The sequence below is a fragment of the Pinus tabuliformis genome, chromosome 4_2, assembly GCF_031772625.1.
Source record: "Pinus tabuliformis cultivar Carrire ecotype Pingquan chromosome 4_2, CPIR1, whole genome shotgun sequence".
In the NCBI taxonomy this organism is placed as follows: Eukaryota; Viridiplantae; Streptophyta; class Pinopsida; order Pinales; family Pinaceae; genus Pinus; species Pinus tabuliformis.
In genome coordinates, this window is record NC_142304.1 from 273583904 (window position 1) to 273655992 (window position 72089).

At 37.8% G+C, this 72089-nt stretch overlaps 1 pseudogene; it reads right to left on the reverse strand.

Annotated features, from left to right (window-relative positions):
• Positions 1–19662: 19662 nt before the first annotated feature.
• LOC149169044 (pentatricopeptide repeat-containing protein At1g80270, mitochondrial-like) lies at positions 19663–49194 on the reverse strand (annotated as a pseudogene).
• Between the last annotated feature and the right edge of the window lie 22895 nt (positions 49195–72089).

Below are 72089 nucleotides of genomic sequence, written 5' to 3' on the forward strand. Positions count from 1 at the left end.
TACCTTTTTGTTTTGATTCATGTCAGCTCATTAGAGACAACTTCCGTGAACTCAGAAATCAAATGTCAACAAGTCTTGATTTGAATCATATTGAGAGCAATGAAAATTTTGTTCAAGACTTTACATATTCAGATTTGCAACCCCCGGAAGCCATTGATTGTCAAGTTGCAGCTGAAGACTTGGAAGTGGACACACATGATTTAATGATTCGAGGTGACTCCGTACCATTCTGTTTTGAATCATTTCAGTTTTTGAAGGGTAGATTGCATAGTAAATCTTCAAATGAACAACCTATCACAAATCAGCAATTTCTAAGTGTTAATGTTGAGGATGCGACAGATAACAAAATTCTTGAGCAGCCTGTAGCATCAGATTTGCAGCCACCAAATGAACTTGAAGGGCAGATTACATATGAAGGTATGGCAGCCGAAATACATGATTTGATGATGCAGGAAGATTCTATGCCCTTTTGTTTTGAAGCATTTCAGTTTATAAGGCAGAATCTTCGTAAAATCTCTCAAGAAAAAGATGAACAGCTAGAAGGATGTCATACATTTTCAATGGATACATTGCAACAGTCTTTTCAATTTTTTCATGATCCAATAGCTGATGTTTTGGATGAGGTTTGCAGTCAAAGTCTTTCTCCATTGACTACATGTGAGCTTGAAATATGTGCTGATAGGAATTTGATCCGGCAGCCAATTTCTTTCTTATTTTCAGCAGAGGTCTCGTCACAAGGCTCAGATCAAAGTTTGCATTCATGGTATGAAGGAAAGAGAAGTAATCCATTGGATGAGCTAAGTTCCAGTGTGCTTGAATTTCGAGATCCTTATGCAGTGTTTTTGGAGGTGGATAGAGAATTCATATCTTTCAACGGATCTGTTTCTAAGTTGTCATGGGAGTTGCCTTTCAGTAGTTCTCTCTTGTTATTCATAAGCGAGAACTTGTGGAGAATTCAACCAGCAGATAGAATACTTACTTGGTTGCATTGGTTGTTTCATTTCACTTGATCAGGTGATGAATGAAACTGTTAGAGTAGGTTTTGATGAATAAGCTTCCCTTTGAGCATCATTTTCAGTTGGTCGGTTGTGTTTAAGTATTGAGTCAGTTTTTAGTTGAGTGAGAGTCAATTTGTGTTGTCAAATCATCAGTTTTCAGTCATGCATTGCAGCTTGAGTTTTTGACTCCATTGCCCAATGATTGAAAAACACTGGTCTGCTCTCCCAGAGGTCTGAGGTTCTTGGTACCTCCAAAGAGCTACCATCCCCATTGGAGCCAATGTTAGAGTCGGTCTAGTAGCCCTCCATCAGCGATCAAAGCTCTTTGCATCTGCATAAATAGGTGTCTCATCAGTGTCTTGCATTCCATTAGGCATGCCATAACCCTGATGGAGGAGCTGGTGTCTTTATTCCCCTCTTGGCACTGCTGGATCAAGTTGTTTTAGTCATTAAACTTTTTCAAGGTTACTTGTCTTGTCTTGAGGTCAAAATTTCTAGGTCTAGGGTTTAGGTCAAATTTGTCTTCAAGGTCATGTCTCTGAAGGTCAATAAGTGCCCAGCAAGCTAGAGGGATGATTTTCAAAGTGTTTCTTCGAAAGATTCTATCTTGTGCAGCTAATTTTCACCTTGGATTTAAAAACCCTGTTTTTAAAGCCAAGGTCATTTCTCAAAATTTTGTAAAAATTGTAAATATTCAAAATGATTCAAAGGACAGCATGTAACCCTGGCTCCCTTGTCAAGATCCCTCAGATGCTATCCCTGCAAAAATTATCAAAGAAAAGCATCAAATCAATCAATTTCAGGACAAAAGGAAACCAAAAAAGTCAAGTTTATAAAGTGTCATGGAAAAACATTATAAAGTGGGTTATGATATGAAATTAATTCAAACAAGGCTATAAAAGCCCTAATCTCCCTCTATCAAGCCTCATTATGCATCCAAGTGATAGAGCAACTGATTGCAAGAGAGTTTGAGTGAAGTTTGTGAGTTGGGAAGGCGTGTGACCCGTCGAACCAGGCGCGCGACCCGTCAGAGGCGCGCGACCTGTCAGGCACCCTCCACCAGTGTTAATTCACAACGCGCGCGACTCGTCAGAGGCGCGCGACTCGTTGGGTGAGGCGCGTGACCCATCAGCGCTCTCTCTGCAAAACCGCCATCAAATTTGCCAAGGAGCCACAAATTGCTAAATTGTGCAAGGTAGGCCCTCCATCATGAAAAATTATTGCTTGCTACAGTTCAAGAAGATCATGATTGTATTTTTAAAGGTCTTCATTTGCAAGTAAAAGTCTCCATTGTGCTTTTGGGCTTAAAGTTGTCAAAATTGCTAGGGTTTATTATGCTGTTTTGAGGTATCCCTTTTCTTTCCTATTGTCCACCTCCCATTACATATTCCTTATCATTTTATTTGAACTTCCCTTCCAAATTTTCTAAGAGCCTAAAACCCTATCCCTCTCCCCAAGAAATCAAAAAATTAAAATCCTAACCCTACCTCCCATAACATCCTTGTAAGTAAAATTGCATAATGATGTATATGCAATGATTTTTCCCCTAAAACTCCCTGTTTCATTATTATTCCCAATTTCCCTTTAAAGTATCCCTTCCCTAACATTTCCCTTGTGCTTCTTGTCCCCTTAAAACAACATTTTAATCAGCAGTTTTCAAAGCAGAAACAACAATACATTTTAGCCACTTTGCTCTTGAAACCATGTCAGAAACCGAAACCGACCATGAGAAAAGTGATGACCGTGAGCTTCTCCAGGTCAATGCTCATTTGGAGAGGTTGCTGGCCAAGGCCAACCAAGATAAGGACTTGCTTAGGAATATGAAAAATCATTATTGGGCGCGGATGCATGTATGCAAGGCGAAGATGAAAGTGCTCCAAAGGCGGTTGGCCAAAGCACAAAAACGAAGAAAAAGGTCCGACCCCCTCCACATCTTGGCCGAGGCTTCCTTGAAGGAGCATGGCACTAAATAGCTCAGCCCCAGCACAAATTCCAAGAAATTTTGAGCATTTTGGGTCATTTTGGTTTTTTCAGGCAAAAAACAGGTTTTGTCCCCTCAACGGGTCTCACCCCCCCGCGCGACCCTTTCATTTGGCTACTCCGTTCCGTGAAAACTCAGCATTTCTTGATTTTTCATGAAAAGTTACACATGCTCACCCATTGCCAAGAGATTTTATGAAGTTTTGGGCCTCCAGAAAGTCAAAAAACAAGCAAAAAATGACTTTCTGCCACATTTTTGACACACAGAAAGCAGTCTTGGGAGATTGCAATTTTGGAGGGGTAAATGACCACCAAATTCAGAAATTCCACTTGGGTTGGAAAGTAGACATCCAGACCTTTCTAACAAGCCTACTCGTGCCCCATTTGGACACCTGGAAGTACCCCAAAAGTGCTCTCAAAGGCGCGCGACCCGTTCAGGAATGGCACGCGACCCATCAGGCAAATTGCTCAGGATTTCAGCCTACAGCTCAACAAAACGCAGTTTTGACTATGTTTGACTTTTTGGAGTTGATTTTTATCCTCCTTGTTGTAAATGATGTAATTTTATGACACTTTTACACTTATGTATCTCTTCTAGAAGATTCATTCATGAGATAGGTGAAAATTAAATGAATGAATTGGTTTCCTAGCTTATAGAGGCAAGTTGTTTTGACTGCCTAGATTTTAGTGCTCAGTTTAGAATTGGTTGAAACAGCTCCTAGAAGGATGATATCGACCCCTAGAGGCTAGGGAATGGGTTGGCATGGTCTATATTATGTATTTTTTCAATCATTTTCATGGTTGGAGGGTTGACTCTTGAGGGAGAAGCTCTTATTGTATTATTCACTGTATCTCTGCAATTTTTGGCAAAGGAAGACCAGGGTTTTGCAGTCCTTTTTGGGATTCTTGTGGTCACATGTATTGATGGTGTGTTTATCTTTGTACTTGTAAGTGTGTTATGTGAATCATTTCCTTACTTTTCCTTCTGCAAATTAGGCAAATGAAGTGTTAAAGTAGAATTCATGACTGTCATGCTCTGCTTTTAAGTTTGCTTAATATCAATGTTTTCAACTGTTTAAGGGGAATTCAAGGTTATTGCTTGCTCTCCTTAACTCCTCACCAGTCATTCTCATCCATCCATCTCTATCAAAGGCATCAATACTGTTTCCTACCTCACCCCAAAGAACTCCCTGCGAAAACTGTGTCCAATCCCCGCACCCGAAATTGCCATTCCCCAATTTTCCACCAAAACTTTAAAAATCCCAAATTTAAACCTCTTGATCAGTTTACTAGCCTAAAATCAGTGTTTTCCTATTGGTCATCTCGCCCATTGAAGATCTTTACTGAGATAGACCGGAGAGAGCCCTCTCCTGCCCCGTAGGGTTAGCTATGAGGCTAAGTGGTTTGATGTTGCCTTGAAGTTTACCTTTCTCAGCTTGGGGTGAAATTTCAAGCGCTAACATGCACAACATGAAAAGATTCATCACTTAAACATACTAATTCATTGTATTCATTTGAACATAGTAGTGTGGTTCATACATATTTACACACCAATGTGTTTAATGAGCATTATGCACTAGCATGAATAACTATAATAAATGCCCTAGCGCTCCTAGCAACAACAAAAGCATTACTCTAATATACATAGCGAGGATTCAAAAATATGTAGAACACACTGGTGCTCATAATATATATTTTGAAGCTTTGATGTAGATCAAGACATAACACATTGATGAGAATGATATATCTTCAACACATTGGTGCACATTTTCAATATAAGTGCATTGACAAAAAAACCTTTGGCAGAACCTCTCGACCACAATTTTTTTTAGTTATGGTGGAAATTTGTTAAAACCTAAAACAGAATCTCCACCATAAAATGTATAGGTTTTAATGGAGGTTCTTTTCTTTGTCTTCCCCAATATTGCAACACTAAAAATGATCTATAAACGAGGGAATTGTAGCCCACTAGCTTCACTAATAGGGACACTCCACTAGATTTACTTCTAGTCTTTGTTAAATTCACATGGAATGAAAATATCTATATGAATGATAAGCATTCGATTATTGTATTATTCTTATGATATACATTTATAGTACATGGTGTGACCCTTGGATTCATATTCCAAGTGGTCTCTTGGACTCTGGTGGCTATTCACATTCCACACCAACTCATAGAGGATTATGTGTCCAACATCCCCCTCTTAATCCGAAGGGGTATGTATGAGTCCAAGAAGGGAGTTGTAATAAAAAATGTGCAAAAATGCATGGCAACACTTGGCTGAATGTGCTCTCTGAAATGTTGGTATAAGGGGGGTAGTTTAAGGATGATCACCAACACTGGAACGCTTAATGCAATTCCTGGAACTCTTCCAAATATGGTATGAAGCTGAGGTCTTTTGCTAGAGGAAGCGCTCCTCATGTTTTGAAGAGGAAAACCTTCAACCTTGAAAGGGAGGTCTCACCTCGCATAAAAGGGAGAACCTCAACTGAAAAGTGAGGTCTCAACCTGTGATGGTTTAAGGTTGACCACCAACTGAAGGCATGCTCAGTGGCAACTCTGTCTCTGGCTACAACTCTGAATCTGGTATGGCAGGTTGTGGCTCAAGCTCACTTGATGTGGCTTTGAAGCTTGTAGATGACCATCACTTCCCCCCCTGTCAGATACAAGGTGAGAAGATGGAGAAAAATCAACTGCAATATTGTTCAATACTTTAGAACAAGTTCTAACATATCACTGAAATATCTTCTTGGCTGATGATGCCCATTGCCAAGAAGCGATCCATCCAAGATGAATCTTTGTTCTTGCAGGAGGCTTGTTTTTGAAGCATCTATGTGAAGAGTGAGTGGTTTTATGACAATGTCTACATGGATGAAGATCAAAACAATGATATTTCATATGGCCAACTCTTTCACAATGTTGGCATTTCACAATCTGTTGTTGTTGCCGTGGAAAAGGAGAATAATCTGGAATAGGTGAAAGTGAACCACTATGAAGAAACCCAACACTCTGAAATTTGATGGGTTTTGAGTAATCTAGAATATGAAAGGAAATCTTTTTATCATGTCCAAGAACTGTTCTGTTCTTGTTATGGACAAGCTCTTCCCAAGGTTTGATGACTGACTTGGGAAGTGCAGAATAAATTTATACATCTGCATGTGCACAGGGGCTTAATGATCTGATCAATTTCTGGTTGTTGATGGGAGTGTCTCAAACAAAGAATTGTCTTGAAAAAAGACAAGTTCATAATCATGACTATACTTCTGTAACTCCTCTTGCTGTAGCTGTGATTCACGCTGCAAAAAAACAATTTTGTCTTGTGCATTTTGCAGATAAGTCTGAATGCCTGAAAGAGAGGCTTTGCTAATTTTAATTGTGCTGTCAGCAACGGACATGATTAGAGTTTTCAGTAACTGTAATAAGCCATGAATTTTTTCCATTATTCAACCAACTCAGGTCAACAAATGACCACAAATGTACTTGTAAAGGAAAATAGCTAGCAATGCAATGTTCTTCAAAATTAAATACCCCCAATGATAAGAGGGAAATCTACTCAATTGATAATCCTTTGCAAGCAATAAATATTTTCCTTGAAAAATGATTCTCCTTTTTGTCTGCGGAACTTGGAAAATCCAAGCAGTAAAAGAACTTCATTTAAAACTTGGACAAGTGAGAAAATTGAATAGTTTCAGTACCATGGCCATGAGGTATACCTGTAGTAGTTCACATACAAAGCCTCCAAGGATAACTGAGCCTGCACCGGAGGGCACTGCTGACAGAATGACCGCAGAAAAGTCCCAATACAACAATTAAAAACCTCTGTTTTCAAATTTCTAGGAGTATAAAGAGTGACAACAACTACCCTTCCCTCCCCCTGTAATTGTACAATTTTGTTTCGTTTTTCCACAAAATTTAAAAGCCCTAGGATTTCAATGAACAAACAATTCCTTCAATGGCTTCTGGTTGGGCTTGACTGCCACTTTATTTCATAGTTTTCATTCAATGCCACCAATTATTAATTAACAGTACAGTAAAAGGCGATTACGATATATCTTCGGTGGGGAAAAAGCTCAGTGTTATATACCAACGTGGTATGTCGGCAGGCAGTGTGGTATGTTGTAGGAGTATGCAGGGGCGGTGTGTGGTATATGTAACTATTTTATACCCTCCAACGTAATACGTTACATAGAAGAGCGGTATAGTGAAAGGAGGTGGACGTATGGAGAGAGTTCAATAGTCATTCAACGATGTTCAAATGGTTGATGGCATATGGGGAGTCAACATAAGACCAAGATTATGAACTAGTAGAGGAGACAGTATGGTGGTTTGATGCCACGATGGGTGGTCTATTAACTATGCAAGGAGGTATTATATTAACTGTGTGGTATGGTAACCGAGAGTCGGGAGGAGAAACCGGTATGGGAGTTATATATATTAAAAGCGCAGTTAAAAACCACAACTATTAGACAACGAGAGTGGGAGCTGAGTGGTATGGTGGTTTTGGGTGTTACAATAGGAGGTATGCTTTTGGGAGCTGTGCTGCATTTGGGAGCAGCGTTTGGAGGACCGACTGTATGGGAGTAGATTTAAAGATGTGGAGCAGAGCGACGTTCAATATGTGGATCAGAGCACGACCAACGTACTGTGGTATGGCAGTTCAAACTATTTAAAACAACAACGAGGTGATCCATAACCCAAAGAGGTGTCACAGATTAGTCATGGAAACAAAGAAATCCTCCCTGTGCTTCAAATGGACTTGTTGGCACTGCCCAAACATCATATTCTCAAAAAGAGACAATGCAACCACTCTTAAGTCTACTGGAAAAAGAACTGCCTTCTAGGCATACATTAGGCCAACTTGAATACATTCGCCATCTTTCTTAAGGTCTAGAGAGACATGAAAGTATTCTGCCTTTCCTCCACCATTCATCATTTCAATCTTCAAGAGGGAGATACTATTGAAATTTGAGTTCAATGGATATAGAGTTCAATACATTGATTCCACCTTTTAATATGACACAGTGCTCCACCACACACAATGCACATCAGGGCCTCAAACAATCCACAACAAAATGTAGATCAAATCCACCTCAAACAATGCACAACACACCATGATATTCCAACGCAAAACGCATCATGCGAATGATGGTTGGACGCACCACATATCAGTGTACAAACATAGAACTAGAGGTCGTACACACTAACAACCACACCATGCTGAGCAGCCACGAAGTTTTGACCAAATGCACACGATATTCAACACAGTCTACACTCCTTAACTACATAAATGCTACGCAGAAAACACCTAAATGATTCAACACATAATCCAACAGAGAACGCTGGAGCGGTTGACAACCACTATGGCATACAAACAACGCTAAAGCTTTGACAGTGAATGTTCGACCTTTACATCTTCATGCGGGCATATAATGCACAAGACAAAATGTTCACCCACTAAATCACATAATAATAACGCTCATACCTGATAAAGGTAGTTTCTAAATTGCATTGCAGAATGATCAAATGAACGTGCCAGAGAAGTCCATTTGTAGCAAAATAAGTAACGTTCGGTCTTGCACAACCCTTAATCATGCGAGTTTTTTGTGCCTTACACTACAGCACTAGCCTTGCGTGGCTGATGAAACTGAATGTTATAGCCAGGAATACACCAGTGACACCAGTACGCAAAAGGCTGTAACGGTTACTTCAAGGGGTAGTGGTTGTTGGGTCCCTAATTTGTCATTATTATTATCACTTCTTAACATCCATTTCATCCATTTCTACAATTCTTTTACCACATTATTTACCATAATTTATTATACAATTCCATTTCATAATTAATTATGCTCTTGTGGACAAGTACTATTTGTTCTCCTTTATTTCTAATAAATTGATGATTATTATAAGTGATATTGCTAATAATGGTTTATAGATAAATTTGTTATAATATCACTCATGATTTTAGCCTCCAAGTTCTCTCGCAGATTGCAAATCTGATCTTCAACGCGTAATCAAATATTCCAACTCAGAATTTCGCTAGAATAAAACATGACAGTTTTGCATTGGACATTTCGAGCAAATGAAGAAGAATATTAAAAATTTGAGACATGGGTTTTGTTCCAAACGGACCAAATCGGTTTCCCAATCAGTAGTTTTAAGAAATTCAATTTGGATTGGGATAAAAGAAAGGTTCTTCGAAGGATATATTCGCATATTTTCTGTTGTGGCCGTTTTCCAATTTTCCCCAATTGCAATGACCAAATTCGACTTGTTCCAGCTGAATCAGGATGGCAAGGTCTCTCAGATCTCATCTTGTTGATTGATATTTTGTAATTAATCTGGTTGTAAATTTCCCTTGGCTGTTTGTATATTTAAAAGGACACAAATCAGGAAGAACAGGGGGGATGTAGGGGAGCAGATCAGATATTGAAGGTTTTACTTGAGAATGTAACATGAGACTTCTGTATTTTCATTTTTATTAATGCAATATTGATATTCTAATTATTTAGCCTTCGATCTTTTCTACCATAGCCCTGATCAAAGAGCTGGGCCTGCTCTTCTGATCAGGTGTTGCGTGGTTCCTTTGTATGTATGCTGTTTGATTTATGGTGTTATTTCCTTATTACTATTATAGATTTTCATAGATTGCCGTGAATACGTTTTTAAGTTCTGTGATTTAATTCCTATCACTGTTAGAGCGATGCTTTGATTTCTTAATCACGAACCCTTGGTTGATGTAAGATTGTAACCTTGCTCCTGCATATACCTTGCCCGTTACCTTGAAAAGTGTACGCACCTGGATTGATGAATTAATGTGGTAAAGGGTTGAATCATAGCATTCACACTTGGACACCAACATTTTGGCGCCACTGCCGGGGAAGGCTAATAAGGTGAACGACACGATCTGTATCGACAAGAGGGTCAATCTCTCGTCCTGGGGAGGGAAAGAGTTCTTCCACCCTGCTCCAGGACTTGAGCTTAGAATTTTCCTGCAATTTTGTTTGTTTTGATTTAGAAAGACCCAATCTCTCATCCTGGGGAGGGAATGGTCCGTTGACGCCATGCTTCAGGTCCCGAGCTTTATATTTTCTTGTATGTGTGTTATTTCCTTGTTTGGTTTCTTGTCCTGGGAGGGAAGGGTCTTTTGACACCCTGCTCCAGGCCTTAAACTCTAGATTCCTTTTTTTTAGCTGTTTTCTTTTATTATTTTCTAAAAATCAATCTCTCGTCCTGGGGAGGGAATGGTCTTTTGACACCCTGCTCCAGGTCCTGAGCATTGTGACCTAATATCGACATTTTCATCACACCAACTTGCATGAACAAAGATCCAAACAAAAGGGGCAGAGGAAGGCCCTCAAAACTCACGGGTGGAAGTCAAGGAAGAAAGCATCAACATAATTAGGAACCTAGTCGAAGAACTTCATGATATGACAACTATGGGAAATCAAGACTATATTGAAGACTAGTTTCAATCTATTGTTTGCTTTCACCATCCTTACCAGGGAAGTTGGTCTCTCATACCCTAGTATTTATTGACATGCATTTCTCAAACTCGGGTATGTACACACTTGAGGTCTTATTTCAAAAATGGTTCCATTGGAAGTGCTCTTATACATAAGTATATTTTATTTTTCAAGGTAGAATAGGTTAGTGTAGAAAATAGAATAAATAAGTACATAAATAAATAAATTTCTTTATATGTAGAAAGAGTTGTGTTTGCTGCAACTTGCTGAGTATATCAATATCAGTGGTAAATATATGAATTTAATTATGTATATAGATGTATTATATTGAAAATCAGATTTTTACAAATACTCATCATCATTTTTTATTTTTTATTTTATTTTTATTTATTTATTTATTTTTTTTCTTCTTGATTATCATATCTTATGGCGTGTGGAATTTATAAAGCCACTGAAATCACAGTCGGTACAATCATTTTTTGAGGGAAAAAGTGGACATATTTTCAAAACCTATTTCTATCCTAAGTAGCCATTTATTTCTACTTTCTAATCCAATTTGAATCATTCAATTTGGATTTGAAACGAAAAAGTTATGACTAAAACATTGACAGTATGCCTAGTAGGTAGCTCAGGAACAGAGTTGGGACAATAAGCTTTTGGAGGCCTAAATGACTAGATTTTGGAAACTTGTTTCTATGATATATCACCCTATTTATCTAGTTTATAATTCAATTTGAATCACTCAATTTCGATATCATATGATAAAGTTATGACCAAAATACTAACTGTCTATCGTAAATCAACACCTTTAAAACTATGTTTTTTTCCGGCTGTTCCTTCGCACATTTGACCCATCAATTCTTCATGATTTCAAAAAATTGTTTCAATTGGATATATTTACATGAATCTAATTTAATCTCCAATTTGAATCATTTGAATCTGTCATCAAACAAAAAAGTTATACTTAAAATATCCACTCTTGGTCTAAGCTCAGAAATCGAAAATGACTCTGTTATGCAGGCTGTTCTAAGTAAACTTAACATATCACACCATGGAATTTTCAAAACCTGTTTCTATTGGTGATATAAATTTGAAGTAGCTATCATTTGGCTTTGGAATCACCCAAATCAGACGAAAAATAAAGGAGTTATGATTAAAACACTGATGGTTAGTATGGTCGACCACTGCTCTCCCGCAGGTGAAAAATAGATTTTTCTTTGTTTATATTTCTGTGGATTTGTTTTATAGAGTAACTATTTGTTTTCTTTTCATATTTATTGGATTTAGAGAGCCTGATCACCTCTCTTCTTCCATGATTACATGTTTTATTGCAGGTAGACGCTCGTTTTTTGCAAGTCCCAAGAGAATAAAGGAGGTCAATTTGTTTTTGAACAAATGATTCTTGAAGGCAATAATAATGAAATAATATATTTTCATCCAAGCATCTATTAAGAAATATAATATCATGTAATTTTGATTCTTTCAAGGTGCCATGGAAATTGATCATAAGAGTTTGTTACAAAATTATTCCCGTTATTTCTCACCAACAACATGAAGACTTTTTCATTACCTAATGGATTCATAACAGGAGAAATGGAGAATTGATTTCCATTTGAAGATCCAAGTCATTTCCGCCAAAACATTTTTCCATTCATTTACCATTGACAGATTGATAGATTGTTGTTTCTCGAAACAAATTGATATTCCCTTAGGAAACAACATTGATGCAGTCAAAATCATAGCCGTTGCAACTTGAGTTATTTATTTATTTATTGTTTCAATAAATTGTTGTTTCTTTTCTGATTCCCATTATGTTTTTATGCTTTAGGTGTTCAAATTCACAAATTTTGTTCCTTTATCAAAAGAAAAGGAAGTTCTCAAGTTTCGTGATGATTGCTCCATATTTATCCATTTGTTCCTGAGTCTTATCAGCATATGGTTTCCTCAGATCCATTGAGTGCTATTACTCTTAAAAAAAATATTTTTTTTTTTTTTTTCGGATGCTGTTACTCCTTGGATGATGTTACTCCTGAAATTTTTTCTAAGTATCGGATGCTGCTACTCCTTGGATGATGTTACTCCTTGGGTGCTGTTACTCCGCCACTGCTGTTACTCCCGAAAATTTTCTAAGTGTCAGATGCTGTTACTCCTTGGATGTTGTTACTCCGTCGATGCTGTTACTCTCAAAATTTTTCTAAGTATTGGATGCTGTTACTCCTTGGATGTTGTTACTCCTTAGGCGCTATTACTCTGCCGTTGCTGTTACTCCAGAAAATTTTCTAAGTATCGAATGTTGTTACTCCTTGGATGCTGTTACTCGTTGGGTGTTGTTACTCCGCCGCCGCTGTTATTCCCGAAAATTTTCTAAGTATAGGATGTTGTTACTCCCGAATTTTTTTTGAAGTACCTAGTGTTATTAGTCCTTCGATGTTGTCACTCCTTCGGTGCTGCTACTTCGTGGTGAAAATTTTTCTAAGAACCTAGTTTTGTTACTCCAACCATGCTGATACTTCGCCAAGGTAAGTCACCAGGTACATCCCCGATCGAATCCGTGTATTTGATTCATGTTTCACCTATGACATGACCAATCATGACTCAGGACGGTCATACCTCAGTTTGGGGGAGAGGGGAAGGTGTTGCATTTAATGGAAAATGTATCGTATTTAATAGCAATGATGTCATGTCATAATTGTTATTATAATCTCACATCAACTCCTACATCTCATGATTATTACTACTATAATACATAACAATCTGTAACCCCAGCTTATCCACGCATATTGGAACTTGAATCATGCACGACGACATTAACTTGGTGAATGGGGAAATACTTTTAAGTTTCTAGGTCCTCTTTGACATAATGATTGGGTAGCCAATTTATCTTTGTTTATCTATAAACATAATCTTATATTTAAGGAATAATTATGCAAAGATGATTTCATCATGCCAACTTTCAACTTTCCTAATTTGTCAAGTCCCTAATCTTGTAAAATTTATAATGATGACCACAAAATTGTACTTAAATCTTTCTGTCACTATCTAATGAACTATTTCTCAACCCCAATCTTAACAAAGCAAAATATATTTATCAACAGTCATTTGAAGGTTATTAGTTTTTGAGAAGCAAAATTACCCAAGTTGAAAATAGTTACTACAAAACTTTTTACGCCATCCCTAGCTCTTAAGGAGCTGGTCTGCCACCCCATCTATTAAGTAATATTTTGTTGATTAAAAATAACCATAGTTTAATTTTAAACATAAATAGTCAACTGGAGGATAGGAGGTCTCATCACGAGCCGACCTACCATGATCATAGGTCCTAATAGAGTGATATTACCACTATTGGTCACCAAGCCAAGGTAATGGCCTTCGATCATAAAACTGAAGGACAAGAGGTCTCATCACGAGCCGATTTGTTCACTTTTAGCTCCTGTGAATGACATTGTTATTAACTAGTTACCAAGCCAGAACAATGATCTTCAGTAGACATATAAGTAAATTGAAATTCTTTTGTAACTATCTACTTATTTATAATAGATGGGACACTGACATCTCAATGGGTTAAAAATGCATCCCTGTCAAGGCTATGGACGCCTGCTGGTAATAGTGGCCATGCCTGTGGTATAGAAGTTAATTCAATACTATGATCTACTTAGTTACCTTGTTTTCTCAAAACTAACTGCTAATAAAGCCACTGTTGCATATGTAAGGTTTGCTAGAACTCATGGTTCACGGGGTAATATTTAATCAGTTCTTAGATAATGGTGGTTATGATTTATATCTATTATTGAATTATAAATATTTACTTTACATGTTAAGGATGAAACTCTTAGGATATTTGATATTTTACATTTTGTATCATCTAACCTATCATTCCTTTATTCTACAAGTTTCATCTCTTTAACCAAAGATAGTTGCTTTACCCAATCAATCTCTATTTAATCCTAGCTTAACAAAACTACTATTATTTTGGGGTAGGATAAAGAGGCCTAATTTTGATTTTGAATCCTGATGAATTACTGATTGAGAATACTCATGAGATGTGTTATAGAAATCTTGATGACAGGGAAACTAATGAATTTGGGGGGAAGGAAATCTTGCTACACTTTCTGATTACTTTCTTTCAGCTTGCATGGCTTCCACCTTCCACATCACTTTCAAAATCAACTCAACATACATTAGCTTCAACAAATATCAATCCATACATGCCATCCACATTTTCATGTAGGTAAACTTGAGGTAAAATAGCATAAGTTTTAATTTATTAGAATTTTAGGAGAATTTCATGAACAAAACCACTGAGCATTATTCATTCATATCTTTCAACTGCTATTTCCCCTTCTTGGTTAATACAAAGGCATGGGGTTGCATGAGGACATGCATCATGTTCAGTTTGGGGGAGATGTTGGATCCCTAATTTGTCATTATTATTATCACTTCTTAACATCCATTTCATCCATTTCTACTATTCTTTTATCACATTATTTACCATAATTTATTATATAATTCCATTTCATAATTAATTATGCTCTTGTGGATAAGTAATATTTGTTCTCCTTTATTTCTAATAAATTGATGATTATTATGAGTGATATTGCTAATAATGGTTTATAAATAAATTTTTTATAACATCACTCATGATTTTAGCCTCCAAGTTCTCTTGCAGATTGCAAATTTGATCTTCAATGCATAATCAAATATTCCAACTCAGAATTTCGCTGGAATAAAACATGACAATTTTTCATTGGACATTTCGGGCAAATGAAGAATAATATTAAAAATCCGAGACATGGGTTTTGCTTAAAACGGACCAAATCAGTTTCCCAATGAGCAGTTTTTAGAAATTCGACTTGGATTGGGAGAAAAGAAAGGTTCTTCGAAGGATATATTTGAAGATTTTATGTTGTGACCGTTTTCCAATTTTCCCCAATTGCAATGACCAAATTCGACCTGTTCCAGCTGAATCAGGATGGAAAGATCTCTCAGATCTCATCTTGTTGATTGATATTTTGTAATCAATCTGGTTGTAAATTGCCCTTGGCTGTTTGTATATTTAAAAAGACACAAATCGGGAAGAACAGGGGGGATGTAGGGGAGCAAATAAGATATTGAAGGTTTTACTTGAGAATGTAACATGAGACTTATGTATTTTCATTTTTATTAATGAAATATTGATATTCTAATTATCTAGCCTTTGATCCTTTCTACCACAACGGTGATCAGAGAGCTGGGCCCACTCTTCTGATCAGGTGCTGCGTAGCTCCTTTGTATGTATGCTGTGTGATTTATGGTGTTATTTCCTTATTGCTGTTACAAATTTTCATAGATTGTTGTGAATACCTTTTTAAGTTCTGCGATTTAATTTCTAGTAATGTTACAACAATGCTTTGATTTCTTAATCACGAACCCTTGGTTGATGTAAGACTGTAACCTTGCTCCTGCATATACCTTACGCGTTACCTTGAAAAGTGTACGCACCCAGATTGATGAATTAATGTGGTAAAGGGTTGAATCATAGCATTCACACTCGAACACCAACAATGGTGACAACGTACAACAAGAATAGTAATGGCAGTTGTAACACATAGGAAGGCAAAACTGACATTTAGAGAGTCCACAAAACAAGTGGCCCAAATTAGAGCAGGGCCAGAATTCTCTTGCAACTCTGATACCATGTTAAACTCACATGGAATGCAAACAACTATATGAAAGATAAACATTAGATTGTATTTACTATTCACAATATTTTCATTTATAATACATTTTACATGACTGTTGGATTCATATTCCAACGTCTCTTGGACTCCGGTGGCTGTTCACATTCCACACCAACTCATAGAGGATTAGGTGTCCAACAATCTTCCCCAATATTGCAATACTAAAAATGATCTATAAACGAGGGAATTGTAGCCCACTAGCTTCACCAATAGGGACACTCCACTAGATTTACTTCTGGTCTTTGTTTTTTGTGTTATATAAATATATTTGTCTTCAACGATAACTACAAGGCTTCTATTCTCAATGCATCCTACACATAAAAACTAGCAAACAATTCCAATAAAAAAATTCATTGTTGCTTAGTTAAAATTTTAATTGATTTAAAATATCAAAATATTGTTTTAGATGAATGAGACTAAGCCAGATCCATGAGCTATTAATTTAGATTCTTGTCACTATATTCCAATGATGTTTATACCGATGGTTTTAGGTAGCTATCCCACAATGAATAAACACATAGACACACACACACACATATTGACTATAATTATTAAATAATAGAGGTGATATTGTTGTTTATGAATGCAATATATACTAGCTAGCTTTATTACTACACTCCAACAACTTGATTATTCCCCTTTAGTTTTGAAAGGACAAAAATTTCCTAACATTATCAAGAAATAAATTCTCTTAAATTAAATATGAATGAGATGCTCTAGCCTCAAAAAAACATATATTGCTTCCTCTATATCACAAATAACTAACATAGATATATTCTTTCAAATGAAGTCCAACAATCTAAATGGGAGTATTCTCATTATTGGCATATTCCAGTGGCCACTAATTATCAGAATTCTAGTAATAAAGTGGTCACAATTTGACATTAGCAATGAAGAGGATGCTCCAATTGTGATAAATGACACCGTTACTCATAATTGAACTTATGTATGTAATTTTGGCCAATAATAAATGGTAAATCATCCTCCCATACAAGAGGAAGATCATTTTCCATGATACCCAATGGAGAAAATTGTTCAATGTTATTCAAATGACAAGGGTAGACATCAAGTTTTCACAATTAAAATAAAAGGAATGCGATAACCATATTAAAGGTGAAGAGTCCTCACTAAAACATGGTGAATGAGGCAAACATCATTAATTCCATAGGTATTACACCAAGATGAGCCAAAAACTTGATCTAGATTGGATAATTATATTTTTTGGCATCCATATCAATGCTTTAAGGGTGGAAAAATTAGAGAAATCAACTTACAAGAGCAATTTTAATGGTGGGACCCAATTTGGCGAAATGAGGTCAAAAACATTTCGAGGCCATTTTGAGGCCTTAAATGACATTTTTTGGAGGCAAAAAGTTTTCTATTGAATATTTTTACCCCCTAGTGTTATTTTACACACGAAGACCTTTCCAATGGTGTAAGAATTGCATCAATTGGATTTTAGACACAAAAGTTATGCCTCCCAAAATTTGACCAGCCGTGTTTGACCACCATAATTTGAGAGGATGTCACATCAACCCACATTTCTCATGGAAAAGGGGTAATCCATGTGGACCCTATGAAGAAGAATCGAAAAGGATTGAGTTGTAACTCATACTGAGGGTTGAATGGGTCAAATTTAACCATTACTTGGCTATTGGGTTGTGTTATAACCAAGACACTAGGAAGAAAAGGGGTTTGATTCTACTTGATTGCATTTTTTTCCATGATAGCGCAGATTAGCTGAATGTGGATAGTGCGATAGAATAATAGAGTGGGTCTTGTGGCTATAGCAACCCATAATCCTCAATCTCAAGCAACTACATATAGAGTTATCCTTTGTACTTGAATGATTTCTATTTCAGACAAAAGAGAGTAGAATAACCTCACCTTACAACTGGGTTTTCTCCTAAAAGGGTTTCCCAATTCATATCTTGGTGTTATTTTGGTTTTTGATTAATTATTTTTACGTGTTCTATATTTTCCACATTTTATATATTCCATGCATAAATAAAAAAATCAATAATAATATTTTTGGAATATAAAGGAATTTACCCTTCATAGTATAGATTTTGGATTATTTTATTAGATTTGTTGTGATGAACTATTCACTGGAATATCCATGGAAATTTATGGATAATATTAGTATTAGAGCAGGTGCCTTTAGGTATTTTGTAGGGGATCCAAATCGACTTAAGTAGAAATTCATAAAACCCCAACCATAACTAATTAATCTATTTTTAGTAACCATTGAGATCCGACAGAGGAGTGATTCTTAAGGTTCAAAGAGTAGGACACAAATATCACATAATTTGAACCTCTTCATGGTGGCTCTATAAAATAATCTTGGAATCAGAGAAGATAGAGGTTCCACATCAAAGGGAAAATCGAGGGATCAAGAAGAACCAAAAGGAGTCTAAGAAAGAACCCAAGACAAAACAATCCAGTTTAAGTGCCATGAAATATTCATAGTCCCTATTTAGGATGGAAGTGAAGGTCAATATCAAGCCATATCAAGATGAGATTTGTTGGAAGATTGACTATACTGAGAGGGGTGGTGGGTGAATATGTATAGTGCATTCATGGTCATCGATTACCAAGTTTTATTTTTCTTTCCAATAATTATTTGAACTATTAGATAAGTAACAATACATAATATGGATATAATATGTAACATGTAAACAATATCAAACCACAACATAAGAATCAAAACATAAGAGAAACACACGTAGACACCAAATATAAGTGGAAATCCATAAAGGGAGAAAATAATGAAATTTCATTGTGATGTAAAGGCAAGCACCCACTCCCTCTTTTACATCAACGTAGGCTCATACCTATAGGAAGCTTCAAAATTCATTTTCTTTTGTAAGCTACAACTTGTTGGAAGCACCCACTCCCACTTCTTACAGGCTGCGACATGTTCTTTTTTAGGATACTATATGAAAGGAGACACTGATCCCCTGATAGATTAAAATTTTATTTTGTTGGCTTACCCAGTCTTTAAATTTTGAATTATTCCTTTTGTTTGACTCAGTTCTATACTCTATCTTCGCCCCTTTATAATTTTTTTCTTCACTGCTCCTCTATCTCACTTTTGTTTATCACTTTAGCTCCTCTGTCTCTCTATATTTCTCTTTCTTTCCAAGAAATTTTCGAATCAGGTCTCTAAATTATTCAATTAAATAGTAGCTATACCTTCCAAAAATACATCTTTTTATATACATAACTCGTTGTCTGTTTGTATTCCAATGCAGGGATTTGAAGTGATTCAGTTTCATTTTCATGCTTCACACCCATTTGTTTCAAATTCTTCTCAAAGTCATTGCCTTTCACTCGGATAGGGAATCGACATTTGCATAAACAAATGCCTAACAAGGAAATGAATAGTATTCAAGAATACATATGCGTATAAATGGCTAGGATCTTTTCATCAGAATAATATTTTGGATAATGATAATACATGTGATGAAATTTTCTAGCAAAGAGTCAATCAAGTATCTCTTCTAGAGTATCCTTCTTAAATTCATCCACATTTTGTAGAAGAATATTTTATTTGCCTTCATTCTGTCCCTAAATCCATAAGTAGGTGCCTATGCCTTATTTTCATAAGTTTGCAAAAGGGACTCAAATGCTCCTACCCTGGTAGGGTATGTAGCTTGTCTAATTCTATCAAAAATCTTGTTAGCATTAACAATATCTCATTTTTTTTGTATACTTTCCTAAGATCATGAACATTGTTGAGTACATTGGCCTCAACTATTTTTTATTACAAGCTTTACACAAAATAGAATCTACCTTTTCTAGCTCACCTGCATTTACATGAAGTACAACAAGTGCATCCCAAGTAGGTGGTTCGATTTTGCACCCACTGTCATACATCCGCTTTACCAATTCCTTTATTTAAGCAATAAATGATGGTCTACATACACATGAAGAAGGGAATTATAGTGCTTTTTTAATACCATCTTACCAGAGTTGAGCGTTTTGTCAAATGTGCTTTTTGCTTTTTCAAGTTGACCCAATATCCCCCATGCCACAATCCCAACAACATATCCATCTAAATGAATATTAGGAAAAGACTTAAGTGCTGTAAAAATGATTTCCACTTCAGTATATTTACCTATTCTGAATATAAAGGAAGAAACATTTCCAAAACACTCTGCTTATCTTTGAGGCTATTGTTTTTCAATTCCTTGAAAATCACCTTGTTAGAAATTCCAACACTAATTTAATGTGTAGCAATCGATGTTAAAGATTTTTTGTCCAGGTCTACAAGCTCATATTTCATGTTTTTAACAACCTACTCCATTCCACCAATATCACCTATCCTACCTCTTACATCTATGATAATTTTGTATGTGGATCTATTAAGTTTTACACCTTGATATTCCATCATTTTTAATACAAATGCAGTCTTCCTGTGATGATGTCTATAAACCTAGAGCAACTGCTTATAATCAAATGCAGTAAGCGAAAAACCCTCCATTTTATTAAAAAAAATATTCAGTGTTCTCGACATTACTTGTCATTGAACATTTCTTTCTTTCTAAGTTCAGCATTGGTGATGCTACTTCATGGTCATGTCCAAGAATAACACTTGAATAGGGCGGGGAATTGAATCAGTGACTTAGCATCTAGAAGTTCCTTAACAATGCACTCAATCACCATCTATCCAAGATCCCATGGACTACTTTCCATTGAAAAATTAAATAAGATACTTTGGTACTCTTTCTCTCCTCTCATTTCTAATGGTATACTTGAAAGATACTTGTGAGCTTTAGAGATGCCAAATATCTTTGCAATCAAATCAAACTAAGCTGCGTAGTCTCTTTCATTCATATTAATTGGCCTTTTCACCTCCAACTAGTCTGAAACCTAAAAACATTTCTTATGAAGCAAAAAACATCACAAAATTCTCAGAATGATTAAACTATTGAAAAGTCTTGACTCTTCACATCCAAATTGAAGCCACAACCATGGATGAGCATTGATTTCCATAAGTATGAAAAATACTAGTGAGGTTTCAACCATAGGTTAAAATTTTGATTACATCGAATCACTAATGTGATCACTAATTACTTATTTTATTTGTGCTTTGTGTTAACCTTCATAACACCATTTTCTCTTCTTGAATAGGTGATGGATACCCATGAGGATATTGATCTATTGTTATGGAACCAACTCTCAAAATATAAGAAAATATAGATCAACAAATTAGAAATCAACCTCTTCGAGGGGGAAACCTCCTTTACATTAAAAAAATGAAAAATTCTTGGATGATACAAATGACAAAACCTCCTTTCTATATATAGGAGTCTAAGGGGTCACAATATAATCAAGCTGACATAACAATAATAATATAAGGGCACAAAAATAACAATAATGGGCTTCTATGGGGCACAATAATAACAATATGGGGACAATAGGGGCACAACAATAACAATAAGGGATAAAATTACAATAGTAATGGGGGAATGAATAGTATTAGAGGGACCTAACATCTATTGTAGATAAATTTTATCTAATGAAAACACCATAGAAATCAATGCCAACTCTACCAAGAATCTCCCCCTTTGGCATTGATGGAAACACTAAACATTGCTTCGTTGGAGATAAGAAGGTCTCTTTCTTTCTTTGTTGATTTGGTCCTCTCCCTTTTGTCTTGAGAATTATTTCTCCTTGTTGCAATGTTTAGTTATTAATTTATTACTTGCCCCTTTGACATCAATGGGGTCACTTTCTAACTTCTATGGGTTTCCTCTAACTTGCATACCGCTTTGGTATCCTAACACATTTTGTAAATGCTATGGCTTCCTCATACACATAATCTATGACATCCTAATGCATACTGCTTTGAATTGGATTCCATAACTTGGATCCCCTGCTATGTGTATATACCATAGAATATGTAATACATACCATGGTTACACAGTTTACCTCGAGTCCACATTATACTGACATGGAACACATACCTATGATCTGCTTCAGACTATGTAATTGAGTTGTATATCTTATCTCTAGACTATGTAACACATATATTAGGTCCAATTCAGAGTATGCAACGCATATCTCAGGTTCGATTCAGAGTATGTAACCATGTAATGTTTTAGATTATGGTATAAAAAATATTTGTTTCATGTTGGAGGCTCCCAGGATTAGTATTTTATGAAATATCATGAAGATACTCTCTCTCCCTTTGCTATTTTTGGTGTTTATTCATCTTTCTCCCCCCACGTGGAGGCACCATGTATTTGTTTATTAGTTACTGTTGTTCATTTGTAATATGTATATAATGTGACTTATGTATGGTCGTATACACACACACACACACATGGATTTCCTTTTCCTTTTCTTCTTGTTGTAGGTGGTGACTACTTAACTTTCTTAATGAATACATTTTGCAGAGGATAAGTTAAGGAAGTAAGTTTTTCAATCTCCTTTCTCAATCACCTCAGCAAAAAATTTCACTAGTAGCTCTTTCAGATCACATGAAGTAACTTCACGTATCATGATCTCTCTTATTTTCTTGTGCATTTGTCTTATTTGACTTGTTTGGGCATAATAAGTTTACTCGACTTGATTGGGCCTCCTCTGTTTGATACACATTGTTGGTGCTTTCAATAGCTCTTTCTCTATATATATGTGATTCCTTGCTGCTACATGCTATTGTTCATTACTCGGTGTTCATATTCTTTGGATTTTCCATGTTGTTAATATATTTTCAATGCTTCTTCTATATAGATATCGTTGCTGTTGTTCATGTGACTATAGAAGCTATTTGTATGACTGTTGTTTCTATTCATGTGATCGAAGTTTGTTATTGTTATAGTTTATCATCTTTTTTATGATACCTTCAGTTCCAGCAATGTGCCTTGTTTTAGTACTAGTTCACTAAAAGCGTGGATAGTTGAGATTAACATGCAGTTCCACAACGTGTTGTGCATCTTGTCTAAAAATGGCACATGGTTTCTCACAGGGTGTTCCCACACTCTTACATGAATGATGGCCAGAAATATATAGATAAGAATGTTCCCTATTTTAGAGTTTGAAACCAAAGACAATTGACCATAAGTGTACCCTTCTAATATAGAATATCATCAAGGGATTGAGTCCTATTTCTACCAGTGATGCATTGAACAAATATAGAAGCTAGTCTTGCATGGGTTCCCTCTATGTAACTTATTGTTTTTAGATCATCCATATAACTTCCTATTGTTAACACACTTTTCCAAAGACTAATATACTACAATGAATGTGTTGGAATGCTCATAATAGACACTCAATTGCTGATCATACATAATGTTGGTTGCTTTCGTCACTGATGTGTCAAGGATTGGAATTCAATTTTTGAATGTTCTTACTCATCATAATTTTGAACAAGACTCCACCTTATATCATCCTTCACTTTTTCAATCATCTAACAATCCTTGATGCCCCTTTTTGAAATTAAATTAATCAAAAGAAGGACAAGAGATTTTTCCCAATTTTTGCCTTAGATATTCAAAAGGATCCTTTTCCAAAGGCTTAGTGAATATATCCAATATTTTTTCTTTAGTTGATATATAATCCAACTTTACAATCTTCTCAACTAATTTCTCTATAAGAAAATGATACTTGATGGGATTGTGTTTAGTTTTAATCTCCCCTTGGGGGGCTTCACACCATGACTGTTGTTCTAATAAGTAGCTGATTGGACTCTTCTTTGCTCATGGTTCCCTGAAAGAGGTATTATTTAACAAGAAGTTTCTCCAAAGGATATCAATGGACACGCATAGCTGAGCAATTGGCCTTTTTACATTCATGATTGCAACTAGATAACTGATATTGACTTCTTCTTTTCTCATGCCTCTTTCCAACATACAAAAGGTTGCTACCAACCAACATATCAAATGATATATGACTAAACCAACTACTATCTAAATGAAATAACAGAGATGATAAGTAAACCTTCATTTCTTTTAGTAGCTCTTCCTGAGCTCATGAATTTCTTCTTATCCAGCAAACCTGTCTTTGGATTTTAGGCCCTTGGACACACCATGCTTCTACTATGGCTGCATCTGCAATGGTTCTTTATGTTGAAAGTGGCAACAAGAAATGATAAAAATAGAAATGCTATAAATAGAACTTCAGGTACCAGTGTTGGAAATAGAAACAAGGAATGATAAAATAGAAATGCTAAAAATAACATTGCTATAAATAGCATTTCGGGATGCATTCCAATTTTAAATCGTCCCTGAATTAAAATTCGAATTTGAGCTCAGTAGCTATTTGTAAAATAATTAATTAGTTTATCTTGAGTTAATTAGTTAGAGAAAATCAAACATGAAGTCTATGTGAAGACATGCAACAGTTATCCCTTTAATTGAGGGAGTTATCCCTTAATTAAGGAGATCAGGATGAGTTGTACTTTGAGTTGTAATTAGTTAGTTCAGTTAACTAAGTGAAGTCTAGTTAGATTAGTTCGAACAGTTTGTGGAACTGATTGTGAGTTTAGTTAGTCAATGCATGCAACTAGTGTACTTCAGATAACTGAATATTCTCTCATAAATAACTCATGCATGTCAGTTCAGATAGAGACCCAGTTGAGATTAAAGGAAGGGACAATGTACTATCAGTTGGAGGAATTTTCCTATATAGGAAACTCATCCATGCAGAAGGAATTATCTCCTTCAGGATTGCGCAGTTATTTAAGAGGTTAGTGAGCAGTGTGTGAGGTAATTACACACAGGTGGCATCTTGAGGACCTATGAGAAACTGCGCAAGGAAATAGGAGGCTTGGAGGACTGAAGGAAGACATATTTTGTGTCTATTCAGTCTATGAGTAGCATTGAGGTATTGTACTGAGAGCTAGATAGCTTGTGAGCTAAAGCTTTGTGTAATCCAGAGATATTTCCACTTGTATAATAATACAGAGATCGAGGTTTTTAGCTGAGGCTTTCCCCAGAGTATTCTTCTGTGTTCATGTGTGATTGTTTCTTCTTCATCTGTTATATGTGTTCTATTTGATCTTGCTCAAAATCGATTAAGCTTCCACAAGTTTGTTTGTAGAAGTAGATCAAGTATTTTGATTTAGTATATTGTGTTATCAGGTGATCTACAGTGAGAATTTCTTCATGGTATCAAAGCCAAGTTTTGTAGAAAAAGTTCTACATGGTATCAGAGCAAAGGTGATCAAAGTGGAGAAAAGTATACAAAGAAGGGAGAAGTTCGAAGGTTGAAGTTCTTGATTATAGAAATCGAATTCTTATCACATCTCAAATTTCACCAATGGCGTTCAATGGTTTGAGACTCGAGTATGCCCTGGATGGCAGCTCAAATTATATAGCCTGGAAGGATCACATGGAAGTGGTATTAGAGGACAACAGTTTGAAGGACTTTATTGATCAAGAAGTCCCCAAGCCAACAACAACTAATGCCCAATAATTGGCAGAATGGAAGAAATGTGTGGCTAGAACGAGGAGGATTCTTCTGGTGGGAGTTCGAGACCACATTGTCTCAAGTCTCCATGGGAAGGAGACACCATTTTCAATGTGGAAAACATTGAAGGATCGATATCAGAACAATAACGATCAGAGGAAGCTGGCGCTGAAAGAAAATCTTTGGAAAATCAAGTGTGAAAATGGCGACACGATCTCTACATACCTGAACAAGCTCACCACCTGTAGGGATGAGATTGGAAGTGTAGGAATCACGACAAATGATGATGACATTGTGAGTCTTGCTCTCCTCGGTCTTCCTAAGAGCTGGCATAGCTACTAGGACTCAGTGAATGGAAGAGAGAAACTGCCAGATTGGGAATGACTGTGGTCGGATCTGATGCAGGAGGAGATCAGGAGAAGCACCAAAGATGGTTCTTCATCCAAGGAGGATGAAGAAAATTGCGCCTTAGCGAGTAAGGCAAGGAAAGGGAAGGAGAAGGATTCTCATTCCAAATAGAGTTCTTCCCACGGTGGGAAGAAGATTGACAAATATAAAGTGCGATGCTTTAATTGTCATGAGGTGGGCCATGATGCAACTAAATGTCCATTGAAGAAATCCAAGAAGGGATCCTCGGAAGGATCTGAAGGTGAGGCATTGGATTCTCAGTTCGAATTGGATTTTACCCTCATCGCATGCATGGTTTCATCAATGATGGGTTGTGGTTGGTTTCTTGACAGTGGAGCCTCATTCCACATGACCGGCAATAAGAGTTTGTTCAATACCTTGGAGGAGAAAGACCTCAAGATACTCATAGAGATGGGTAATGATGAAAAGTATAGTGTTTCAGGAGTGGGCACGGTTTATTTTCAGAGGGAGCATGGAGCTCGCATTACCTTGACAGATGTGAAGTATGTGCCAGGACTGAAGAAGAACTTGGTATCGATCACGATGTTGGAGGACAAAGGCTATGATGTAGTCTTCAGTAAGGGAAAGGTTTTCCTTAGACACATCACCATGAGACAGGTGAAGCAGATTGGTTCATGAGTCAAAAAACTATATGATCTTGAGGTTCAAGATGCATGCAAAGCCTTGAGGAGAAAGGCAACTGTTGGAGACTTGGGGGTTGAGAGGGAGAGTACATTACCTCTCAACATGTAGCACCAGAAGAAGTCTCAATTGTGGAGGAGCCATAATTGATGAAGCAGCTTCAAGAGGTTGTGGAGTAGCCACAACCGGAGAAACTGAGAGGAGACCGAGTGGAGGCATCCACTCATGCAGAGACCTCCAGTAGGGGGAAATTTCGAGCCAAGTGGGTAGAGGGATCACATGCACCCATACCTCCAGGTAGGAGGTGGGGCGATGTGGAGTGATAGTCTAAAGAAAGTTGAAATAGGGGTACGATCCTTGAGGTACCCAGCCTCTTTGATTAGACCTTGCTACAGGAGCCCCGACGAGGAGTAGCAAGACTGGCTAAGTGGGTAGAGACAGTTGCGGATGGAGCGGCAGAGGAAGCTTCAGCATCAGAGGATGTTTCTAGCCCAACAGGGAGGTCAGTTGGGAGATCAGTTACTTACTTCTTAGTAAATGAGTTGCAGTGTAGTAGTGGGCAACACGATGCAACATGATGAGACGAGATGCAGTGCGGATGCAGTGCTGGGAGATAGGACAAGCAACAACATGGATGCAACAGGAGAAATCAGTGTGATTGATGCAGTCAGAGATCAAAGTGACAGAGGCTAGAGCAGTCAGATACTGAAGCGCATAGAGGTGCAGAGTTTTTTAGTCGACAGAGGCAATAGCAGTCAGAGACTTTGATGATAGAGGCATGATTTTGATTCATGTTGGATATTTTTTGTTTCTAGAGTTGCTGGAGCAAAAACACTAGGGAGAAGTGTTGCATGCAAAATATTCCAAAGGTTTAGGATCGGGTTCGAGTTGAATGCCTTTCTTGTTGAGAGGGAGTGTTGAAAATGGCAACAATAAATGCTAAAAATAGAAATGCTATAAATAGAATTTCAGGTATCAGTGTTGGAAATAGCAACAAGGAATGATAAAATATAAATGCTAAAAATAGCATTGCTATAAATAGCATTTCGGGATACATTCCAATTTTAATTAGTCCCTGAATTAAAGTTCGAATTTCAGCTCAGCAGCTGTTTGTAAAATAATTAATTAATTCATATTGATTTAATTAGTTAGAGAAAATCAAACATGAAGTCTACGTGAAGACATGCAACAATTATCCCTTTGATTGAGGAAGTTATCCCTTAATTAAGGAGATCAGGATGAGTTGTACTTTGAGTTGTAATTAGTTATCTTAGCTAACTGAGTTAAGTCCTAGTTCCAACGGTTTGTGGAACTAATTGTGAGCTCATTTAGTCAATGCATGCATGCATGCAACTAGTGTACATCAGATAATTGAATATTCTCTCATAAATAACTCATGCATGTGAGTTCAGACAGAGACCCAGTTGAGATTAAAGGAAGGGACAATGTACTATCAGTTGGAGGAATTTTCCTATATAGGAAACTCATCCACGTAGAAGGAATTATCTCCTTCAGGATTGCTGTTATGAAACCAACTCAAGAAAAGATAGAAAAGATAGATCAACGCCTTAGAATTCAGCCTCTTCGAGGGGGCAACCTCCTTTACATTACATAAATGAACAATTCTTCGATGATTCAAATGACAAAACCTCCTTTCTATATATAGGAGTCTAAGGAGTCACAATATAATCCAGCCAACCTAACAATAATAATATAAAGCCACAAAAATAACAATAGAGGGATTCTATGGGGCACAGTAATAAAAATATGGGGGCAATAGGGGCACAACAACATTAATAAGGGGTATAACTACAATAGTAATGGGGCAATCACTAGTATTATAGGGACCCAACATGCCCCTCTCCTTCAAAAAAGTGTTGTCCTCAACGCTTGAGTAGTTCTGGATACTTCTGCATAAAATTCTCATCCTCCCATGTGGAATCTTCAACGGATAAGTTCTTCCACTTGATAAGATACTCTGAAATTGAACGATTTCGTAGCTGTCGAGTTCTTGTTTCTGTGACTGCTTCCGGTTCCAATATAATTTTTCCTTCGTCGTCAAGTTCTGGCAATATTGTTTGAATTGGGAGCTTTTCACCTATAACCTTCTTTAAACATGAAACATGGAAAAATGGGTGCAATCGAGAAGCTGCAGGAAGCTCCAATTTGTATGCCATAGTACCAATATTTTGCAACACCTTGTACGGACCATAATACTTTGGTGATAATTTATTATCCTTCTTAGCTTGCTTGAGGGACATTTGCTTATATGGTTGTAGCCGTAGGAATACCCAATCACCTACATCAAAACTTCTTTCACTGCGATGTTGATATGCCTGTTGTTTCATTCTATTCTGTGCCGACACGAGGTTATCCTTTAAGAGTTGGAGGACTTGTTGTTGATGTTCGATGTGATGTTCCACTGCCTGAACCTTAGAATTTTCTCTTAAATATGATGTGATGGATGGTGGTTGATACCCATAAAGTTTCATAAATGGGGTCATTTTTGTTGCTGTATGGAAGGAAGTGTTATACCACCATTCAGCCAGAGGCAACCGTTTGACCCATTGTGTCTGTTTATCAGATTCAAAGCAACGAAGATATCCTTCCAAACATTTGTTTACTATCTCAGTTTGCCCATCAGATTGAGGATGATAAGATGAGCTATGAGCTAACTGAGTACCAAGACAAGAAAATAATTCTGTCCAAAACTTTCCAGTGAAAATGGGATCTCTATCACTTACAATAATCTTTGGGTTTCCATGTAGTTTTTGAATTGTTTACATAAATGCAGTAGAAACTGTATTGGCTTTAAATGGATGTGATAATGCACAAAAGTGTGCATACTTGGTAAGTCTGTCAACTACCACCATGATGACACTCTTTCCCTCAGACTTGGGTAAACCTGTGATAAAATCCATTGAAACCTCCTCCCAACGTTGGCTTGGAATGGATAAAGGTTGTAATAGACCCGGTGTCTTAATTGTTTCAACTTTATTTTGTTGGCAAACCAAACATTCAGCCACAAACTTTTGAATATCTGATTTAAGGCCATCCCAAAAAAATTCCTTCTTAACCCTGTGGTAAGTTTTTAAAAATCCTGAGTGCCCTCCTAAGGGAGAAGTGTGCAATTCCATAAGAATCTTTTGTTTTAGCTGGGAATTCTTACAGAGGTATAAGCGATCTTTGTACCATAACGAATCATTTTGCCAGCTAAATGTACCAGACGTATTGGAATCTTGTTGTAACTTTCGAATAACTGCCCACACTTCTTTGTTATTCTTCTATTCCTCCCTTGCTTCGTTTATCCAATCTGGTTGGATAATAGAAATGGTGCACAACAATGCTTCCACATCCTCATCCTTTCTTGAGAGTGCATCTGCCACCACATTTTGCTTCCCTTTTTTGTAGATGATTTCAAAGTCATAACCCAACATCTTTGTGACCCACTTTTGTTGTTCTTCAGAGGATAATCTTTGTTGTAAAAAGTATTTAAGGCTATCATGATCCGTTTTTACCTTGAAGTGTCTACCCATTAGGTAGGGTCGCCATTTTTTAAGTGCATGGAGTATTGCCAACATTTCCTTCTCATAAATAGCTTTGCTTAAAAGCTTTCCCTTGATTGGACGACTTTCAAAAGCAATGGGTCTTTCATCTTGCATTAGAACAACACCAATTCCATTTCTTGAAGAATCACATTCCACAATAAAGGTTTTTGTGAAGTCCGGTGTAGCTAAGACTGGTGCTTGGCACATTGCCTCTTTAAGATGTTCAAAGGCCTTTGTTGCTTCTGGAGTCCATGAAAATGCATCTTTCTTCAATAATGTTGTTAGAGGTGCTGTTATTCTCCCATAATTCTTAACAAACTTGCAATAATACCCTGTCAACCCGAGAAATCCTCGCAGATGCTTTATGGATGTGGGGATTTTCCATTCCTTAATGGATTTAATTTTGCTAGGGTCTACCTTAACTCCTTCATGAGATACAATATGACCCAAATATTCCACCTCCTGGACTCCAAAGAAACATTTGGATCTTTTTGCATATAACTGTTTCTCCTTCAATAGTTGAAGCACCTTGTCAACATGTTCAACATGATCCTTCCAAGACTTGCTGTAGATTAGTATATCATCAAAAAATACTAACACAAATTTTCTAAGGAATGGTTTGAAAATTGAATTCATCAAACCTTGAAATGTTGAAGGTGCATTGGTAAGGCCAAAAGGCATGACCGAAAATTCATAATGACCCTCATGAGTTCTAAATGCTGTTTTCGGAATGTCTTCAGTCTTCATTCTAATTTGATGATATCCTGAACGAAGATCCAACTTGGTGAAGTAAATTGATCCATGCAATTCATCCAGTAATTCATCAATGACAGGAATGGGGAACTTATCTTTAATAGTGAGCTTGTTGAGCTCCCTATAATCCGGACACATGCGCCATGATCCATCCTTCTTGTGCACCAATACTACTGGAGCAGAGAAAGAACTTTGACTCGGTTGAATTATACCAGCCTCTAGCATTTCTGCAACCATAGGTTCAATTTCATTCTTTTGGACATAGGGATATCTTTATGGCCTGATGTTTGGAGGAACACTTCCTGGAATCAGATGAATAGCATGATCATGATCATGCATAGGTGGGAGACCTTTTGGAGTCTCAAATACCTTGGAATGATTGTCCAGGACTTTTTGGAGATCTGGAGAAATAGACGATTCCGATGTGGAAACATCTAGCGAGCATAATTGTGCAATTACACCTCTTTGCTCCTTTTTTAGAAGCTTTGTCATACTATTAGAGCTGATTATTTTTCCTGGTTTCCCTGCAATACCCCTTAATTCAACTTCCTTTCCTTCCGTAGAAAATTTGATGAAAAGTTCTTGGAAATTAAAAGCTATTTTACCTAGGGATTGTAGCCATTGGACTCCTAATACGACATCAGCACCTCCCATTGGAATGGAAAGCATTGGGCTAGTCAACACATATTCTCCCATGGATAGCTTGATATTATGGCACTTTCCAGAGCAATTTATTGTTCCTCCATTTGCAATCATCACTTGACACTCTGGTGTTGTTGGGAAAAGTATCCAATACGGAATGACCCTATCCCACTCTAAGGGTGATAGTACCTCAGTAACAACCGAATGAAAAGCTATTCAAGATTACTTCTTTATGAGATGTAAGAGAGAGGAGAAAGAGATCCACTAACCGTTATCTTCCGCTAATGATTGATCCAATCTTCCCTCTTTGCTGCTTGCTCCCAGCTCCTTGCTCTTTCACTGGCCCAGCTACACAAAGATCCTGCAAAAGCACAAGAAAAGGAAACTACAAGAAGCATACATCCATAATTGATTCAAGGATTAGAATAAATCAAATATACAAGCATCAATATGCCACAGAGACACATGCATATAGAAGAACCTCAAATGCTTTATTAATGGAAGAAGTAAAGTTCTGAGAGTGTTACAACCATAAGAGGCCCAATCCAGCAACACCTCCCAGCAGAAAGAAATCTCCTCTTCACCTCCTTCAAAGCAATCACCCAATAGTTCTATACTCAAACCAACATCACTTCCTTACATTCACAAGATTCCAGCCTCCCTAGACCTCATGAGAGAGCTCTATATATAGGAGTTTTGGAGAAAGGATGAGTCAGCTTGAGGCTGGCATGAAGCTGACTAGTGTCCTCTCCCACTTCAGTTATTCTTCAGTTCTTGAGTCCACTTGGAGTTTCTTGCTTCCACTTGGAGATATAGATCCTCTTACTCATCACAAGGCGAATTCCCTGATCCAAGTGTCATTTTGGAAGCTTCCTGGGCATTTGACACCTTGCAGAATGACTGTGCCACTTGGCCAATCTCGCCCAGCGCAGGTAGCCTTCATTGCTTTTGACATTCAGCGCAGGTACAGAGTGGAGCAGTTGACATTCAGCGCAGATGCTCAGTGGAGCAGTTGACATGATCCAGAATTAGCTTGTTTTTGAGTGTTTTCAGGTGGAGAACTGATTTTCAGTGCTGTGGTTTGCTGACCTTGTTCCTCTAGGGGTAGGAACAACATGTTTAGGGACTTTGGATCCCTTAGATTATCGACATTTCATGCTTCATGCTGTAAGGCACAAAAATGTCTATAACAGTTGCCCCCTAAAGTATGAGGTCGTTTATCGGGTGAAATGCTTTATCAAGAGGATCCGAAGTTCATTCAATCGCTGAGAGGCGCCCTGTAATAAAATACAATACAATACATTATTTTTCATTCTGCTTTCATGATCTAGCTGAGGCGGGCATTCCCATGCTCAGCTTTATAAATTCATTTTGGTACATAGAACAGACGATCGTCTGATGGTAGACTGATAATTCTCTGCCGAAATTATCATCCTTTGAGTAGGATGATCATCTGCTGCAATGATGTACATATCAAATGTCTTTATATTTACTGAATATATATCGCAGCCCGGATGGATGAAACTAGATCCGGGATCTTCAAAACTTGTTCGATCTTCACTCTAAGTACAAGTCGATCCATGTGAGAATTGCGCTGAAGTCGAACATGGAAAGACATCGCTTGATTACCGGTCAATAATGTAAACCGTTAAGAGGGGCGAGAGGAATCACCAATAATGACAATGACCCTCAAGGTACTGTAGTACAATTCACGTGGTGTGAATAAAGGACTTGGCGTCGAACACCACGCAAAATCTTCTGGTCGAAGGTCATTAATGTATACCTGTCGCCGGAAGTGAGAAACTTGCCATTGAGGCATGCAAGCTTCAAAGTACTGGGGGGGTTTGTTCCTAGATCAACTTCTTGGATAATGAGCTGAAGTCGACAAGAAGCGATCCGTCAAAGGAGGGCCTTAATGAATCCCACATCAGTGACACGGAACGGAGCTAATGATTTTAGTGGAGGTGAAAACAATCTGTGAAATATGATTCATGGTGGCGATCATGGGTGGATGAAGGATAATGTATGGCAGTGGATGGGACACGGTTGACTCTTTCTGAACAACATCTCTTGAACATATAATGACACTGATGTGATGGATTGGTAGCATTACCCCAAAAGTGGATGGTTTGGCGAAGACCATGGTGATGAGACCGGTGAATGAAACAACCCAACCCGATGTGATACGGAGGACAAAGTGTCATGTTCAAGAGCGACTTGCTACCATTAAAGCTTTGAGGTTCTCCCAATTTTTCCCCAGTCATTTCTGACTAGTACCTCTTTATTTTTGTCAAGCTTGAGAAGGATAACATATGCTTGTTCTATAACCTACCCTTCGGGCAAGCCCATCGCTATGTTTTAACGAGCCTAGCGATAGGGAAACTCGTTCTCTTCTAAAGACAAGTTTGTCGCTATTTAATCATTTTAACGAGTCTAACGACAAGGAAAAATCGGTCCTTTTCATTTTTAGAGAGTCTGAAAAGGTACAGAAAGTTAACTCCAAAATTCCTTTTTCGTCATCTAATCCCTTAAGTCCGAAAAAGTATAAAACAATACAGAAGGGATGAGTTTTCGATTACTTTAACGAGCCGAATAAAACAAGCGCTCGACCTTTTTGTGTAATAATCCCTTAGGTCCAAAAAGATTAAAATCTAGAGGAGGGATAGCTCTTCCGGTCACTTTAACGAGCTGGAAGGCCAAAACTCGGCAAACTTTTCATATTTTACGAGTCAGAAGAAAAGAGCTCAAAGAAGACTCGTCTTTTGAGGAACGAGTGATAAACAGGGATAGCAGCAGATTCCAGGTACAGGTTGGAATTTTCCAATCACGGCAGTGTCACAAGGATGGCTAAGTGAAATCACTCTTCGCAGCTGTTCCTCAAAATGGGTAAACAATCATATGGGGGTGAACAATCGGCCAAATGGAATGGAGGTGACAGGTGCAAAACACGACCAAGGCTTTTTATGGCTAATAAATTTACGATCACAATGGTTATTTACCGGAATAGGTTCATTTTTTATTTAAAAATGAGCTTGAACTCTGGGGGAAACATTGCTCACTGCTTTTATTTATTTTTTAACGAGCATGAAGACCGCGTTAAAACTGCTCGGATCTTGCGTTTATTTTTTAACGAGCATGAACTTTATGCTAAAACTGCTCGATATACCAGTCATAAGATAAGAATGTCTCCTGTGAGATCTCTATTTTTTATAGAGCTTCATCTTCACTAAGCTTTGCTCCCTCTCATCCTTTCTTTATGCAAGTTCGGAAAAGGCTAATCCCAAAAACAGATAAATAACCGCTCCTAGCTTGCACTCCAAAAGGTTTGCATGCCCCTAGGTATAAAGTACAATTTCAAGGCTGCCCCTACTTATCCGATAAAACATTTGTTTTAAAGGGTGAGGCTTGCCTCTTTCTGGTTACCCAAAGATTGTTTTGTTAACACCTTCAAACGAAAACATTTCCTCGGCACTATCTACCGAAGTAGACAATGGTGAATGACTATTGTCAAACAAGTAACCTTATCAAAAGAATCCTGTTCTAGAACAACCCCTCTTCCTTCCACGGACGGGGTACGGACTAGTCATATTCTTTCGCGGAAATTCTACCCTATACCCAAGGTTTCCTCTGCCTGAAGCAGACCAGGATGCATGCCCCCTGGGTTCCAGTCCCATCTTTCCGAATCACTCGCACTCATCGGGAAGGAGGACTGGGGGTGGAGACATTTCTTGGGTGAATAGACCATTGAGGGTTGGTATGTGACTATTTGCGATGCGTGATCCCGGAAATGAAAGTTGGTCTACGAGCTTGACCATTCTTCCTTCGTGTGGAAAATGTTAGGATATTCCGACACATAGGATATAGTTAAGTTCAACTTGGTCTAGTATAGAGTTAGGTTAGAGTTAGGTAAAGTGTGTTTCTTTACCGTTGTACATTTTGTAACTTACAATCCGACGGTCACGATATGTAGTGATCCGACGGTTCACTCTCACCTCGGTATTACCGACACTTGATCCGTGGCTTGACACCCGATTGGTCCATGAGTTCTATTTAAAGCGCATGGAGGGTCATTGTTCGGGTAATCCGTGCATGAGAGAAGCTTATGTAAATTTTCATTCTTTGATTAATAAATTGTCTGTACCCACGTTGGGACAGGCCGTGGACTGTTTCCCTCCTTGCACTCTGAGGGTTTTAACCACGTCAAAAATACTGGTGTATTGATTTGAGATCTGGTTGTGAGCGGTGTCCTTTTGGTATTCTTCTGTGGAACTTACCCTGTAAATTCCTACATGGTATCGGAGCTATTTGAGGGCCGCGTCCGTTGGTGATCCAAATCTGAAGCCGGTAGAACTGCATGCGGCTGTCGTTTCCTAGATCTGCTGTTTCTGACTGCTTTCGGGCCGAGAGGACTGCTCTGTTGCATTCGGAGCATCTGTTTCAGTGAGGAACCCCTTTCGTTTCACGCGAAAAGGTTTCCGGTAGCCCTAGCTGCGTCATTTTTCAGATCGGGAGGTATACAGTGTTTTTTTTTGCAGTTTACTGTCATTTTCTCTCTGCTTATTTCGGTTTCGGTTTATTTAGCCTTTTTTTTCCCGGATCTATACCTTTCATTTCTGCGTATGCTCTTTGCCCTGCGACTCTGTGCGATCTGGGCAAATCAGAAACAGAAAGAAAGGATTTTTCTCATGCGTATGCTCTTTTCCCTGCACCTTAGTGTGATCTCGGAAAATCAGAAACATTGAGGAAAATATTTAGTTTTTCGGCTAAAAGCTAACTTTGAGATTTTTTTTAAAATTTCTAGTTTTTTGGCTAAAGCTAACTTCGAGCCGTAAGGTTCGTTTTTCTTTGGATATTCGTGTTGGGTTTTGTGTTTTGTGTTTTGTAGGGGAAAAGAGTCTTCCCAAGGCAAGCACGCAAATCGAGGCACCCCCCCCCCTCTCTCTCTCTCTCTCTCTCTCTCTCTCTCTCTCTCTCAAATCTTTTGTATAGATCAATTGGTTCAAAGACCTTTTAAGAGAGTAGAGGTCTTGGGTTCAAGTCTCCATTTTGTGGGGGCGGATTTTTTCATTCCCGCACATTCGCGCACTTTGCCGGCAACGTCAACAATTTTTTTTTCAAAAAGCCATAACTTCTTCATCCGGAAGCCTTTTTCAGAGCCGTTTTTTTTAAAACCGCCTATTTTTTCGAGATCTATCCATTGGACCACTCACTTTCAGCATCTTCAGCTTCAGTTGTTTTTCAAAAATGGAAAGTCCATGCCAAGTCATTCTTGACAGCACTAACTACTTCCAATGGGTCGCCTACATGGGAGATTTACTTAGAAGTAAAGGTCTCTTCAGAATAGCCACAGACCAAGAGAAGAAACCCAAAGATGAAGACAAGGCCGAAAAATGGGAAAATCGACAAGATCAAGCACGTGGCTTGATAGGAATGTCTGTTTCTCCTGATCTTAGATTCCACATTGCAGAAATTGAAACTCCTCATGAAGCATTAGAAAAACTTGCTAAAGTTTTTGGGATTAAAAATGAAATTAGATCCCATCAACTTGAAAATGAGCTGCTTACTTTGGATCCTAATAATTTTTCTTGCATTGAAGATTTCTTGTCAAAATTCAAGAACCTTAGATATCTCTTGGAAGGTGTTAAAGTTAAGAAAGATGATGGTAACCTTATTTATTCCATCCTCACTAAGTTGGGCCAGCCTACTCTGTATTTGTTTCCACTTTCCATTCTACCAGGGAAGCTTTCATTTGTCAAGGCAAAGACTACAAGCCCCCTTCCTTTGACTCCTTTTGTGATTCCTTAATAAGAGAACAAGAAAAACTCTTACACCTTGGTCTTCTTAATCTTGGAAACTCTTCCACAAAAGCGTTAGCCGCCCAGCAGTATCCAAATTCAAAGAATCCTAAGAAGTCTTATCCTCAAAGGAATGGTCCTAAACCAACTCAGCCTCAAGATGAAAGATCATTTCAGCAATATGATAAGCCCAATAAAAACAAATGGAAGAAGACTGAAAGACATTGTAACTTTTGTAATCGAGATGGCCACTTAGAATCTAAATGCTTTAAGAAGATGGAAGCCTTGGAAGCCGCAATGAAGAAACATAACATCCATCTGGAGCCTACTTCAACTTCAACTTCCGGAACGGCATTTTCTGCATGTCATCGTCAATCATCTCAGTCTAGTTATGCATTAAATGTATCTTCTTCTTCTTCTCATTCTCATGAGTGGCTCATTGATTCTGGAGCCTCTTGTCACATGGCCAAAAACCAAGCCATGTTTTCTTCTTTAAATGATTGTAACACCAAAAATATATATGTTGGTGATGATAGATCTCTTAATGTTGTAGGGACTGGAACTGTTCATCTAGACAATGGTCAGTTCAATGATGTATTATGTGTTCCAAACTTATCCTGCAACCTTCTATCTGTCTATCAGATAACTCATTCAGGTGAAGGTAAAATCGTTGAATTTTCACCTCATGATGTTGTAATCAAGGATCTAAAAGATCCTAAACAGATTCTAGCTACTGGTCTTGCTGATGATTCCAAAAGGTTGTATAAGTTTCACAACTTTGGGTCATCCCATCTTCCCTCAGTATTTGTTGCTCATAATGATGAAGTGAGCAAACTTTGGCATGAGCGGTATGGTCACTTAAACTATCGCTCCCTTCAGCATCTCTGTAAAGAAAACATGGTGACAGGTCTTCCTATGGTATCTTGCAAAGATGGTGTTTGTTCCGGATGTGTACTCGGAAAACATCATCGGGACAGTTTTGACAAACGTGCCTCTTGGCACGCCTCAGCCCCTTTACAGCTTGTGCACAGTGATTTATGTGGTCCTCTTCCTGTTGCTTCATTCTCTGGCTGCAAGTACTTCTTAACTTTCATTGATGATTTCTCTAGACGCACTTGGGTATACTTCTTAAAACTCAAGAGCGAAGTATTTACCACCTTTTTGGCCTTCAAAGCATTCGTTGAAAAACAATCTGGACATCAAATTCTTAAGCTAAGAACTGATAATGGTGGAGAATATGTTAAAAATGCATTCATCACCTTTTGCACCGAAAATGGCATTCAAATGCAACATACTGTTCCATACACTCCACAACAAAATGGTGTAGCTGAAAGGAAAAATCGCACTTTAAAGGAAATGGCTAATTGTATGCTGCAATCTAAAGGACTCAGTCTTAGTTTTTGGGCCGAAGCAATTAATTGTGCAAATTATATAATCAATCGCACTCCTACTAAGGTTCTAGAGAATATCACTCCAGAAGAAGCTTGGAGTTCCATTAAACCAGATGTAAGTCACTTTCGTGTGTTTGGAAGTGAAGCATGGGCCCATATTCCAGATGAAAAGCATAAAGCCTTAGAACCTAAGAGTGAGAAATGTACTTTTGTTGGATATTCTGAAGATGTAAAAGGCTATAGACTTATTCCATTTAAGTCCAAAAATGTTATCATTAGAAGAGATGTAAAATTTGATGAAAATAAATCGGCCTGCGAGCCTAGTCCGGCGGATGTGCCACCTCTTCCCATCTCTTCTATCTTTGAGAACATTTCTTCTTCTGATGATGAAAGCGAGGATGATAATCCTTCCCCACCTTCTCAGGATCCTCAACTTCCAAGATGGGTCCGTGCTACTCGGGATGCAGCAGGTGATCTTGCCGGTGATCCTACAGATCAGCGACGTACACGTTCTCAGTTTGAAAGAGCCTCTTCTTTACTGGCTCAAGCTCCAGTGAATCATGATCCTGACACTTTTGCAGAAGCTTCAGGCCATCCACATTGGGAAACAGCTATGAATGAAGAATATCATTCATTGATGACAAATGATACATGGGATCTTGTTCCTCTACCAAAGGGACGCAAACTTGTTAGATGCAAATGGGTTTACAGAACCAAGTATGGACCAGATGGGAAAGTTAACAAACATAAAGCTCGTCTAGTTGCTAAGGGCTTTTCACAGGTTGAAGGCATTGACTACACTGAAACCTTCTCTCCAGTTGCCAAAATGAACTCTATCCGCCTTGTTCTTTCCCTTGCTGCCTCTTTAAAATGGGAAGTACATCAAATGGATGTTAAATCTGCCTTCTTGCATGGGGACTTGCAGGAAGAAATCTATATGGAACAACCCATTGGCTTCATACAAACAGACTCCAGCCTCGTTTGTCGCCTTAAGAAATCCCTTTATGGCCTCAAGCAAGCTCCTCGAGCTTGGTATGCCAAAATGGATAGCTTTCTTTTAGAATCTGGCTTTTCTAGGTGTCATTCTGACAATACTGTCTACACCAAGAAAGTGGGCAACTCTCTCATCATCCTTGTTCTTTATGTTGATGATCTTATTCTTACTGGTAGTGATCCCAACCTTATAAACCATGTGAAGTCCAGCCTTAAAAAGAAATTTGAAATGACAGACTTAGGACACTTACACTATTTTCTCGGTCTTCAAGTCTTGCAATCCCAAGAGGGTATTTTCCTTTCCCAGTCCAAGTATGCTTGTGATATTCTTCGTCATTTTCACATGGAAGACTGTAAGCCAGCCCCTTCTCCCTTTCAGTCTGGAGTCAAACTTTCAGTCTCTTGTACTTCTCCTGAAGTTGATGCTACCTTATACCGTCAACTTGTCGGAAAACTCTTGTATTTAACCCATACTCGTCCTGATCTTTCCTTTGTTGTTGGCCTTGTTGCTCGTTTTATGCAAAACCCCCGTGAAAGTCATTGGAAAGCAGCTAAAAGAATACTTCGTTATGTTCGAGGTACAATACAGTTTGGGATTCATTACAGTGCCAAAGCAGCTCCTCTGTTAGTTGGTTTCACTGATTCTGATTGGGCTGGTGACCTTGATGATCGGAAGTCTACTGCCGGTTATGTCTTCACTCTTGGTTCAGGACCTATTACATGGGCTTGTAAGAAACAGGCTGCCATTTCTCTTTCGTCAGCAGAAGCAGAGTATCGTGGTGCCGTGGAAGCTAGTAAGGAAGCCTTGTGGCTTCGTCAGATCCTATCAGAGTTTGGCTTTGAGCAGCAGCATCCAACCACACTTTGGTGTGATAATCAAAGTGCCATTCAGCTATGCAAAGATCCAGTCCAGCATCAGCGCAGCAAACACATTGAACTACACATGCACTTCATCAGAAAGCTCATTCTTGACCATGTTCTTGAAGTGCAATATTGTCCAACGGATGATCAGGTTGCAGACATCTTCACAAAGGCTCTCACAGAGGCGAAGTTCACTAAACTTCGATATATGCTTGGAGTTCAGGAAGTTGTCACTAAGGGGGGATAGGCTCTAGTGCCTCCTTCCTTCTCCTATTGTGTCATATTTGTAAATCCTTCAATCCTATCCCAAGTTGTTCTTAAGGGGGGATGTTAGGATATTCCGACACATAGGATATAGTTAAGTTCAACTTGGTCTAGTATAGAGTTAGGTTAGAGTTAGGTAAAGTGTGTTTCTTTACCGTTGTACATTTTGTAACTTACAATCCGACGGTCACGATATGTAGTGATCCGACGGTTCACTCTCACCTCGGTATTACCGACACTTGATCCGTGGCTTGACACCCGATTGGTCCATGAGTTCTATTTAAAGCGCATGGAGGGTCATTGTTCGGGTAATCCGTGCATGAGAGAAGCTTATGTAAATTTTCATTCTTTGATTAATAAATTGTCTGTACCCACGTTGGGACAGGCCGTGGACTGTTTCCCTCCTTGCACTCTGAGGGTTTTAACCACGTCAAAAATACTGGTGTATTGATTTGAGATCTGGTTGTGAGCGGTGTCCTTTTGGTATTCTTCTGTGGAACTTACCCTGTAAATTCCTACAAAACACATTACTCTAAAGAGTGAGGAGACTATAGCTCCCATGCAATATATATAGTCTCGTCCAAGGAGTAGGTTATAATCCAAGGGTCCTTGAACAACCATCACGTTCATCTGAACGATCTTCCCTTTCAATGTAACAGGTACATTGGGGAGGATCCCTAATGGTCGACTGGTTCCTTTATCAAAACCCGAGAGATTTCTTATCTCAGGCAAAAGCTTTGGGGAACCCAATGCTTTCCAAGCAATAGAGGAAAGGATACTCACAGATGCCCCTTCATCAATGATAGTTCCAGCGATTACCATTCTGTAGATTTGGACTATGATTCTGAATGGTATACTGGCTGGTAACCGGGGTTTGCCCAGTTGGTTCCAATCAAAGGACACAACCAGGTTGCTTGGTGGTGGGACCGAATATACGGCCGGATATGACCCTGACGATGTTCCTTCCTGCGATAAAGGAATGGGCGCATTGCCCTGATGCTCATCAGAGTCTGTGTTGATGAAAAGAATCTGGATGGTGTCATCCTTATTCTCTTCAGTGAGGGTGTCATTTGAAGATGAATCTTCAGTGACGGTGTCATTTGAGGATGAAACCTCTGAAGGAAGAACCGGGTCAACTGCCGTATCGACCTTTAGACTTTCGTCTGGTCTGGATTCAGTAGGTTCATTTTCAATGACTGACGCTTCAGCTGACCACTTGAGCGGGCCAGCTGTATTTTCAACCAACGAAGGACTTGGCACGATTTTTTTGTATCCAGGAGGAAGTCTCAACGGTGAAACCAGACGATCTTCCAAAACTCTCTTCACTTCGTCTAAGAAGGGACAACGGTGGATGGCGTGATCGCCTTTACACAGTTTGCAGGGGGATCTTGCTCCCCCTCTTTGTCTTGAACCTTCACTTTCGCTGGTTGACGGTAAGCATTCAACATGGCTATCAGAGGTTGATGCTCCCGAATTGTGCAAACGAGGTGACCAGTCCCTTAGTATCCGGGGAATACAGGGACAATCTCTATGGAAGTGGTCTCCTCTACATATGACACATGGCGATTTAGGCCCGGTCTGTGCTGTGTGTGGATCTTTGTCAGATGTCTTTTGCTTGCCCCCAGTCGCCTTAGGCTCCTTCTTCTTCTCCTCCTTCTTCTCCATGGGAGCTTGGCTTTTGCCGGCTCTACCTTGCGAAGATGAAGGATTGGAGGAAGAGTAATAGGAAGTAGAAGGCTGGTGGGCAGCTCTAGACTCATCTAACTATTGACTCGACTGTTCAGGAACCATGGTGGTCTGAACTACATTGGTTGAGAATAGCCAAATAGGCAGGCCAATTGTCAGTCCTGGAAGCGACAATGTGGCCATGTGGGGCGCACCAACTTCTCCCCAAGAGGAGAATGGACTAGGATTTCCATCATGTGGAATTCCTTGGTTAGGGCGTTCTATGTTCTCAACCTAAGATCAACGCGGGAATAGGAGGTGATTATGTTCCATTTAAAATAAATTTTATAACGACGCTTAGACACAACTTGCTTTTTCACTTTTTAAGAGTCGAGAAAAAGCTAAAGATGACTCTAGTATCCTTCGATGTTTTAATGAGCCTGAAGTGACAAATGCTCGGATGGACTTTTTCAGTTATAGAGTTTGAAAAAGGCCAAAAGAAACTGCTCTGGAGTTCTAGGCAGAGGGTGTGCCAAACTTTTCGCAAAACCACAGAATACGTTTTACGGTACGAGTGGTCGATCTTCGTGAATGCTGTGTTCACTGCATTGCGATCAGTAGGGCGGCCGACACGGTTTCCTATGGATAAAGGCTTTATTCCTATAGGGGTCTCCCAATATATACGCGACGGTACATGGGATCGCTTCACCGTGGAGGAATCACCCAACCACTCAACGCTAAGATATCATGTTTAACGACGCCGAAACACGTCTCTAGCTTAGACCTCTATGTGTTTGCGTTATGTTTCAATGCGTTGTTATGTAAATTCAATTTATTTTAAGGTTGATCTTGTTTAGCAGTTTTCCTTTATGGATCACCACGAGATGTATGATAACACTCCTAAATGCAATCTAAGATGATAAGCAAGCTTTTCAATCTTTCAACTTTGAAAATCTTAACTACTGAGGGAAAAGAAAGATAACATCTTTTCACACAGATCATAGAACACACACTAATGCACTTTTTCCTAAATCAACATGCAAACTGTCATAATGCACATGCACAATGCAAGTATTTCTTTTCTCTTTCTTAATGTTTGTGCGACACAAAAAGAAAGCTGTTGTATAACTTTGAATTCAATTTCAAGTGAAAGCAAACAAGCTTGTCCAAAATCAAAAGACACCTTAAGATTTACTTGTTTCGACACTAGAAATATATAAACTCAAACCATATGACGAAAGCAAAAGCTCAATCAGCTATGAACAACAAACAAACCAACTCTTAAGATCAATACGACACTTTATCACAGGTCTAGATCTAAGAGGTCACAGCAAGACTAGTTCACTTCCGTTATGGGAAACTGTAAATGATACAAGAAATACACAAAGAACAAACACAATTTCTTTATACAACCGAGGCGGAATAGTGGCAAGGAAAGTTGGTTTTAGATAGGCACATTGACTGGTAACAGGCAACAAAAACAAGAGTGAAAACATGGCAACAAACAGCAGGAAACCCCAGTAGCACAAGGCAAGACTGGTCCAGCGCAGGGGGTACACAGGCAGTTTGACCTTCAGCGCAGGTAGCCCCTTCGGGAACTGCGCTGAAATGCAGACATCCTTCACACAGCCTACACTGAAGAACGAAACTTTCGTTTCTCTTGGTTTCCGGGTCACAGATTGCTAAAAAATTCACAGTTTTTGGCGAAATCAGAAGCTATCAGTCAAGGACACACTAAGGGATGAAAAGGAGGATGAAAAGCTATCACTAAGAGCTTATTAGAGTCCTTGTGAATCAGCTCTTCAAATCATAAACTTGCCCAGAAACTGAGCTAGAGTAGCTGCCCTCTACTTTGCATTTGAAAGATCCAAATGCAGTTCGATTCGGTACTCCCTTTGTTTATGAAATGAATAGAAAAAACACAAACAACCAACAAGATACGATCCCCAGCGGAGTCGCCAATTTGTTGTTGGGAAAAGTATCCAATACGGAATGACCCTATCCCACTCTAAGGGTGATAGTACCTCAGCAACAACCGAATGAAAAGCTATTCAAGATTACTTCTTTATGAGATGTAAGAGAGAGGAGAAAGAGATCCACTAACCGTTATCTTCCGCTAATGATTGATCCAATCTTCCCTCTTTGCTGCTTGCTCCCAGCTCCTTGCTCTTTCACTGGCCCAGCTACACAAAGATCCTGCAAAAGCACAAGAAAAGGAAACTACAAGAAGCATACATCCATAATTGATTCAAGGATTAGAATAAATCAAATATACAAGCATCAATATGCCACAGAGACACATGCATATAGAAGAACCTCAAATGCTTTATTAATGGAAGAAGTAAAGTTCTGAGAGTGTTACAACCATAAGAGGCCCAATCCAGCAACACCTCCCAGCAGAAAGAAATCTCCTCTTCACCTCCTTCAAAGCAATCACCCAATAGTTCTATACTCAAACCAACAGCACTTCCTTACATTCACAAGATTCCAGCCTCCCTAGACCTCATGAGAGAGCTCTATATATAGGAGTTTTGGAGAAAGGATGAGTCAGCTTGAGGCTGGCATGAAGCTGACTAGTGTCCTCTCCCACTTCAGTTATTCTTCAGTTCTTGAGTCCACTTGGAGTTTCTTGCTTCCACTTGGAGATCTAGATCCTCTTACTCATCACAAGGCGAATTCCCTGATCCAAGTGTCATTTTGGAAGCTTCCTGGGCATTTGACACCTTGCAGAATGACTGTGCCACTTGGCCAATCTCGCCCAGCGCAGGTAGCCTTCATTGCTTTTGACATTCAGCGCAGGTACAGAGTGGAGCAGTTGACATTCAGCGCAAATGCTCAGTGGAGCAGTTGACATGATCCAGAATTAGCTTGTTTTTGAGTGTTTTCAGGTGGAGAACTGATTTTCAGTGCTGTGGTTTGCTGACCTTGTTCCTCTAGGGGTAGGAACAACATGTTTAGGGACTTTGGATCCCTTAGATTATCGACATTTTATGCTTCATGCTGTAAGGCACAAAAATGTCTATAACAAAAATGTCGACTTTTCAACTAGCTGCTCATTACCTCTTTAACTCTCCTTGCCTTCTTTGATTGGGTTTTCATGTTAATAATTTCTTCTTTAAAATCATGCTCTCTTTCTTCAAGTATATTAAGAATTTTCTTCTAATCTATGTTTTCCATTGAGAGTTTTTCTATTTCAATAAAATATGAGTCAACCTTAGCTTGGTATTCATCTAGTTTCTCCTCTTGTCAATTAGCTACTTTCACACTAGAGAATAGATCTCATCTGTTTAAAAAAATTCCTTTTGAGAGGCCTTCTTTCTCTTATATTTTTCTCCACTGTTGCTATTTATACTCCTTCATGCAGAGCCTACAACCTATTCCATATATCTTTTACAGGTTTGAGATCCATCACCTTCTCAATATACAAATTGTGAATATTAATGTAGATCACACATTTTGCCTAGGAATTCTTCTGTTGTTCTTTCTTTAAGGGGGAACCTTTACTCTATCCATCACATACTAGCTTCCAGACATCATATCCATAAGCTATCAATTCAAACTTCACATTCTCTCTCCATATCTGATAGATTACAATATTGAGTAAGAGTACACCTCGACGATACATGAAAAAAAAGACCAAATCTACCTTCCAACGATTAAGCTGATATAAAAGGAGCCGACTCTGATACCGATTGTTGGAAGATTGACTATACTAAGGGGGGGGGTTAATCAATATAGTGCATTCATGGTATCAATTGCCAATTTTTAATTTTATTTCCAATAGTTATCTGAACTATTAGATAAGAAACAACAATCATATGAATAAAAAATCTAACATGTAAACAACATCAAACCACAACATAAGATTCAAAACATAAGAGAAACACATGTAGACACCAAATATAAGTGGAAACCCATAAATGGAGAAAACCACGAAATTTTGTTGTGATGTAAAGGCAAGCACTCAATCCCTCTTTTACATAAATTTTTGTAGGCTCCTACCCGCAGGAGGCTTCAACGTCTCTTTTCTTTCGTAAGATACAACTTGCTAAAAGCACCCACTCTAAGATGTTCTCTTTAAGGCTACTACCTGAAAGGAGACACCAATCCCCTAATATATTAAATTTTTATTTTTCTAGCTTGCCTGGTCTTTAAATTCTAAATTATTCCTTCTCTTTGAATCACTTCTATACTTTGTCTCTGCCCCTTCAAAACTATTTTTCTTCATTGTTCCTATATCTCAATTTTGTTTATCACTTCAAATTATCTTTTTCTCCATATTTCTCTTTCTTTCTAGGAAATTTTCGAACCAGGTCTCTCAACTGTTCAATTAATTAGCAACTCTACCTTCCGAAAATACATATTTATATATACATAACTCATTGTCTATTTGTATTCCAATGCAATGATATGAAGTGATTATGTTTCTCTTTCATTCTTCACACCCATTTGTTTCAAATCATTCTAAAAGTCATTGTATTTCACTCACAAATGGAATAAAAATTTACATAAACAAATGCCTACCGAGGAAATGAATAGTTCTAAAGTATAGAGATGCATATAGATGGTCAATATATTTTCACAAGAATAATATTTTGACTATTAATAATACATGTGATGAAAGTTGCCAATAGAGTATCAATCAAGTATCTTTGCCATAATATCCTTCTTAAATTCATCCACCTTTTGCAGAAGAATATGCAACCTTCCCTTGGGGAATATTTTATTTGTCTTCATTCTGTCGCTAAATCTATATGTAGTTCCCGTGCCTCCTTTGCATGAGTTTTCAAAAGGGAATCAAATGATCCTACCCTGGAAAGGTATCCAACTTGTCTAATTCTATCAAAAATATTATTAGCATTAGAAATATCTCCTTTTTATGCATACTTTTCTAAGATCATGACCAATGTCAAGTACACTAGCCTCAACTATTGCTAATTACAAACTTTACAAAAAATAAAATCTACCTTTTCCAGCTCACCTGCTTTTACATAAATTCTAATAAGTGCATCCAAAGTAGGTGGTCAAATTTTTCACCCATTGCCAAAAATCCACTTTACCAATTCCTTTGCTTTAAGAAATAAGTTATGCTCTACTGTTGATGCTGTTGGATGCTGCCAACATGTAGGGGATCTCCTCAATATGAGGTCCCAATTAGAACTCACACCATTTGGTGTAGGAGTCCCATTTGGTTATAGGTTCGGGCCACTGCTGTGAATGGTTTAGAGGTGTGCCTTGGTTAAACACATACATAAGAGATCGTAACAAATCCTTGGGGAAACAAGTACATAAGCTTTGTGTGACACTGAATTTTGAATGCACATGAAACTTCCACGAATGTCAAGAGATATGAGCCTCCATTTAGGAAATTAATAGTACTATACTAAGAGAGACTCACAAGTGGAAGAGGAAAACTTGTTGATTATCTTGCAAATTAGTTCATAAGGAAAAAAACAATCGTAAAAGAATAACAACACTCATTAAAAAATATGCATATGTAAGCAATGAAATAGTTCATTAGTCTTAGTAATTATTATGCCAACATATACCACAAACATATCAAGAATAGTCTTACTACATTCACCATATATGTATGAAGAAGTGCTCGCTCGAGGAGCTTCTGATTATTAATGGAAGGTTCCAAGTACACTATTACATAGGTGAAACACTAGATCCAGTAGTGGAACATGAAGCGACAACTTACTTATCCAAAGAACGATTTATCTCCTATGCAATACAAGAGAATCCAAGGAAAAAATCTAAGAATCCAAGCCCTTTACTTGAGTTATGAGGAGCTATTTATAACAAATGATAATTAATTTTTAGTTTCCTCATGACTCTTCAACTTGTATGACCTATGGGCTTCCATATAATCTTTCACATTCTATATATGAACTTTTACATTCCACATGTGTCTTTTCACATTCCACATGTGTCTCTTGGACTCCATTACATTAAAATTATTACAAAAGAAAAAATACATATATGACAATGGCTATATAAGATAGAACTCCTAATAATAAAAAATACTTTCAAATAGATAAATCAATTGCTTCTTCATGGAGCTCATTAGTGATGTATGAATTCCATGCTCTGAACTCTATTGTAATGAATTTTACCTGGATTGGTAGCTCGACCACAAACCACATCTTAACATCCAATTATTCTATTAATATATATCGGGAGTTGGACTGAAAACTATTCCATAACCATGAAAATTTCATGTGAAATTTTGTTGGTGCAATCACATGCTATAGAATAACATTCTTAGTAATCTCCAAGACTTGTTGTCTTGATGCCTGCTTGATTTGATCAACAAACTGATGCATTTCCCACATGATGGTATCCTTGTCTCTTGTATCTCCAAATGGACTCACTAAAGGCAACCCATGTTTCTGTGGTAGGGACTCCAAACCACTATGCAATCGATTATAAGAAACTATAGTGTTAGTTGCTTGTTCTCTGAGGTAAGTGTAATTTTTCATATGGAGTTGCAATCATACTCTGTCCATATCGATAGCAACCTTTTCGTCCCTGAACAATTTCTCTAGAACATCTGTGTATTTGGTTCCCCACTCCTGTATCATATCGACAACTCTATTTGTAAACTTCACGAGCTTTAATATTTCTTGTGCTTTCTTTTGTATCCCAGGCATGGATGACACTACTTGATGCAAGACAATTATTTAATCATACAAATGCTTCATGGTATCCTCCATTGGTCCCCACTCTTCCTGTATAGTTGACCGCCATCCTGCGATGTTGAGATTGTTGGAAGATAATCTTTTATTTGTTTAAGTGAGATGATCCACTTGTAGCTTTGTTACAACCAATTCTTTTATCAATCTTGCATTCTCATTTAAAATATACTTTGAGTTGTCCTGTGCTGCTGTGGAAAAAGAAACATTAGCTACCATGACCACTAGGAGGTTCCTCCTAGTGTTCATAATTATTACCTTCTTAGTGGATACAAAGACTAGATTTTGTGTATCATCGGGAAGAATATTTCTCTTTCTTTCATGATCCTTTTCTTCAGTTGACCAAAAGTGACATTACACACATCCATGACTTTATCTGCTGGTGGAGGGGTGATTCCCATCTCATCGAACGGGAGATGACCACCGGTAAGAGGAAGTTCTAATGGGGATTATAGCTCATCATCCATGGGTTCAATGACATCTTCTTCCTCCATCTTTGCTTCTATATCTTGGGTCAATTCTTCTTCTTCCAGCTTTTGTGTGACTTCCTCCTCTTGTGACTACCTTTGTTGCTCTTCTTTTATTGTTCTCCTTTCTTCCTCTTCCCCCTGTTTCTGTCTAAGTAGGTCATCCAAATTCCTATTCTCCTCCTCTTCTCATTGTTTTTTTTTCAAACTCAATAACACTTTTTTATCAATGGATCAACTTTCTACTTTCTACTACTCTTTACTGTTGGATCATGCTTTATCTTTTTCCTAGGAGCTACTATGCTGTCTTGTGCAATTGCTGCTTGTGGTCCCTCCTGCATTTGTACATCTGGCATTTGGTGAACTGTAGATGTGCCTGCCTTATTTCCCAGGTGAGTCTTCCTTAATGAATTGTACCATTTTTTCACACTTTAATCCTCTACAATAGACATTGATACATATCCCCAAGAATACCCTATCATGTCACAATGTTGCTTGCACACCTTATTGGGGTCATACCTGCAAAAGCTCCTAACTCCAAAGCGCAGGTGGTCCAGTTCTTGTATCTTGACATTTGCTGCCTTGAGGATCTTCAACTCACACATTCAAATCCTTAAAGGGAAAGTGGGCCAAGGGGCCTTCTTCCTCCTATGAAGCACTCCTGACAATCCATTATTCAATAGATAAGCAACTTCTTGCATGGCTACCTTGTTAGTCACATACTGTGGCATAACACGGGGTGAAGTTTGGCATCTAAAGTGTCTAATGTATGTACCATTTGGTGCAACAAACCAATCCCCGATGTCCTGCAGTGCCTCCTTCATTTGGCTAGTCATGCAAGGAGGATCAATTTCATATATCATCTGGAAAAATAACTGTGAAGAAGTGTTTTGATATCTTGTCATATAAACCTATGAAACTTATTTCTGAAAACACTTTGCAATGGATATAGACCGTGAAATTCTCCTCTAGTGTCCAGTTCCATTTCATCATTTGGAACGCATATCGGGCACATATCCCATCTATCAAATAAGCTGGCATGTAGAAATCATGTGCTTGATTTTCTTGCAATGCTACTTTGGATTGTCCAACATGTCATTGCAATTCAAAGGAAATGATATTTTCCCAATTGAAGATTTTGACTTGTGTAACAACCAAGTTGAACATGAATATCCAATTCTCTTCAAACACTTCTGCATTATTCCGCTTTTGCAACCTACAATACATAGAAATAAGGTACTCATAGACTTTCCTCAATGTTCTAGTTGGGTAAATTGCACTTATTCGATGTTAGTATTTGGCAGGCTCTTGACACCGAGACCTGATGATTTCATATGTGTTAATATTGGCCCATCTAGTGTATAATGTGGTGTTGGAATACTCTCTTGGTTTCAACATCTTGTAACAATTATGCATGTACTATCCATAGTAGGTACGAATCTCACCACCACTCTCACTATGTAGCACGAAATTTGTATCATCCATATGAGATAATGTCCATTCAATGACTTCTGCACAAGCCATTACTCGAAACCTGCTTGCAATCTTGTACATATGGGATTGCTTAATGTTGTTGTAAACTTCCATGTCTTGCAGATACTGAGGGAACTACTTTTGTATGAATGAGTATTTGATGTCTCTCCATGAGACTTCCAAAAATTTATCTATAAAGCACTGTGTATCTGAAAGGATTGACACCATAGGCTTTACAACTTCCACTATCTCTTCAACACTTGCTTCTAAGACTTGTTTTGAAATCACATGACAGGTAGTGGGGGGCATTGTTCCAACAGATGATGAGAGTATAATAGGACTTGAAGCCTTAACACCTGCATGTGGAAGTACACTCATAACGACCAAATATTAGCTTTAAAAAATCCTCTATCTATTACAAGTAATAGTTTGAAAAATAATGTTCAAAGGAAAAGTAGATGCAATTTAGAGCATGCATTCCATAAGTGAGACTAAACAATTGTTGTGAGGTGAAACTGCATCAAGACAAAGGAGGGTGCGTTTTAGAGAAATAACGAGGAGTTAAGGTTCAAAGAGGCTTCAAAGGTGCGGTGTGTGCTCAAGAAAAAGGAGAGAGGGACCTCAAGGGAATAGGGCACAATTCCGAAGCATGAAGGGGTCGGGATTAAGCCTTCCCTCTGCGCTATGCATTGAAGGAGACTAAGGAGGGTGCAGGGAGAAAGTATGAAGGAAAAATATTGCTTAATGTTTCTTCGTAATGTGCCATGCACTCAAGGAGGGCCTATTTTATGAGAGCAAGGGTGGCTTGATGTTTTGGAGTGTGCTCAAGAGGAAAACTTGGTTTTCTAGGGCACAAATTTCTAAGATAGTGAGGCCTTCGTTTCTAGAAGCATGAACTCACTTGAAATGGCTCAAGATCATATTAAACAAGTCTTGAAACAAGATAAAATGACTGGAATGCTAAGGGGAAGGATATGCAAGTACTTATAGACTTTGTCATAATCATGACCAGAATGTGAAGAGTTACAAAATAATAATGATCACAACCTGAAATAACATAATGACACTTGTACTAGGAAGAATGGACTAAAACGCCAACAAATAAATTGAAAAAGATTTGAAATGCTAGAAAATAAAGCAATATTGACAACAAAACATCAAAGGTAAGCAAAATAATCGACATGCAATAACTTACTTGTAATGAAGATCGATGAAGAGCTCCTTGATTCAAAGAAGTGTGCTCAACTAAAATGAGAGTGATTGTGTGAAGAAATGATTAACTAGGTTGATTATAAAGACATTACATAAAAATCCATTTCATGCATGTTCACTCCTTGTCAATATATGAGTGAGTTGGTTAAATGAAGTGAATTGGGCTCCTATTTTCTAGGAGTGCGCCCACATGAAACAAGGAAAGCGTATGCATGAGGATGAGGAGGGCATAATTCTTGAATTGAAGGAGTGCGCTGAACTAGAGGTCACACTTACTGAGCTAAAGGAGTGCACTCAATTGGAGGGCGCACTCACTGAGCCAAAGGAGTGCGCTCCACTAGGACGCAATTACTCAACCTAAAGTAGTGTGTTCAACTAGAGCGCAATGCATCTCATCTTGGAGTGTGCTTTCGCTCAAGGAGGGCACAATTCCATCCAACAATGCCTCTTATAAATGGTGTGTGAAAAGAGTGTGCTTTTCTTAGAAATATGTTATTTTTCCCGCTTTTGTGTGTGTGATGCATTTCGGACAAAACTAGTTACTAAGTCAAGAAAATATATGCCTTCTCCTATATTTGGGTAAGATAACACAAGTGATCCTAAAGATAAGATGACGACACTTATAAAACTTTGACTTAGGAGGAAACAACACTTAGAGAAAACACTAGTATAGTCAAAGAAACAAAGCGATGACACTAGGTAGCTTGGAACGACAATTCACATAGGCTCCAAAATTGAATTAAGCAGCAATTTTGGAGGTTCTTTGTCGCAACGACAACATTTGCATACACATGAAGAAGGGAGCTATGGTGCTTTTCTGATACCTTCTTACTAGAGTTGAGAATTTTCTCAAATGCGTTTTCTAATTTTTCAAGTTGACCCAATCTTCCCCATTGCACAATCTTACCAACATATCCATCTAAATGAAGATTATGGAAAGACTCGAGACCTATCCAAATTATTTCCACTTCAGTAGATTTACCCATATTTGAATACAAAGGAAGAAACATTTCCAAAACACTTTGCTTATCTTTGATTCAACTCCTTGACAATCACCTTGTCAGCAAGTCCAACACTGATATAATGTCTAACAATCAATGTTAGAGATTTTCTATATGGATCTATAACAAGCTCATATTTCATGTCCTTAACAACCTTCTCTAGTCCAACAATATCATTTATCCGACTTTTCACATCTATGGTAATTTTTTATGTGTTTCTATTAGGTTTTACGCCTTGATCTTCCATAATTTTTAATACAAATGAACTTTTCTTGTGATAATGTATGTAAACCTAGAGCAACTGGTTAAAATCAAATGTAGCAAGAGAAAGCCCTCATCCTTCATTTTGTCAAAAATCTCTTCATTTATCTCGCCATTACTTGTCATTGAATAGTTAAATAAGAGAATTTAGTACACTTTATCCCCTGTCATGTCTCGTGGTATACTTGCAAGATACTTCTGAGCTTTAGAGATGCCAAGTATCTTTGCAATCAAGACCAACCAAGCTGCATAGTATTTTTCATTCATCTTAAATGGCCTTCTCACCTCTAACCAATTTGAAACCTACAAACATTACCCATGAAACAAAAAACACCACAAAATGATTAGAATGATTAAACTGATACAAATTCTTGACTCTTCACATCCACATTGAAGCCAAGACCATGGATGAACATTTCTTTCCATAAGTGTGAAAAGTATAAATGATGTTTCAACCATAGATTAAAATTTGATTACATCTAATCACAAAAAAAACACTAATTATATGTTTTATCTAATCTTTGTGCTAGCCTTCATAAAACCATTTTCTCTGAGTGAATAGGTGATGGGTACTCATCAGGTTCCCGATCTACTATAGATAAAAGTTATCTAATGAAAACACCTTTGACATCAATGCCAACTTTGGCAGCAACATTTCTACTTTGAAATTAAATCACTAGTTATAGTAGTTAGAAGTTTATTATAGTGTCCACAATGTACATGAGGAACATCAAATTTCATTTTCTTATTTGAAAGTGAAGTCCATGACTCGACTTTGTTCGAAAATCACACATAAAACCTGAGTTTGGAGGGGGATGCTCCAATAACTATTTAGGAGGATTTTAAAACTCTCATAAATTTTCCAATTCTACCCTATCGAGTATGTAGAGGACTAGTAGATCCAATGGAATTGCTTCAAGCAAAGATAGGGGAAGAGTGTACGAGAGTACACCATAGAATACCAAAAAGATTCTAATGAGGGTAGAAGGTAGTGGAAAGGGGGACAAGAAACAACCATAGTACACTAGTGTAAAGATCATAACAACCACTATAAAATTGATCTTCACACATAGGAAAAGTGCTGGAAATTACATCTAGAGGTCAACCTCAAGAACCGAAAGAAAGATGCGAAGAATACAAATATCATAGCCATATATTCAATAATTCAAGTGGAAAGAAAGTTGGATGTGGATGAGAATATTTTTTATACATCGGCGTAGGAAGTGAATATACATAGCCTTCAACAATTGGAAGAGAAGGAGATGACAAAACTCTTTCATATAAATTTATAAGTCAAGCCTATGTTAGCATCAGGTTTTCACCTTTCCCTAAAGGTCCAAAGGCTATTTTTATTAATTCCTTATGTAAAGTCATGGTTATGTAAAGGGCCTATAATTTTTTGTTTTGTTTTTTTTTGTATAAATTTCTATATAAAGCTAGGGACATGTCTAATTAGGTTTTTTCACCTAACTCTAATCTTATCCTAAGTTTTTCACAATGAAATTAGGCTACTGCAAGCCTACAACTGGCGCTACGAAATGTTTTCATAGTGCTCACCAGAAATTTTAAAAGATAGGTTTTCGAGATGCCACCCCAATCATTTCAAGTGATTGAGCATTTTTTCACAAAGACCTACCCCTTTCCATCCATGATGTGAAAAATAGTTTCATTGTAAATCTCAATAAGGAAGTTTAAATTCAAACCCTAAATTACCTAGTTTACCATAAAACGGTGATTTCCTGCAAACCCATAAATCTGTTTACAATGTGCATGAAAGCTCTAAAATCATTTGCAATATCTGTCCAAGAGAATTCAATACTGTAGAAGGATTTTCAGTAGATGGGTTGATCAGGTCATGTGAAGAGGTTTATGTCAAAATCCTAGTTAAGGAAACAAAGGGAGAGCTTAGTCATATCCTTATTAAAAGACATGATGAAAATCCTGTGAAATAACTAAAGGTTAGGGTTTATGAAAGGAGAAGAAGAAGATAACAAAAAATGATGTTAGAAGAAGATGAATGAAAACATAGAGCAACACAAAGTAAAAAAGGTAAACATAAAATGGAAACAAGGGAGGAAGAAATGGAAGTAAATCCTAGGGTTTATTGCAAAAAACCTCATACTCTCCCTAAAAATAAGATATGACTGAATTTCAAGGCTAAAATGAACACTAGGCTGAAGGATATAGTGATTATTAATGCAGAGGAAGAGACTATGCAAGCTTCAAAGAGCAGAAAGAGACAAAGGAAAACAAAGCATGTTGACAGAAAGGGGAAAGAAACCCTAAAGGCAGATAAAATGATACAAAAATATACCAAAAGGGTGACAAGAAGCCAGGATAAATTAGACCTCCTTGCTCAAGTTGCTGAAGCCATGGAAGAATAAACAAATCTGCATTTTTGGTGAAGTAGTACCTTGAGCCAAGAACAAGGGAATTTATTTTGTTGTAAAAACCCTAATTTTGATTAATATATTTGATAAAGTTTTTTGATAGTCTATCCAACATACTCCAGGGTAAAATGATGTTATTATATAAAATTTTGTGGATTGTAAGCACACATTTGAAGTCCTTATGGTTTTGGTCAAATAGTCAACAAGAAGGAGAAATGGCAATATTTTGTTTTTCCCTACTTTAGTCACCATATTCAAGCACAATTTTCGATCAGTTGAAAAGGAATTTTAAAAATACAAAAGAGGTTTTTGTTAGGAACAATATGATTTAAGAAAACCTCCTTCATATTTTACCTAGACATCATGGTTTGGAAATTACAGAGAAATATTTGAGGCCTATTTTTCCGTATTTTGTAATTCTGTTATTTTCTTGTTTTAGTCACTATTGTCAAATGTAGTTTCTGAACATATGGAGAGAAATTTGTAAAAACGAAAAGAGGGTTTTGTTTTTAACATAATATTTTAAAAAAGAGTCTCTCGTTTTTTACCCAACTAGTATGGTTTGAAGTATATGAAGGAATATTTGCAACCTATGTTTCAGGATTTAAATAATTAATTATTTCTTGTTTTAGTCATCCACTTTGGGCAAGGTTTTCGAGAATATTAAGATGAATTTTCCAAATATGAAAGAATTTTTTCGGGGAATGAGATGATTAAAAAAAACTATTTCAGTTTTTACACATCTATCATGGTTTGAGATATAGGAATGCATCTATGAATCCTATTTTTCAAAAATTTGCTAGATTTTTCAAAATTTGTTTCCTATAAAAATGCTAAGTCAACAGATGAAGGTGACCTCATCAAATTCGACTTGGGATCAGACTAAATATGGGTTAAGAGGTTTTAATATCTATTTATTTTGGATCTTGACGGTTATTGTAATTAATACTTTCCACAAATTGTGGATCTAAAACCTATGTAGTATGTCTATAAATTTAATGTTAAAGGAGGACCAAGGATTGGTTTTTGATGAAAATATAGCTATTGTCTGTGTGTTGATGGATTTATTAATCTATAGTTTTCCAAGTTAAGTAGATTTTGTTCAGTGACACAAAGATTCATGTGATGGTATCTCTTCTTTTGCAATTTCTACATGTTTAAGTGTTTCCCTCTTTGTAATATCATTTGAATGCAATGTCTTCTGATATTTGAATGAGAATAAATGTTACAAAATTGATCCTTGTTTTTGATGCTCTGTCTCATTGATTTAAATATTTTCACTCCTATCTCCTAAAGATACTTTAGGATTCATTTCATATTCCCAACTGTAGTGGGTTGTTCTTCTATTTTCCTCTTTCAGCTGCAACGATGACAAATGTCTAGGATGTGCCATCTACCTTGCCTTTGTCAATCCTGATCAAACAACCAGTATTTTGGAAAGTTGCCATAAACGCTATCATATTGAATCCATTTCCCAATAGACTATCTCCCTCATGCCCAACCAAACCCTACATCAACAAAACTCAGCTGAATATCTATCCACTGTGTGAATGTACAGTTAGTTGCTAATTTAGTGAATAGACTGTGAGAGAGAGCCCTCTCTAGATTGAAGGAGCTATTCTTCAATCTGTAAGATTGGTTTGAATGGTTACCTTAGGATTTATCTCCTACAACCAAGAGGAAATTTATGAGTGATAATAAAGAAGAAAAAAATTGATGCTCCATTTGACTTAGGATCATAAGAGAATCTCATATAAATGGAGATGGTCAACAAACTTGGACTGATAGTTCATGACCATCTTATCCCACATCCATTGGGATGGGTAAATAATAAGGCATAGTAAAGGTAACCAAATAATGAAAAATAAAATTAATTAATAATGTTGATTTTATTGATGAAGTAGAATTGGTTGTAGTTCCACTTGTTGTATGTGGAGTTGTGATTTGGATTCCCCATATGTACATAAATGAAGCAATATTCATGTAGAGAGCCAACTAGTATCACCTCATCAAGGATGGAAAATATTTCACCATCAACAAACATAACGGGAAGTCAAATATTTTGTTGGTAAGTGCCAGCCAAGCTAAGAAATAAACAAGTTATAGTAAGAAGTATGTTTTGTTATTCTTAATAGAAAATCATTCTGTAGAAGAGTCAATGAGAGGAAAATCATCCCCATAGGGGTGTACCATGGAATAGAGACAAAAAATTGAATAATTTTCATAGGCATACAAGGGAGTGTTCCAAGAGCTTATAGGGATAACACCCAATAGGGAAGTGGAGCACGAAATCCGACTATTTACGGTTTCTTTGTTTCCAAAAATCAGGTTGTATAATTAGTATGCAATAGAAGTAAATAATGTGGAGAAGTAGCTATAATAACTACTGGAGTAGGCTGTTGTTCAACCAAGTAATTCACCATGTGGGTCATCATCATAATTTTGCCTAACAAGGCTAATAATTGGAGAATCTACATTTTTTTACAAGGCGTTGACCAAAATTACACTCAAGAATAAGTACCCCTTGCTAAGAATAAATGATCTTTTGGAATAGTTACAACAGAAAAATATTTCACCAAAATAGACTTAAAATTAGGATATCACCAGGTTTGATTTAGATAAGAAGATATCTATAAAAAAACTTTCAAAACCAAATAAGGTTTGGACAAGTGGTTAGTCATGCCTTTTGATCTATGTAATGCACCAACTATGTTCAATAGATTAATGAATGACATATTGTGCCCTTTTCAAGGTTATTATTTATTTGGATGATATATTGGTATACAATGCTACCTGTAAGGAGAACATTTCATATTTTATGTAGGTGCTAGAGACATTGAAGAAGCACCCGTTGTTGGAAAATATCAAGATATGTAAGTTTGTACAACAATATTTGGTGTATTTATAAGGATATGCGATTATTGGAGGGGAGTTGAAGATAGATCCTTCTAAGATGGAAGCCATCATGAAGTGGCTAATGCCAACTAATGTTTCCAAGGTCAAGAGTTTCATTGGGGAAGCATAATACTTGAGGAAATTCATTGCATCATTTTTATCAGTAATTTCACCACTCCATGCAATAATAATGAGTTGAAAGAGATTCTAGTGGGGGAAGGGTCAGCAAATGGCCTTTGAAGATTCAAGTACGAAAATTAGTCAAGCACCGGTTCTTACATTATATAACTTACAACAACATTTCAACGTGGATACATATTCATATTGGTATGCTATGGGAGTGGTGTTGATGCAAGGAGGAAGGCCTGCATGCTACCATTTTGAAGTATTTCATGGGGTATTTCTCAACTACCCAACCCTCGAGAAGGAGCTCTATGACTTAGTACAAGCTGTCAAAAATTGGAAATACTATTTGATGGGAAATGAAACAATCATCCATATAATTCACCAGCCTTATAGTACTTGCAATTCTATAGTAAGTTACATTAGACTAGGAATTACAAGTGGATGGGGTTTTTACAATAGTTTCATTTAGTGATCAAGTACAAAAAGCGTAGCACAAAGAGGTTGGGTGAGGTCACCCACATCAAAGATCACAACTTTGAGAAGTTTTAATGAATATGGATCCTTTCACTCATGATGCATACTGTTGTAGCCATTACAACAACCCCAAAATTACCCGCTTCAAAATTTTGGAGCCCCCTTTACTGAATCCTTAGACCATTGTCTATGTCATGTTAAGGTTTCACACCCTTGGTACCAATCCAAGTTTTCCTATAGTACTTGGGGAAATTTTTATTTGCAAGGATTCAAATTATTTTTTATTTTTCCCATGGTTGCAAGTTGCACCATGAGACCCTAGCCTTAGATTAAAAGTTGTGACTTGCGACCCTTCGTCTCACATCTCCTTTCACCTAGGTCTCTAAGTCACATGGTTTCCGATTTGCACCAATCTATATTTCTCTAGTCCAGCGACCTCGTGATCGTTCTACCTTGAAACCTATAATAAAGGTTACATTGAGAGTTACGTTATAGGTCGCCAAGTCGTCTAACTTTTTCCTCCTATTCTCGTGCCCTAGCATGAGCTAAGACCTAGATACCTCATATAGATATTTCACACATCTCGTCATAATGTTGCTTGGTTACACCACATGAAGCTTCTCCATACACAACCCCTCCTAGCCTGTGATATAATGACCTACCCTGCCACCTAAGGACCTCCTCATCCTCACATGCAACCCATTTTATATATGGCGCTCACCCTCATTTATAGTTCATCAACTGACTGAAGCACTCGAGGTAGACGACTTTGGTGACCTCGTGATTGCATGAATTCTCCTATCTAGGTAAGTGTCGTTTCACCTTCCCTTGCAATCATTATATTTTCCATCTGTCTTCCCATCTGGACCTGCCCTTGCACCTTCCATTTTACACTGTAATTTTCCTTCTCGTTGCATCTTTTCAAGCCCTCTCTTATCCCAAACCCTGTAGTATTTTCTTCATCCATTAGGAATCATATTTGGCCTCTGATTTTTCCATTCGAGGTGCATCACCTCATTAATTTATCACCTATAACCATTTCACCCCCATGGGATTACAACAAACCTTAGAAATCTGATTTTTCCATTTCATGGTGCCAAACTTGCGAAGCAATCACCCAACCACTGCTAAGGTATGGTCTCACCACCTTTTATGCACGATCATCCATTCCATGCAACCTCACAACCCTATGAATTCCCGAGACTTTCACTCTCCTTGAAACCCTAGGTTGCAAAGTCACAGGGTTTGGAAAGAAGCTAGTAGAAAACCTTGCGACCTAACTATCATGCAACTTTGTGACCCTACCATCCCAACGATCCTATCACCCTCCTCACAGCCCTAAGTTGCAAGGTCGCACATTAGATGATCCCAAAACCCTACGAATTCATTACATTGTGACGCGACGACCTTCGTTTCCTATGACCTCACAACCTATTAGCCTTTCTGGGCTATCGAGTCATAAAGTCACTATTCTGATGGTCTCTAACTCTTGCGACCCATAACCATTGCAACCGTGTGACCTACCTATGATCCACTTTTGCGAATCAAGTGCCTGCCTTACCCTTCACACCTCTGAGACCTAGTTTACATTTTTCTCTTGTTATTATTATTTATGCCATTGATTTCTTCTTGGGATTATCTATTCGAAATGCCAAGTGACATTGGTCTGGACTGCATATCTATAGCATCTTTCTTTGAAGAGATGGCGCCACTAGTAATCAAATCCTCTTGCAAGAGAACATAGAGAAACATCTAAAGGATCATACAAAGTCCACCTCAACCACCAATCTATAGGGATACAACTTGCAACATCAACAATAGCACCAAACTCACATGGGGGGACATCTATTCAGAATTCTTAGAGAAGGGAATCCCTCAAGACCAAGAATATTTCAAAGTGTATATCAACATTAAGAAGTCTTATCTAGACAATGTAGTTGCACACCCACCAATTTTCCCATGTGCAAAACTATATACTGGATATTAGAAAACACTGTTGAAGACCACTGGGTTATTAGGAAGCATACATGTTAGGTCTTCACTTCTTTCAGTGCCACTGATACCATTGATTAATAATGCTAACAAAATGGGAGGAGTCTCTCAACACCAAATGGATTTTTTATTTCAAGGGGTCAACCAAAGACATTTTGAAGTCATGGCGGAAGGAACCATCCAAGTTCAAAGTCAAGGTAGGTTAGGTTTATAGAATCAAGGGCCTCAAAAAAGTATATCAGTACATGGAAGCTATGATGAATAGGTTGTATGGTAGGGAAAATATTAACACTTTTTTGGGATTAGGGGTCCCCATAATGTATATGTAGCTACCATAGTGACTATCTTCAGTTGGGGAAGCATCTTGGCATCGGCCCTGAAGACAAATATCCAAACAATAAAGAATCCCGAGGGAGGCCAACCATTCAAATTTTATATAGCCTCATACCTCATGGATGTGGTATGTTCTAGATGTCAGTTTGATGGATGGAGTCTAAAGTGGACCCCAGAGACACTTCAGCTTGTGCACATTTACTATAAGGTATTTTGGGACCGAGGTTACAAAAGTACGGATGAGACTACTTCTGAATCATTCATTGCTCCTTTGTATCAAATATGTTTTGGCAGATATGCTCCTTGCATGTATAAAAGGGATAAAAAGACTCTCATTAAGGTGGAATATTAGTTTCCTATTGGAGAGACTACCTTTATCAGAGTATTTGGCTCTTATAAGCCTCCACATGCTCTTCCTACATTGGAAACAAACAAATTTCTCTTACAAGAATACTGCTACCAATTAACTACAAGGTTCTCCAAGACATTAGTCAAAGGAAAGAAAAAGCCATGGCCTATTTTACCTCTAACCATTAGGGAATATACCCTGGAGAACTTCAAGGAAGCTGAAGCAGAGGTTGAGGAGATGAAAGGTTTATACTTTTTAGATTTGAGCCACCATAGGTATGACCCAAAGGGAGTTGTAGCAACACATTGCAAGAATGAAGGTTTCAATTGGTCGTACGCTCATACTAAGGATAATAATGAAGACAAAGTTAGAAACTGGTACAAAGCCACTATGGAAATATCACCAAGTGAACAATAAGAAAAGGAGGATGAACAAGAAAACGATTCCCAAGAGAGTGTAAGCTTGGAAGCTAAAGCCACCCTGCTTAAAATAAGGAAATAGCAACAAAATATTTATGGAAAGAAAAAAAGCATAAAATCATCCATCAAGAAGACCCATTGGATGAGCAAGAGGAAGATGAAGATGGAGAAACCCTGGAAGAAAGGAATAGAATAATCGTCAGGAAGAAATAAGAGATAAGGAAGAAAAGGGAAGAAGAGCTTAAATGATCACAAGAGGTAGGAGATCAGTAGAATGAGGCACTTAAACACCAACATTATGAGGAGTAAAGAAGGACGAAGAAAAAATAAGAATGAGCTAAGAAAGAGTAAGAAGAGTGAAAATCACAAGAAGCCAAACAAAAGAAAAGGCAAGAAGAAGAGGAAATAAGGAAGAAACAAGAAGAGGAGGAACTAAAAATAAAGTAAGAAGGAGAGGATAAAGAAAAGAAAGTAATTGAATAATAAAAGAGAAAATCTGAAGAAGACAAGAAGAGGTAGGAGGAGGAGGGAATCCATAGACAACAGGAAGAGCTTCATTAGAAAGTTGAACTATATTGCCTCAATGAGGAACAAGGAAACAAAAAAAACGACCAACAGGGTTAAGGCATTAGAGAAATTTTCAGGTCTAAAATGAGAATCCTAAGGAATATTATAAAATAATAGTGGAAATAGTAAAATAAGATTAGATTACATCATCAAATTTTAGAGGGTAAGAAGAAAAAACTACTTTTTCAACTCTTATTTTCAACTTATCTCTCTATGATTTTACTCAAATTTTGAGAAAGAGAATTCATTGGATGCAAAATTAATTCCTCTTCAAAGGAGTATCCATGTTTCATATTGTCAATGGACCCTGCTAAACAAAAAATTAAAAATACATAAAAAACGTGATTGCAATCATGTTTTTCATGTATTTTTCATTTTTTGTTTAGCATGCTTCATCAAAAGTATGCAACATGGGTACTCCTTGGATGAGGAATTAAACGTCGCATCCAACGAGTACTCCTGCTCAAAATTTGAGTGAAACCATAGGGACATAAGTTGAAAAAGTAGTTTTTTATTTAATTATTTTTTAATATTTTTACCTTTTTACTCAAAAAATGGTGAATCATCCCCCACGGTTGACATTTTTGTTTTGAGCTCCATTTTAGACCTCAAAATTTCTCTAATGATCCTGGATGCAGGCTGATTTATCTCTATTGGACATTCTTCCTTCCACCCCAATTACTGGAGGACATCTTCCACTCAAAGAGATATGAATCCAATATGAGGAAGAAGAAGAAGTACTAGATATCACTAGATTGACCTTCAATCAAATCCAGTGTAAGATTATGTAGGAGAGAAGCAAATCCTATCCAAAGAACCTTGCTAAGTGTTAAATTGGCAACTAGGGCCAAAATCCATGTGGGTCGGCTTATTTATGGCAGCTGATATTTCTATTGGATCCCTCTTGTCGAGAGGTGTAGGATTGATCCAAAGATCATCCGATTCCGATAAGTAATTATGGAGATATGAATTTATTTTGTTTATGTAATTATTATCAAGCCGACCAGCTCTTATGTAGGCTCTAGAAGCCCAACCGACGTGTCTATTCATCATCCTCATTTTGGTATAAATAGATGAGGATTTGATATCATTTGCACACACGTATTCTTGAGGTGATCTCCTCTCCACGTCTGGGTTTTTGGAGAAGGAGAGAACCAAAAGAATACGCTGGCCTAAGAAGGAGCCCTAGCTGCAGTACGATGCCCTAATCCGTTGGCAATGGAGCAACTATATGCACAGCAATGGAAATAGTTATGTGATCCCTAATCTGTTGGCTATGGAAACTATATACACGTCATTCTATACGCATGGAGACTATATACGCACAGTCTATACACTGCCTGTAGCAGCCAAAACGCAGTCCTCTAACGCTGTTATTGAATACATTTATACGCAGGCATAGATGGAATCCGCAGTGATAAAGTTAAAGGATGCAGTCTGCAATCAAGCATGGAAGGCCGCAATCTCGCGTAAGGCCACAGTCAAGCTAGATCTCGGTTAGATAGAACAGAAGGAACATCAAATCAGGATAGAGCCACATCCGCAGTGTGCACATCGAAAACCGGTTCAGTGTGGTAGAGGCTCTGGATACAGCTGTCCACCTTGTTTATATTAAGTGAAAATTTTCTATTAGAGGTCAATCAAAGTTATCGAACCAAACTGTACCGCATTGAAGAGGCGATACAGAATGCATCGATTGTTTGCTTGCCAGGCTTTGGCCAGCGTAGTGACGAGGTCCAGCAATCCCATTCGAATTAGTTGATCCATATTTTCATCCTCTTTGCTGACCGACGAAACCCAAAAGCAGGTTTGTCACAATCTACACTCGGCATACCTGTGATTTAAATGTGAAGTTATCAAATGGATAGAGCAGAGAAACCTGCGGATATAGATACAGTATTGACATGCGTTTTGGGATAGATACTCTCGGCATAGTCATGGCCAGATCTTGATACATTAATAATGACACAAAATTGATCTAAGTTCTGGAGCAGAGATCTCACCTTGGGATACCTATGAATTGAAGGCACAAAACTCGGATCGATGAGATAGATCTCGGATAAGAATACTGTATTGGCATAAGGTATGAGCTATATACATTCTCAAGATAAACCTAATCCTTATAATGACAAGGAGCAGCTGTAGCATAACTTTGGTATCGACATATCTTTGATGCTGTAGATCTAGGTGATATTCCTGTAGCAGTCTCGGAATAATAAAGTAGGGCTACATTCTTAGCATCACTATGTAGAAGATCTTTTCATATATCTTCTCGGCATTCAAACCTGTAATGATATTAACGTTCAAGTTAGATGCAACATATGATCGCTGTACATATCGATATCAAGGAATGATCTCTGTATAGTTATAGGATCATGAGTCCTGATCCCGAAACAACTCTTTGAATGGTGGTATGAAAGGTGATCTCACAAATTTGATCTCAGTGGCACTAATGTGAATGTACATCAAGGATGATCTCAGTGAAAGGAACAACAAGTGAAGATGTAGCAATATAAAGGAGACATATATCAGCATAAAGGAGCAGCATGGAAATCGCTGTAACAACGTGTTAAATACTGCTGTTCTAAGGCATGGATAAGGTACGTTTGGGATTAGTAGTCACTAGGGAGTCTACAGCTACAGCTAGCTGCTTTGCTAGGCTACAAGCCATAGCAAGCAGCTAAGGCTGTTCCAAGGCAGTATTACAGTTTGCTTTGAGTTCGGATGGCAGCATGGATTAGGAGAGACTCTCCTAGGTGGACTGAAGCCCTTGAAGGGCTTAGTTATTTAATAGCTTGAAAGCATGATGTTGAATGCAGCATGGCGTTGAATGCAACATAGTGATGTATGCAGCATGGTTGGATGCAGCATGGTGAATCAGTTGAAGTATGAAGACTGAGAAGTGTGCCTTCACCTGAGTTCAGATCTGCAGTCCTTGTCATCGGAACTATCCTGTCATCTTCATGATGAAATATCTCTGATGTATGATCTCTTATTTTGGCAAGTCAAAGTGTTGACTTCAAATGTATTTGTACCATCTCTCTCTGCTGAACTTTGAAGATAAAAGAAGAATTGATCAAGGGTTTTCCCACACATTGTGGGGTTTGTCCCTGGCTTGCGCCATATCTTGTGTCCTCTTGTCTTGGCTTGTCTTCTGCATATTATATTTATGTTCTATCTGCAGTTTATCGTAATGCTGATGTGATTGCTAACTGTGAAAATTTAAATAAATTGCTCTAGCATAGAACATACCTAATCTTAACACTAAGACTTTATCAGTGTCTACAAAGAAGGTGATTGTCCTAGACACTACAGTAAACCCTGAAATGATCACTTTATATGGAACAACCTTTGTGACTGCAGCAAAGTTAAATGTGGGAAAGCTAAACATATGGGTTGTTGAACTACAAGCCAAATTACATGTTTTTGAACAAATATCTGCCCAGGTAGAAGAGGAGAACTAGGTTCTGTGCCTTGTCCATTCAACTAGAAAAAAGTTGCAGGCTTCCATTGAAGAAGAGGTAGCAACACTAGAAGGTGTTATGGCCTTAGTCTATCAAGAGATGATGAAAATACATAAGAATGTAGCATCATTCCTGACCATACAAGCCAAAAATAGAGAGAAGACAACTATGCTTAAACAAGTCACCAAAACTATCAATAACATGTGTGATTGGACTACCAAATATTCATATGCGCCAGGAACTCTCCCCATAAAGGATTGGATAACTACTCAAAATGACAAGGTCCAAATTTGCATTAAGATCCAATCACAAGATAAACTGGAAAAGGATATGGATAGGGTACTAGCCTCATATAAGCATTTGTTGAGTGGACTAGAGTCTGTGATCCTAGTGCACAAAGTAACTTCTATTGGATCAATAAGTGAAGTAAGGGGTGAAGAAGAAGTTCTCCAGGAAATTCAAGCATTTCTCAACCCCTTTATACAAAATTCTATCTTGGAAAACTTGTAAGTTACAAAATAAATAATTACTCAGTATGTGGTGAAACCGGTAAGAATATATACTACGCTGGTGACCTTGTCTAATCAGATTCAGGCTAAGAAGAACACTCTATTGCCAGATGCCATAGAGTGCCTTCACAAACATGGGGACAAGCAACAAGAGGTGATCAACATAACAACATAATAAAATCTTTGACACTCATATCTTGTAGAATAACTACATAAATATGTTCTTGAGTTGTCTATTGGTAGATTATTGGAGTAGATCCATCTCTTTCATGTAGCATGTGTTGAAAATGAAACAAGAATATCACAAGACAAATTGTACGAGTTAACTAACCTAATTTCACTTAGTTGGCTCAGTTAATTCGAGTTGAGAGTCTAACTTGAGTCATATAGAGTGTATCCTACTTTATAGGAGCCCTGGTTGAGTTTATTTTGAGTTGTAATTAATTAATTAATTTTAACTAAATTAAAGTCAGTTAAACTAGTCTCAATTGATGGAGGAACTAGTAGGAGGTCAGACAATGGGGTGCTACTTCATGTGTTCAACTAGTTAACTGATGAGTCACTCATTAAGAACTCATGCATGTCAAATTTTAGAGTTACCTAATTGAGATTGGAGTTGAAGGGAAGTGTACTATCAATTGTATAATCATCTGAATTGTACAGGTGGTGCAGGCAGTCAGAGGAAGGTCTATGATGATTGCACAATTCATATTAAGGATTTTACCTAATTAATAGGGGACTAATTCCTAAGGAAACAACGCAAGGAAATAGTGACTTTGGCAAGCCAAAATTTGGTTAAGTATTGGCCTAGGCTTGTCTAGGAAGCTGTGAGATAGATAGAGATAGTGAAGAGGTTGCTCGGGCTTGAGAAAAGCATTGTAATCTTCTCATATTTTTTGATTAATGAAATATACAGATAGTAGGGGTTTTTAGCTGTGGCTTTCCCTAGGAAATCATTATGTAGTTCATTGATTGAATTCTTTCTCTTGTATGCCTTGTGATTTCTTGATCGCTTAATTGTTTTTGCTGATGAGTAGAGTAGATTCAAGTCTTTTTTATAGAAAATTACACAAGTAGTTTGAATCTACAAGAAATTTCTACATGGTATCAGAGCAGAAATCACTCTAGAATAGGAGAATACGAGTTTGTCTTTTGCAGGTGAAATCGAATTTGCAGTGTCATTGTTCAAAGATAACAAGATATCATTCTACGGATTGAGACTCAAATATGCCATTGAGGGTAGTTTGAACTATATTTCTTGTAAGGACTGGATGGAGGAAGCGTTGGAAGGCAACAAGCTAAAGGAATTCATAGACAAAGATATTCCTAGGCCTCCAACAACAGATGCTAAATATATGACAGAGTGGAGGAAATGTGTTGCAAAGGCATGAAGGATCATAATAGAAGGAGTTTGAGATCATATTGTCTCGAACCTCCATAGGAAGGATACACCATATGAAATTTGGAAAACCTTGATCTACTTGTTTCAAAACAAAAATGACCACATGAAGTTGGTACTGAAGGACAAGCTTCAAAAGATCAAGATGGAGAAGGGTGACACAATACCACAATACTTGAGCAAGTTCACCCAATGTCAGGATGGATTGGGAGTGTTGATATTACAATTGAAGATGGTTTGGTCAACCTAACACTTTTAGGCCTTTCGAAGAGATGGCACAACTACCAGGATTTAGTAAATTTGAGGGAGCATCTACCAAAGTGGGAGCGTTTGTGGTCTGACTTGGTACAATAAGAGATAAGGCGGAGCACCAAAGATGGAACCTCATCTAAGCATGATGATAAGGAGAATTGTGCCTTCGTTGGAAAGGCAAAGAAAGGGAAAGGAAAGAAATTCCAATGCAAAGGATATTCCAGCTAGGGAGGCAAGAAGAAGGACTTGTCAAAGATTAAATTTTTTCATCGTCATGAGCTGGGACACTATGCCATGAAGTGTCTGTACAAGAAGGACAACAAGAATCCCTCTGGAGGAGCGGCAGATGAAGGCGTTGGATTTTTTAGGTTTTAACCCTATACAGAAATTACCTGCATACGAATTCTAAAACACAGAAAATAAACAATGCGAGAGCATAACACATAAAACACACATATACACAGAGATTTTCGCATAGATCCCAAAACCGGGACTACCAGCTTGATTTTTCATTATTTTCCTTTCAATATTACAATACATATTTATACGTGCCAAAGCATCCAACACCATGGACCGAAAACCATAGCGTCCAAAAAACATGTGCGAAAATCATGCACAAAACCATAGGTGGGTCCGCCCAACCTAACATAGGGTCCAAAACCAAAATTTTCCGGGGCGCTGCCCCAGACCCCATAAAGTGGGGTTACGTGTACACCTCAAACCCCCAATTAACTACGTGGGCTAGTCGTGGAAATCATATAACACAACTCAATATTCTCCCACTTGTTGTTTTCTTTCCACAGGGGGGCCACACGAGAGTTTAGTCATTTATCCATCCCCGCAACACCCATTGTTTCTCTACACCAAAAGAACTTCTTAGAGCTCACAGATTTTGTCAATGCATCTGAAGTATTCTTCAAAGTGTCCACCTTTACCACCAACACCTTTTTGTCTTCTATCATATCCCTCACAAAGTGATACTGAACATCAATGTGCTTTGTCTTTGAATGATATGCAGGGTTCTTTGCCAAGAAAATTGCACTTTGGTTGTCACAGTCTATCCTTATAGCTTCCTGTCCTAACCCCGTACTTGGACACAATCTCTGCAACCAAACTGCTTCCTTGCTTGCATGAGTGGTTGCCATGTATTCTGCCTCTGTAGTCGATAGTGCCACTACAGATTGTTTCTTACTCATCCAACTGACTGCACATCCAAATAGGTTAAACAAATACCCACTTGTAGATCTTCTCTGATCTAGATCTCCTACCCAGTCTGCATCAACAAAGCCATGAATATCCAACACCTTTTCCAATCCTGGTCTTCCTTGGTAGCACAGACCATAATCACTAGTGCCACGCAAATACCTGAAAACCCGCTTCACTGCTATCTAATGCTCCTTTCCTGGTTTTGACATAAACCTGCTCAATACTCCCACTGCATGTGCAATGTCTGGTCTAGTACAGGCCATTGCATACATCAGGCTACTGACTGCACTTGCATATGGAACACGAGACATGTCCTCTTCCTCTTCTTGTGTCTTGGGACACTGTTCAGTAGATAACCTGACACCTACAGGAATAAGAACCTTCACCGGTTTACTATCCTGCATATTAAACCTCTGCAGTATTGTCTCGAAATACTTCCTCTGGTTTAACCAGAGCTTTCTCTTTGCCCGATCTCTTTTAATTTCCATGCCCAAAATATAGTTTGCAACACCAAGAGCTTTCATGTCGAATTTGGAGGACGATTGGGTCTTCAAATCCTGGATAATTTCTTTGTCATTTCCAACCAGCAACATATCATCCACATACAAGACCAGATAAATAACACGGTCACCAATTAATTTAAAATACACACAGTGATCTGCTTTGCTTCTGGTGAAGCCAAGTCTCTGTATAAATGTATCAAATTTCTGATACCACATCCTTGGTGACTGTTTTAACCCATACAAAGACTTATTTAACTTGCATACCAGATCTTTCTTACCCTTCACCGCAAAGCCTTCAGGTTGCTTCATGTAGATTTCCTCTTCCAGATCCCTGTGAAGAAATGTTGTCTTCACATCCATCTGTTATACCTCAAAATCAAAAGCAGCAACAACAGATAAAAGTAATCTAATAGAAGTTACCTTGGCAACAGGAGAAAAAATATCACCAAAATCAATTCCTGGCATCTGGGAATAACGTTTTGCTACCAACCGAGCTTTGTATTTCTCCACTTTTCCTTCTGCATTTTTCTTCTTCTTGAACACCCATTTGCTACCAATGGGTTTCTTTCCAGCCGACAAATCCACCAGATCCCAAGCCTCATTTTTGTGCAAAGATGCCATTTCATCAACCATGGCCTCTTTCCAGAGTTTGCCATCCTCTGATTCTACTGCTTCCTTCACAGTTTTGGGATCATCGTCAATAATAGATAAAGCAAAATTTGAATAGAAAGCAGATGGACTATACCTTTTTGGCTGCCTTCTTTCTCGAACTAATCTTCTTAGACCCGGAGTTTGTGGTTCTTCATCTTCTGATTCCTCCTCCACTGTAGAGTTTGATTCTTCATCCTTTAGCTCAAACTCCATCTTCTCAGGTTCCTTTGGTTGGACTTCATGTTTAATAATATCTTTCACTTCTCTAAACACCAAATCTCAGTTGTACACAACCTTCCTTGTTACTAGGTTCCAAGGCTTATAACCCTTTAAACCATCCTTATACCCAATAAAGATTCACTTTTCAGATTTACTATCCAACTTGGTTCGTTTCTCCTTTGGAACATGTACATATGCATCACATCCAAATACCCTCAGATGTGAAAGAGAGGGTTTCTTACCAGTCCATACCTCTTGTGGAGTTTTATCCTCCAACACTGATAAAGGTGATCTGTTGACCAGGTAACATGCAATATCCACCGCCTCTGCCCAGAATTCCTGTCCTAACCCGGCACCACTGAGCATGCTTCTTGCCCTTTCCATCAACGTCTTGTTCATTCTTTCTGCAACTCCACTTTGCTGAGGTGTATATGGAGTAGTCTTCTGCCGTGCTATACCACAATTCTTACAAAATTCTTCAAATTCCTTACTGCAAAACTCTCCACCATTATCTGTCCTCAACACCTTTATCTTCTTCTCCGTCTGATTTTCCACGAGAGCCTTAAATTCTTTAAACCTGTCAAAGACTTCAAATTTCTTCTTAAGGAAATATATCCATGTATTCCTTGAGAAGTCATCTATAAATGATACATAGTACATAGACTTACCCAGTGATGGAACCTTCACAGGT